Here is a 72,089-nt window from a genome sequence, read left to right as displayed (position 1 = left end):
CCAGACGTGGGACCCGTGCTCACTACGCCACTGGAGTCAAGCTATCCTGGCTGATGACGGCTGATAGCCAGAAACCGGTCCTAGGATGCTTGATTCCGGTCCAGGGAAGACATGGCTTGGCAGTTCGGGCTGGACTGTTCCCATGAGGCACAGGGTCAAGACTGATTTGCATATGGCCATGTCTAAACTGGGGTGGCATAGTGGGCAAAAGAACAATGGATTTAACCCAGATCTCTTGACTGGGGGAGAATGTCTGCATTGTCAGCATTCCGTCCATCATTTGTTTGTTGTAACTGGAATCAAGCTATCCTGGCTGAAGAGGGGTGAAACCCCTAAACCGATCCTAGGATACCTGTTTCCAGTCCAGGGATGACCTGGCCTTGCAGTTTGGGCTGGACTTTTCCCATTGGGCACAGGATACAGACTGATTTGCATATGGCTGGGTCCAAACTGGAATGGCACGATTAGCAAAAAAACGATGGATTTAGGCCCAGATCTCTGTACTAGGGTGAATGTATGATATTGTTTTGCATTCTGTCCATCAATTGTTTTTTTTATGCATTTCTCACTTAAATGCGGCCATGAAACTGCAATAAGGCCGACAACCCCTTCTGACCATCGTGGAGCCATGTTAACAAACGGATGTCTTCCCTCGGCATATCTATTTCTGACTGGAAACCTTTGATTACAACTGAAAAGTGCTCAACCAACAACTGTAGATTGTTTTGCAGAAATAAATGGAACTCAAGGTGTCTGAAGTGGGGTGATCATGTGTTATTTGATTTGAGAGTTTGTGAACAGCCACACACCTGTGAATTTGTGGCTCTTCACAGACTCTACTTTGATCCTTTCCCACACTGTATATGGGAGAAATGTACTCCAGCAATTTACAAGAGTAACTCCAAACTTTGAGTTATCATTCCCAAAGGAGAATCTGTCCAGCACAGACAGCTTTCTCTTGGAAAATATGTCACCATTTTGTTTGAGAAGTCAGTAACCTTTCAATGGTTCACTACTACAACTGCAGGTGCAAACAACTGATACTTCTCATACTAACTCGCAAATAGAAGGGGATGTCCCTTTCATACACAAGCAGGAGTTTACTTATGTGGTGTGCTGTTAAATATTGTGGCATGATGTGAAATTTTGTGGTGTAGATTGGATGTATGTGGTGTGTTGTGTAATTGTGTTGTTGGCTTGAAATATGTAGTTTGTTGTTGAATTATGTGGTGTGGAATGGAAATGTGTAGAGTTAGATTTGTGTGACTTGGAAGTGTGCGCTGTTGAGTGAAAATTATGTTGAGTGGTATTATGAGCCATGGTGTTAAGTGTAGTTATGTGGAATGTTGTTACGTGGCGTAGTCTGGATCTATGTGGACTGTATTTATGCAGTATGGAGTAGAGCATAATTATGTGGAGGTAAATTATGTGGTGCTGAGTGGTATTATGTGGAGTGTAATTATGTTGTGTGATGAATTCTGTGGGGATAAATTGTGGAATTGTGTGACGTGTGGAATTATGTGGCATGGTGTGGTGTATAATTGTGCGGAGTGCAATTATTCAACATGTTGCAAGTTGTATTTTGTGGAGGGTAATTATGTGTTTTGGAGTGGAGTGTAAATATGTTGTGTGAAGTATAATTATATAGGTTGAACTGGAATTATGTGTAGTTGAATTGTGTTGTGTGGAGTGTAATTATGTGGTTTGGAGTGGTATTAAGTCGTGTGGAATGTTATTATGTGATGTGGAATTATGTGGTATGGAGTGAAGTGGAAATATGTGTTTTTAAATTTTTAGGATTGTAATTATGTGGTATGGAATGTTGTAGGGTTAAATTATTTATAGTTAAATTGTGTGGCATGGAATTATGAGATATTCAAATGTGCTGTGTGTGGTAGATTTAGCATAGCTGCCAAGGTTTCAGATTGCGATGTGTGACATGTTCATAATTTCAGTGTAATTATGTGTGGCATTTCTCCTGAGCAAAATCAAGCAATGAAGAGGAGGGACACATATAAATATTAGAAATTATGCCCATTTGAGCAACTAGAAAGTCTAAGAAAGTCACTGAACTAAAGTGTACTAACAGCCGGCTAGTGTAAACTGAGCAGAGTCAGACTGTGTGAATGTCACCCACTATTAAAGTTAAATTATGAAAACGTCACACTTACCAATCTGAAACCTTGGCATCTATGAGTGAATCAGTGTGAAAATGTGCTCTAATTGAGGTGTATTCCTCTGCACCCTCATGGTGACCAGCCTGCCAGGTGTCTTTGCCACCTTGCAAGCGCCAAGCAGTTTTCCATCAGCTACATGTTAATGTAACTCTACAAAATAAATAAATGGGATATTCTCTGCAGAAATCAGAGGTTTGCCTGTGCCAGGTTACACTTACTCTAGCACTTAAAAGTGGCAGTTCATTCAAGGTCCAATCAGGCCTCCCATTATGTCTTGTTACTCTGTGTAGAAATGCTGCAAAGTTAATCTGTGGAAAGATTAAACCTCCCAAAAAGAGCTGCTTTCATCTATGAGTAATCAGTCCGTTTCTGGGATACTAAAATCACTGTAACACCCAGTGACTTACCCTCTAGTGCCTCCTCAGTGATCTTCTGTCTGAGGTAGGGTGCAACTGGGATCTAACATGTTTTAGGACTATGTGGTCTAGACTGCCCTGGTCTGAAGTGTTTCATCCATTTAGCCAGGGGTGTGAGGAGGGGAGATCTGAGCCTGAAACAGTATGTGCAGTGGTGCCTCTGATGCTCCTAGACTAGAGTTAGGCCACAGATCCCTGCGCCACGGTAGGCACCTAGCTTGTCTGCTGAGCAAGGTCTGTAGGTGCATTAATACAACACCTGCTGGACGGAGGGGGACCTGAGGCCTCTTCTGAGTGTGTGTAAATTGGGCCTCACGGGCCTGTGACGAGCACGCAGAGGCTCGAACTGGAGAGGCTGGATGAGGAAATGTAGTAGACTGTTAGAGCATGCCTCTCGATGGACTCTAGTCAAAAGAGGAGCATTGAGGACCGCGGGAGGGCCAGCAGGCGTTGGATGGCTGCGAGGTGACAGACCATGTTAACAGGTGGAACTACGAGAGATGACTGGAGGCACTAACCCTCTGAGCAGCAATAATTTATGGCAGTAAGGGGAGGGGAGGTTATGTCTATGCACTCCTAGAGTGTATTGTGCGGTATCAATACAATGTCACCTGGGTACAGTAACGCTTTCGGAAACCATTGTCACTCATTCAGCAATTACTCAATGTAACACCCCTAATAAGTGCAACTATATATCTATCTTGCATCTGAAGAAATCAACGCTCTGACACAGGTAAGAGTTACCAATACACCTAGGTCACAGGAGTTATGGGTCCTTCACATTTAACGTTTTTGTTTTTCATTCCTGTATGTCTGCTGCTGAAAGTTTAGCAGAAAACAAGTAGGAATCAGCCTAGAAACAGACTCCCGCATGTTATTCCTTTAATACTTACTCCTTGTTATTTCCGTTCCCTCAACAACAAAACAGCAATGAAATTGGGTACTTCAGCACTGTGGTGTCATTGTGTTGGAATCTTAGATCCCAGCACCTCCATGCAGAGCGGCAGTTTCTGCACATCACACCCGCAGGGAGGCGGAGGTTATCCCGGGTCACATCACCCACTCCAGAGCAACGGTGCCCTTCTCAAGCCCTTAGCTTCCGTCAGGAACCTGTCCTTGCATATGTTGCACTCGAAACGGCTGACATCTTAGGGCTGCTGGTGCATGGCGCAGCCTGCAATAAATCCTCACGAGACCTAACTTTATGGACATACTACGGAAATATGGCAAAATGTTAAAATGTTGTGGGCATAGAAAAGGGACATTCATTACAGGACTACCACACAGGCAGCTGTACTGCATAACAAAATTTACCGCATCGTGTTTAGGAGACAGGTGAAGCACCAGAAAACAAATGGCGGCCACATGGAAATAATATTAGAACAGCATTGATTAGCAGCACTGGTACCCAAGGAGGCACAATGCCTGTTATGCGTGATTTTGCATTTCAGTGCGGTGATGCGGATCACCACACTGAAATGCGTTAGTCTAACGCCAGATGCGGTGTGGTACTTGGCAGGGCTGCATTAGGTGGCATGCATTTGGAAAAGCTGTGCATGCTAAAGCTTTTATGTCATGGAGTATAAAGTGGACGTTTGTCTATTTTTCTTTGTAAAAATAATATCGGACCTTTCTTTACCTTCCGGTACATTTCTGAACAATTTGTTAAGCTAAATTGTATTGTTGCATTGTGTGCACATGCAGGGAAGAACGAGTGTCTGGCAGACATGCAAAAAATCATCCTACACCTCAGTATTAACTTCCACACTTCTAAGCAGTAATTTCAATCCTAGAACGAGTAACCTGTTGGCTTTACAACGACAGTTAGTAAAACAAGTAAGTGCTTTGCGATCCTGTATAAGTAGCAAAGGTTTTAAAGGGACTTGTTTTCATGCAAGGTACTGCTTTTCCCAGTTCACGGAAGGGATAAAAAACATCTCCAGATAATAATAGGGTTGACAGGGAGGTGTGATAGCAGAATATTGATATGTGTGGACCTGGTGAGGACTGCGGGCAGCAAGTGCTTGATACGCTATTTGCATAAGAAAATACTATATATTTTTTTCATTATGCTCCATTAGTTATTAGTAAGGAAGGGGGAAGAGAAGCATTCACCAACAGCATTCAGTTAGTCTAACGGAGACAAAGAATGCTGTGGTCTGTGATAGATGCCCCCCAGAAGTCATAGGTATATGTATTAGGAGCTGCCATTGAAAGGAAGTGGAAATGCGCTTTAGATGTTGCCGGTATTGATGGCTACTGTGCGGTTGCAGACTTCGCTGGGCTGACAGTGGGTGGGGAAATGCTGCGTTGTCACTATAGGTTAATTTACATGAATCGTGCATTCTCTCTGGTGTCTGTCCTTAGGGTACTTGCTGACTGGTGCTACACATGGGATCAGGTTTGCCTTTGACATGAGGTATGGTTTATTGGGGTACATAGTGTAAGTTAATGTTGGCGTGAGGAAACAAAAATCGGACCCTTTGTACATTTAATATTATTGTGTGCATCATGCAGAGAATGAAAAGTAGCAGGAATGACTTTGATGCCAAAGAGGCTAACAGGAAGAACTGTTTTGGGATGGTCAGTTGAAGAGATTGTTTAACATGTTTTAAACTACTACACTGGCATTGGGTAGGGTAGCAGCTGAAAGGCTCTGTCTTTACTGGTAGGCAGTGGTTAGATGGGGACCGGCCATCAGTCTTTCTGTCGGTCGTGGACAGGGGAGCAGTGGGCGACGGTCATGGGTTCTTAGTGGTGACATGCGAGGGGTGGTTTTAAAGGCAGGTGGAAAAGCATAACTGCGGGTTTCGTAGGGGCGAGAGTGGAGTTAATGGATGCACTAGTAGCAGGCACGAAGGCAGTGGTTTGTGTTTGGAGGTGGTTAACTGAGCGGGCTTCGCTTGAAGGAGGGTCATCAAGTAGGAGGATGTGCTTGGTGGGCAGTGTTATGTAATTTTGCTGGAGGGTGCAGCAGCAGTATTTACTGATATATGCAAATCGCCCAATGAAATGACAGATGTGACCAATGGAGGAACCAGAATCCTTTTTTTATGGCAGTATGGCCGGTCGCTGGCCTGAGAGCTCTTGACTGACACGGAGAATGGGGGCCTCCCTCCATGTACTTTGCAGGGGGGGCCCCTCAAGTTTCATTACGCCACTGGTTGGCAGAGAGGGCACCTCGCTGTGGCCTTTCTGGGATGAGCACTGTCTGCTTCCTTCATAGTGCTGGATGGGACATTTGGGATATGCCTTGAACACCTGCCCTCTCCCAGTTACAGCTTTTTCTGGTGTGCTTAAGCATCAGGTTATACTAGGTCTAGTTTCCAGACCCAGATATTTTGGTTCTGAAATCAATGGACAAATAGGTGCTACCTAGAGCAAAATTTTAGACAGAAATACTACTCTGGTCAACTCATAATGGAGGACGAAATTAAGTTAATACGAATGCAGACGTTATCACTGTCACAGAAACTCGTAAACATATTTAATAACATTAATACTTAAGACAATTTCCAATTTAGGTGTCTCCATACCAATGTTTTTATCAAAAACTTTCATTTACAAATTGTTGAGTTGGGTTAATTTTGCCTGTCATTCCTCAATGGTGAGACAGTTGTTTGACCTGGCATTAAGTGACAACGCCACATAAATTAAAATTGGGCCCATGTCAATGTGTGGACAACACACAGTCACAGTACAACCAGCCAAGGAACTGGCATGTTGAGACTTTTTTCTTGTTGAACAGCTGTGTTAATTTCAGACAAGATCTTTCTTCCATTGTATCAATCGATTCATACAATACCAAATACAGCGGACCTGATTCACAGAAAAGTAGTAAACCTGCACCCAAAGCATCACTTCTATGAGACGAGTTGGTATTTTTAGGAACTCAGAATATATCCAGAAGTAAACATAGAAGGTTGTACTAGTTGCACCATTCCAGGTGTACTACTGGGAATGTGATGTAACAGTAGATATAAATAATCCAAATACAAATGCAGCCCAATGTGCAAATGTCAATTTGTTTCATTTTCTTGACTCAATTGAAATAATTCCTGCCAATAGAGAAAACCCTTTGGCTACATCCCCATAAATTAAAATGTAATTCCCCTCCTGTGTAAAATGATATTTCTTTTTCTGAGGCACTTCCTGGACAAACCTTCCTATTTTGGATTTCTGGCGATTTTTTTTTTTTAAACTAAAAAAGTGGCATAAAAATGCCTTGTGTGACTTATCAATCAATCAGGGGGTTTAAAGCACGCTAGTCACCCGTGAGGGCCTCAAGGCACCAGGGGGTGGGGGTGCAGCTCCATTTCAGTCAAAGAGCCAGGTCTTCCTGAAGGTGTGCAGAGTAGGGGAGTGTCAGATGTGGACTGGGAGCTCGTGCCAGGCTTTGGCCACAATGTAGGAGAAGGCTCTTCTTCCTGCTGTGGCTCTGCCGATGCACTGAGTTTTTGCTGGGGCAAGGTCAGCGGAGCGGAGGTTCCTTTTGGGTACATGGAAGGAGACTTATCGTTGACTTGTGGCATACTGCTAGGATTTGCTTTGTGCAAGGGTGAGTTGTGTTACTGTGAGTTGAACTGTGATAGACAGCTTTCAATCATAGTGCAACACATAGAAAATAAGGTGCTACCTCTGTTGAACTATGTTGCATAGCGCAACACAACTTTTTCTGAACCAATGCAGCGCTGCCTCACTTTTTGTAAATCTGGGCCTTGAAGCGGGATTGACAAGACCATTCATTGCCGTAAACTTATGATCACGGCTGTTATCCCCCAGGATATTGTGGCATGCGTTAGGAAATTTTGCAGCTCAAAAAAGAACATTTTGTGGCACATTTTTGTGTATTTCACTGCATTTTTGCGGCACTTTATTCTACTGATATTCAGTAGTTATGCAATCTTTCGTGTTCTCATTGATTGTGGACTGCACAGAGGCGGCAGCTGGAGCTGGTGTGCATATATAGGGGATGGTGTACTGGGCAAATGTGTCAGAAGTTCATTTTCTAAATAATGATTGACTGGGAGATGCTCTACAACCTTTCGCACACAATGAATTACACCCTTAATCGCATTGCACATTTTCTGGCAGCCTATTTTATGCGGTGTGTAATACAACTGTAAAATTATGACTTACATTTTCACACTGCTTTCTGTCACATGTTTGGACCGCGTACCACTATAATACACAAGCATTATTCCACACCCTGACAGCCAGGGGTCGTTCCTGTACTCTTTGATTAGACACGCAGACATCAGCGATTGCATTGGCCAAGTGCAATCTCTAAAAGAGCGCATTTCCCACGTATTCGTTTATCTTGAATGTATTCTGTGCATAAGCTGTGTGCACTATTTGCTATCCAGTTACATGAATTCGAATGGCCAACAAAAATAGTTGCAGGTTAATTTGTTCCTTTTTGCTGTCTTTGACCCTGCCCCCACCCGCTCCAGATCAGAGTTCCCATACATGTTTATGGACTTCAGCCACTGACAATTAAATAACATTATATTGCCCACATGGTTACATGGCTCTGTATTGCTCACATGTTTACAGGGCACTGAAATAAAGAGACACTGCTCTGTTTTTTACATCACTCATAACGTGCTTAAGTTCGAGACAGTGGGCAGTCTGCCTTGGGCGAGAAAAAAAGGGGGAAGGAATGTTTATGGGGACAATGCTGTGTTTTTGGGGTGCCCGGACATGAAATTGCGGGAAATGCACGTCTCAGCCAATTTCTCTGTAATTCTGAGATTCGCAAAAAAAAACCTGCGAGGTCTGCTAAATGAATCCATTCACACCTCCCAGGATTTCACACTTTATGGAAAAATAGCATAAGTTAAGCCCAACCGAAGGGTGGCGGATGAAAGTCCGATTTGCCTTAAAAATCACAAAATCTGCCCTACCTGTTTCCACCCTGGAATTGATTGGAATTCAACTGTTAATAGGGTGAAAGGGGAAATGTTAGCAACAGACGAAACAAAAGAAGTACCTGTTTGTTACCTCCAAATAACCATTACTCAAAAAGGAAGCTTACTGTAGAGGTATAGTTAATAAAATAAATGTATGAGCAGCAACACGCAGGACAGTGGTAGAATACAAGAAAAGGTGGCATGATTACAAGTGCACGACCAAGGAAAGACTGGCAAGGATGTTAAGGCAGCAATGCAAACTGACAGAGGACCTGGCATCCATGATAATTTGACACCAATAGAGGAACAGGTGTGTTGCAATGGGTTCTGCCCTTTCAGCAGGCCAGATTTTTTGCTTTTTGGATCACCCTGTTTTGGACTTTTTACTGCAAGTCTCACTACATGTGTGTCACCAACGGTAATCACAAGGCATATGGACTGCGAATATTTACTTCCAGTGTCCGCCTTTTAAAATAAATATGCTGCAATGCACCAATGGTAATGGGTACTTGGCTAGTTACACATGGACACATGTACACACCTGTGTGCACAATGCACACGGGAGGCCACTGTTGTGCGCATCTAGGAAACTGCACACAGGTAGTCTGTGGAAGAGGTGACTCTGCAGGATTCAATCAATCAATCAATCAGGGGAATTGTAAGCGTGCTACTCACCCGTGAGGGTCTCAGGGTGCTGAGGGGAGGGTAAGCAGCTCCGTTTAGTCGAAGAGCCATGTCTTGAGCATCTTCCTCAAGATGTTTAGGGAGGGGGCACATCTGATGTTGAGCAGTCCAGGTCTTGGCTGCGATGTAGGAGAAGGTTCTTCCACCTGTTCTGGCTCTGCAGATGTGCGGGATTTCGGCGAGGTCGGCGGATTTGAGGTTTCTCCTGGGTACGTGGAGGGTGATTCTCTCATTGTGGTATTGGGGTCCAGTGTTGTGAATGCATTTGTAGGCATGGGTGAGTATCTTAAAAGTGACTCTCTTCTCAACGGGGAGCCAGTGGAGGTTCTGTAGGTGTTGGGTGGTGTGCTCGTGTCAAGGAATGTCGAGGATGAGTCTGGCTGCGGTGTTCTGTATGGTCTGGAGCTTGCGGATCAGAGACTTGTTGATGCCGGCATAGAGGGCGTTTCTGTAGTCCAGCCTACTAGGTGATGATTCGTGGTGGATCCACTTGAAGTTCTTTCAGAGGATTCGGAGGGTGTTGAAGCAGCTGGAGGCAACAGCATTGACCTGTAGGGTCATGGAGAGGGATGAGTTGATTACTATGCCGAGGTTTCAGGCATGGTTCGTGGGTGTGGGGGGCTGCCGAGGGTGGTAGGCCACCAGGTGTTGTCCCATGCCTAGGGGGAGGGTCTGAGGATGAGGAATTCTGTCTTCTCCAAGTTGAGCTTCAGACAGTTTCTGCTCATCCAGGATGCAACGTCCTTTATTCCTTCCTGGAAGTTAAGTCTGGTGGTGATTGGGTCCTTGATGAGGGAGAGGATGAGATGGGTGTCATCGGCGTAGGATACTATGCTGAGTCTGTGCTGTCTGGTGATGGCAGCGAGGGGGGCCATGTAGATGTTAAAGAGCGTGGGGATGAGCGATGATCCTTGGGGCACTCCGCAGTTGATTTCCGTGGGTTCAGAGAGGAAGGGTAGTAGTCTGATTCTTTGGATTCTGCCAGTGATGAATAAGCGGATCCAGTCGAGGGCGGTTTCTTGTATGTCGGTGTTGTTTAGTCTGGTGGTGAGTGTGTGGTGGGAGATGGTGTTGAATGCTGCAGAGATGTCAAGTAGAATCAGGGACGCGGTGTGTCCTTGGTCGAGGAGGGTGCAGATGCCATCTGTGGTGGCGAGTAGGGCGGTTTCGGTGCTGTGGTTGCTGCAGAAGCTGGATTTTGGAGGGGTCGAGGATGGAGTTTTCTTCAATGAATTTGGTTAGTTGTACATTGACAGTCTTCTCTGTGACTTTGGCCGCGAAGGGGAGGATGGAGATGGGTCGGTAGTTCTTGAGGTTGGTGGAGTCTGATGAGGGATTCTTGAGCAGGGCTCCGACTTTTCCATGTTTCCAGTTGTTAGAATCCGGGTTCTCTGGTTGGCACAGGTACATACTTGTGACAAGCAGGGAACCTTTCCTCTAGTCAGGGTAAGGGGTTACACTCCTAAAATAACCCCTGCTCACCCGCTAGGTAGCTTGGCGCGAGCAGACAAGGCTTATCTCAGAGCGTTATAGGTTAAGCATTTGTGAACACATACAGTAACCAAGTGACAACACTACAAATGGACAGCACACAGGTATTTATATTAAAAATAAGGATTCTTTATATAGGATTATCACAAGACCATTAAACGATTAAAAATACACAATACGGTTGCTTAGTTGGTAGAAGATTGCTTAGTTTCTCTTAAGTTCTTAAATGCGACACTTTAAGTCAATGTACCTTAGATGCGACACGCAGGGCAACGCAAGTGTTGCAGCGATGCAGATGCGTTGAAGTTCTTGGTGCAAAAGAAATAAAGACGGGATCTTCCAGATGCGTTACGCTTCTCCGATGTTGCGAGAAGGCTCGACTCGATGCGTCAGCTACAGCGGCGTCACCTTTGACGAGATGCGACGACAGCGGCCTTCTCCGACGTTGCGAGACACTTCCGCTCGATGTGATGCTGCAGCGGCGACACCCCTTCTGCGAGAGGCGACGACAGCGGCACCGACGGCGGCACGCTTCTCCGTGGATGCGAGGTGCATTTCTGGATGCGGTGCAATGCGACAACTATGATGGCTGCGATGGCGACACGCTTCCTCCTCGATGCGAGACTCTTCTCTCGATGCGGTGCAATGCGACAGCTACGATGGCTGCGATGGCGACACGCTTCTTCGGCGTTGCGAGACAATTCCGGAATGATGCGAGATGCCTCCGCTTGATGCGATGCTGCAGCGGCGACACTCTCTGCGAGATGCGACGGCAACAGCTCCGACGGCGGCACGCTTCTCTTCCTTGCGTCGCGCTTCCAGCTCCTTGCGACACGCAGTCCCTCAGAAGGCCCAACAACAGCAGCAGGCACTTCCAAAAGACTCTGGGGAGCTGGGGGTGAAGTCCACTGGTCCTGGGACTTCGTTCAGGGGGCAAGCTCAGTTCAAGCCCTTGGAGATCTTTTTAAAGCACAAGTTGAAGCAAAGTCTTTAGTAGTCTTTCTCCTCTCCTTCAGCAGCAAGGCAACCACTGCAGACCAATCCCCCAGGTCAGGGACAGTACTCCTCCTACAGCTTTCCCAGTTCCTTCTCCTCTGGCAGAGGTTCTTCTTGTTTCAGCAGGATCTAATTTCTTGGGAGCAGGGTCCCAATACTTATACCCCTAATTCCTTTGTTCCTCTGGGGGTAGAGAGGCCTTTGCCCAGACCAAACCAGTTCTTGAGCACTCTGTTGACATGACTCTGCCTTTCTATTCAGGGTGCAGGGCAGAGACATCAGCCGCTCCACAGGGGGTGGAGCCAGCATTGTGGTAGCAGAACACAACCCTATTCAGAGCCCAGGTGCACTCCTCCCACCCATCTGGCTGCCAATCTTCCTATTCACCACCAGGCTACCTAGCCCTGCCCCTCTGGGTTTCCCCAGCCCTGTCACTCACACAACCAGACAGGCAGATACACATCATAGCAGAGGCGGGCTGAAATGGTCAGGCAAGCAAATACCAACTTTCTAAAAGTGGTATTTGCAAACACAGAATATTAAAATTAACTTTACTAAAAGATGTATTTTATTATTCTGAGTTCAGGCATACTAAACTCGAATTTCTACCATGTTCCCTGGGTCTGTTAGGATCATAGAATGTAACAATTCTAGCAGCCCATTCTGGCCTATGGAGAACAGGTAGCCTTACAATAGTGAAAAACGAAAATGGCTATAATTCACTATTAGGACATGCCACACACATCAGGGCTTGTCCTACCTTATGCTTACAATGCACCCTGCCCTTGGACCTACCATAGGAGTGACTAATATGAAGTTAAGGGAAGGTTTAGGGACTGGCAAGCATGTGCACTTACCCAGTCAGCATGACAGTACCAGACTGCATGCAGGTTCTGCAATGGCAGACCTTAGACACATTTTACCAGGCCGCTTCTGTGGGTGGCACAACCAGTGCTGCAAGCCCACCAGCAGCATTTGTATTTACAAGCCCTGGGCACTCCTGGTGCACTTTACTGGGGTCTGACAGTAAACCAAATAAGCCAATCATGGAATCCAACCAACATCTACATTTTAAATAGGGAGCACTTGCACTGTGGCACTGGTTGGCAGTGGCACAGTGCTCTGAGCGGCCAACACCATAAAAACACATGAGGCACAGTGACAAAACGTGGAAGGGAGACTCACGCCAAGGTGCCAGGTATAACACCAGTCATCAGGAAAGGTGCCGGTCTTAAAGGTGGTGTTGATGTGTCATAGTTTGGGAGCGATGGCGGCTCTGTGGAAAATGTGCTGGTGCAGGGATCCCTGGGGGCTCCTGAGTGGATGCCTTTCATGGTCGAAGTGGTGTCTTCGGTGGTGACTGGGGTCCAGGTGGGGATGATGGGCTGGATGGCGGTGCTGGAGCAGGAAGTGGATTCGGAATTGGGTGTCTGGTGGATGAAGTTGTGGTAGAGTGCCTTGACTTTACGATGGAAGTAGGATCCGAGCTTGTCGCAGATGTCCTGGGAAGGGGTGATGTCCGTGGTTTCGCTTGGGGGGCTGGGTGAATTCCTGGATGACGCTGAAGAGTTGCTTGGAGTTGCCGACATTGGCGAGGATCTTGCTTTGGATGAAGGTTCTCTTGATGGATCTGATGCGTTGGTGGTATTCTGTCATAGTGTTTTTGCAGGTGGTGTAGTCTTCTGGCGTTTTGCTGTTTCTCTGGTTTTTCTCAAGACGTCTACAGGTGCAACTGGATTCTTTGAGGTTGGCGGTGAACCAGGTGGCTTTTCTGGGGCTTTGTCTGTCGGGGTTGTGTAGTGGTGCAAGCTTGTCTGCGCAGCTGGAGATCCATGTGTGGAGTACTTTGGCTGCTAGGTTGGCATCGGTCGATGTATTGGGGGCGTAATTGTTGGGGGTGGAGTTGAGTTGTTCCTCAGTGACTTTGCTCCAGTTCCTTTGTGGGGGGCGCGGTGCAGGTTTGGGCAGCGTGGGTTTGTCGATGTGGAAGTGTACATAGTGGTGGTCTGTCCAAGGAGGTTGCGTGGTGTGGCTGAAGTGTATGTTGTTACCTCCTGTGAAGACGGGGTCGAGGGTGTGTCCTGCCTTGTGGGTGGGCATGGTGATGAGCAGTTTCAGTCCGATGTTGACAAGGTTGTCCAGGAGGGTGGTGGAGTTGGGGTCACTGGGTTTGTTGCGGTGGAACAAACCTCTCATCAATCCCACTGTGTGGGGCTTACTAGAGGTAAGAGGCGGGCTACTTGGCCCCTAAAGTGTCCCCATTAGCGAAAGGGACTTCAATCCCCATCCAAGAGCGCACCAGTTAGCGCGTTTGCAGAGTGGTAGGTGAAGGGGACGTGGCCTGCTATGAGAACTTAGCAATCCTGGAGGTAAGGGTGCCAACTACCCCTCTTGTTACCTCCAGTAAGTCCCACACAGTGGGATTGCTAAGACGTCTTCGGAGGGCATGCCACCCTTTCTCCACCACTCTGCAAACACGCCTCCTGGCAGACTATGGGATGGGGAGTGAAGTCTAATTTACTCCTGAGGGACTTTGGGGGCCAAGAAGCCCTACTGGTACCTCCTGTAAGTCCTACGCAGTGGAATTCCTGAGCTCTGGTCGGAAGGCCAGCACCCTTTCTCCACCACTCTGCAAACGCGACTACTAGTTAAAGAAGTGTTTGCGATGTAACAGGTTTCGCATTTTTGGAGTTATTGGCGTTGTAAATGCTAAAGTTTTTTACTAATGTTTTTTGGAGTGGAGTGGAGTGGATGTACATTGTGTGTAGTGGAATTATGTGATATGTTGCACAGTGAAATTATGTGGATAGAAAGTACGTGGTGTTTAGTTTATAGGAAGTATGTAGATTCGGATTATGTGTTATGGAGAGTAATTATGTGGTATGGTAGTCTCTGTTGTGGAGTGGTAACCTCAGGTTTAGTCTTCCTCGTTTCCATAGAAGCTCAACTATGAACTCAGTGAGACAAAATAGAAAGAATCACTGAGGAGCACTTGTTGACCTAGTTAGAGGTATGAGCAGGGCCACTGGAATCATGTGACTGTTTGGCTGCACCGACTTTCACACAATTATACATTTTCTGCATTAGCCACATAATTCATCATCTGCACCCTAATCTGCAGATTTGAACAAATAAAGACTTGTTTCTAGCTCAAACGGCTCAAACATTACCAAAAATGCAGCGACAAGTGTTACAGCATGGTGGAAGGCCCTTTGCAAACCTAGAATGGTCACCTGTTACTTACTGCTAAATGTGGGTGTTAAATTGGTACTAATAGTGTGCAAACCACTCTTGTTTCCCTCTGCGCCTCTCTTTCTGCTTTTCTGTTGCTTTTTTCTGCATGTTTCTTTCTTTTTGTGCACTTCTCTTGCCTCATTCTGCAAACCTCTTGTACTGTCTGCACCTATCTTCCCTCTTTCTGCACGTCTGTTGCCTCTTTCTGCATCTTATTTGCTTCTTTCTGTACCTCTCATTCATCGTTCTGCACCCTTTTTGCCTCTTTCTGCACCTCAGTTCCTTCTTTCTGCACTTCTTTTGTTTCTTTCTGCACCCTTCTTGCCTCTCTCTCCACCCATCTTTCCGCTTTCTGCACTTCTGTTGCTTCTTTCTGCACTTATATTGCGCCTTTCTACAACTCACTTGCCTCTTTCTGTAACTCTCTTGCCTCTTTGTGTACCTCTCTTGCCTCTTTCTGCACCTCACTTGCTTCTTTCTGCACCCCTTTTGCCTGTCTCTGCACCCCTCTTCCCTCTTTGTGCAACTCTCCTGCCTCCTTCAATACCTCTCTTCCCTCTTTCTGCACCACTCTTGCCTCTTTCTGTACCTCTGGTCCTTCTTTCTTCACCTGTCTTGTCTCTTTTTGCACCTTTCGTGCCTCTTTCCGTACCTCTGTTGCTTCTTTCAGCAGTTCACTTCCTCTTTCGGCACCCCTCCTGACTCTTTCTGTACCCCTCTTGCCTCTTTTTGCACCTTACCCACCCCTTTCTGCACCCCTCTTGCCTCTTCTTCCACCTCTGTTGGCTCTTTATGCACCTATTTTGTTTCGTTCTGCACTTCACTTGCTTCTTTCTGTACCCCTCTTGCCTCTTTCTACACCTCTATTGGTTATTTTTGCACTCCTCTGGCTTCTTCCTGCACCTCTGTTCCAAATTTCTGTATTCCTCTTGCCTTTTTCTGCACCCCTCTTCCCTCTTCCCTCTTTCTGCACCTCTCTTGCCTCAGTCTGCCCACCTGTTCCCTCTTCCTATATCTCTTTTGCCTGTTTCTGCAACTCTCTTGCCTCTTTCTGCAGTTCTTTTGCCTCTTTCTGTACCTCACTAGCCTCTTTTTGCACCTCTGTTGGTTCTTTTGCACGGCTCTTGCTTCTTTTTGTACCTCTCTTGCAAAAGTCTGCACCCCTCTTGCCTCTTTCTGCACCCATTTTACCTGTTTTTGCGCCTCTGTTGCCTCTGTCTGCAACTCTGTTCCCTCTTTCTGGACTTCTTTTGCCTATTTCTGCAACTCTCTTGCCTCTTTCTGCAGTTCTATTGCCTTCTTCTGCACCTCTGTTGCTTCTTTCTGCACTTCTCTTGCCTATTTCTTCACCCCTGTAGCTTCATTATGCACTTTCCATGCTTCCTTCTGCACCTGTCTTGCTTCTTTCTGCACTCCTGTTGTCTCTTTCTGCACTCGCCTTCCCTCTTTCTGTACCTTTTTTGCCTGTTTCTGCATCTCACTTTCCTGTTTCTGCACTTTTCTTGCTTCTTTCTACACCTGTGTTGCTTCTTTCAGTAATTCCTTTGCCTCTTTCTGAAGTTCTCTTGCCGCTTTCTGCACCCCTCTTTCCTCTTTATGCACCCATCTTCCCTCTTTGTGCAACTTTCTAGCCTCTTTCTATACCTCTCTTCCCTCTTTCTGCACCACTGTTGCCTCTTTTTGTACCTCTGTTCCTTCTTTTAGCAACTCACTTGCCTCTTTCTACACTTCTCTTCCTTCTTTCTGCACCCCTCCTGCCTCTTTCTGTACCTCTCTTGCTTCTTTCTGCACCTCTGTTGCCTCTTTCTGCACTTCACTTACTTCTTTCTGCACCTCTTTTGCCTCTTTCGGCACCTCTGTTGCTTCTTTCTGCACTTCTCTTTCCTCTTTCTGCACCTCTGACTTAGAGGTAGTTTTAATCCCCCTGCCCTAATATGTACTAGGGCCTCACAGGGGAGGTCATGCTAATCACAGGGGTACCCCAACCCATAGCGTACCCTAGTGTATGTAGGTGTTTTCACTGTATTCTAAGTGTTTTACAGCATATCACTGGCTCCGGGCCTGGTTAGTCAGAGTCAGTTACCACCTGTACCAGTCAGCAAAACATTGGGGGCACAGGATGACTTTGCAACAAGACCTCTTTCTGCAGCTCTGTTGGTTCTTTCTGCATATCTCTTGCTTCTTTCTGCACCTTTGTTTGTCTTTCTGGACTTCTGTTGCCTGTTTCTGTATTTCTCTTGCTTCCTTCTGCACGTTTCTTCCTCTTTCTGCATATGTCCTACCGCTGTAGAAATATTTAGAAATTAGAATTTTAAAAAACTTTGAAATTCACTGAAAAACATAGGTTTCAGGGTCGTTATATAGTTGGGAATTAGCATTTAAAAAACCTATGATACTCATTGAAAAAAACATAGGTTTCAGGGACGTTATAGTTAGAAATTATCATTTAAAAAACCTATGAAATTCATTGAAAAAAACATAGGTTTCAGGGACGTTATAGTTAGAAATTAGCATTTAAGAAAACCTTAGAAATTCACTGAAAAAAACACAGGTTTCAGGGACATTATAGTTAGTTGGACATTTCACTCTTATAATTATAGTAATAACTGAGCTAACTATACCTCAATGCACTGCTGATGATGTCACATATTATATCATTCATGACATGGTCAGTGACATCACTGATGACATCTCAAATGACATCACTGATGACATCCACATGATAATCTGATGCACCTCCTCATACCCTAATATATCCTTTGATATACCCACTCTAAAATACGGACTACCATTTTCGAAACCATAGACACACCAATACCAGTTACTACATACCCACTCACTGATTCCTAGGTCTAAAGTAACACACATCCACTCAATCACCCATACAGTCACTCATACATGCAGTCACTCATCAATACAGCACTATCATATGCACTCATACACCTAAACAGACACTCACACACCACCACCCATCCATAGAGTTACTCACACACCTAGTCAGTCATGCAAAAGAATCAATCACATTCCCATTTACTCACCTATACAGTTATACACACACCACCTCACTTATTCATACAGATACTAATACATACTTACTCTCTTATACAATCACTGATACAAGCACACACGTATCCATACAGCCACTCTCACAATCACTCACTCTCACATATAGTCATTTATATACTCCAACACTCACATATACTGCCATTCACAAATGTAGTTAATCACACATGTACCACTGAGACATCTATTCACTCACCAACACACCCATACACATGCTCACCCACCCATACCACCCTTCACACATGCAGTCTTGAACCCATGCACCCAGTGAATCTCCCACTCACACACCTATGTACAGAGTCGCACACTCCCCACCCACTGACACAGACACTCAGGCACCCATACAGATACTCAGACAACCAATCAATAACCCATATAGACACTCATGTAGCTACTCACCAACCCATGCAGCCACTTACGCACCAACTAACAGACTGATACAGATATTCACACAGTTTGGTCACTAACCCATGCATTCAGTAAGACACGTTTAATCACTCACTTATTTAGTCAGTCACGCACCTACTAAATCATCCATTCAGACACTCATACACCCACTCATTCTTCAATACACTGTAGCATTTATTTATATAAAACATATTTAAACTTTACAGAAACACAGAGTCACTGGATGATGTCATCGGTGATGTCATCAGTGATATTATCAGTGATGTCTCTGGCCATGTCATGAATGATGTAATATGTGACGTCATCATCAGTGCATTGCGGGGGCACGACATATAGTTAGCTCAACTAACTATAACAGCCGAATTTCTCAAGTTTTGTACGAGTGAAATGTCCAACTTACTATAACATCCTTCAAACCTGTGGTTTTTTCAGTGAATATATATATATATATATATATATATATATATATATATATATATATATATATATATATATTTTACCAAATGTAGATCCAATGGAAAAGAAGAATCCACACGAGCCCGCTCGATCAGTGTAGCAGTTTATTTCAGACAGGCAGAGAAGGACGACGCGTTTCGACCACGTCCGTGGTCTTGGTCACATGACCATTGTCTCCATTACACAGCTTTTAAAGGGTAAATGCAATTTTTTCATAAACATAAAAGAAATGTTGATTAGTGGATCACTCCATAATGTGATTACAATCATATTAAATTAAATTCAAATAACAAATGCAATTCAAATAACACAGTTAATTTTGTGACAACACAATTATTTTCATTGATTGTTTGTACCAGTTTAGAGTAAGGTCTGAATATTCAATTCATTAACTCAATGGTGTGAGAGTCAGTGATTTAAGCAAAAGTGCATTAGTAGCTGTGTTTTGCTATAATTGAAGGACTAGTGCCTTTCTGATAAGCTATGTGCTGTGATGTGGTTTGGAGGGATACCTTTGAGTGAGTCACTCTTTTGAGCAGTCGATGTATATATATATATATATTTATATCTATATATAAATTCACTAAAAAAACAAAGTTTACAGGGACATTATAGTTGGGGTGATAATTCACTCATATAAAACCAGAGAAATTAAGCACTTATACTTAGTTTGGCTAACTATAACTCATGCCCCCGCAATGCACTGCTTGTGACCTCACATATTACATCACACATGACATGGTCAGTGTCATCACTGTTTACATCACTGATGCCATCTCAAATAACATCACTGATGACATCATGTGGTAACTGTGAGTGTTTCTAAAAGATTATGAGTGTTAAATAGATATACACCAAGGTGTATTGATGAATCAGTGGGTATGAGTGCCTGTATGGATGATTTAGTGGGTGCATGACTGACTGTATAAGTGAGGGATTATACATGTCTCTGTTAATGTATGACTCATTTGTATGACTGTATCAGTCTGTCAGTTGGTGTGTATGTCGCACCATAGGTTGATGAGTAGGTACATGAGTGGCTGTGTTTTGGGACTCTCTGCATGGATGAGTGAATGGGTGATTCACTGGCTGCATGGGTTAGGGAGTGTGTCTGAGAAGGGTTGTATGGGTGAGTGATTGTCCATATGGCTGTGTCGGTTAGTGAATGGATCTGTCAGTGGTATATGGGTGAGCAACTGCATATGTGAAAGGCAGTATAGGTGAATGTTGGAGTACATAAATGACTATATATGTGAGTGAGTGATTGTGAGAGTGGCTACATGTGTGAGTGTGACTGTATAGGGCAAGTAAGTATGTGATAGTATGTAAATGAATAAGTGAGTTGGTGTGTGTATAACTGTAAGGGTGAGCAAATGGCTGTGTGATTGACTCTAAGGCTGAGTGAGTAGGTGTGTGAATAGCTGTATAAGTGTCCGACAGTGTGTGAGTGGCTGTATGGTATATGAGTGGATATGTCAGTAGCTGTATTAGTGAGTGAGTGGGTGCATGAGTGGCTGTAAATATGAATGTGTGGATGGGTATGTAGACCTATGAATCGGTGAGTGGGTATGTAAGTACTGGTATGGTTGTGTCAATGGTTTTGAGAATGGCAGTGTGAAATTTTGAGTAGGTGTATGAAAGGTAAAATGGGGTGTGAGTAGTGCACCAGAGATTCTGGAGCTGATGTCATCAGTGATATCAGTGATGTAATTTGAGATGTCATCAGTGATGTCACTGACCATGTCAGGGGTGATGTAATATATGAGGTCAAAAGCAGTTAATTGCGGGTGCATGAGTTATAGTTATCTGAGCTAACTATAACTGCTGGGTTTGTGATAGTGAAATATCACCCTAATTATAATGCCCCTGTAACCTTTTTTTTGGGAGTGAATTTCTAAGATTTTTATTTCTATTTCCTAATTATAACGTCCCTGTAACCTTTGATTTTTTTGAGTGAATTTCTAAGATTTTTATATTTCTATTTCCTAACTATAACATTCCTGTAACCTTTGATTTTTTCTTTGAATTTCTAAGGTTTTTTAAAATGCTAATTGTTAAATAAAATGTTTCTGTATCCTTTGGTTTATTCAATTTCCAAAGTTTATTTAAATTCTATTTGTTAATTGTATGATCCATTTTTTTTGTAAATGAACCTCTGAGATATTTGTAATTTCTTGCTATAATTGGATATTGTGTATTATATTTACATACAACACCACTTATTTTTGATTTCATATGTGTTTATCAGAAACACATTAATAATTGGTTTTATTTTTAACAATTTTGTAAGTTGGCACAACATTGTTGCACGTACGGTGGAGATTTTGTCATCAGTAAATCTATTTCACATACTGAAAAAATACACTTAAAGACATTTTTTTATGTGATCAATTTAGGAGAATGGCACCGTTAAAAAAAAAAATCATATTCTTGACTACCGACATTGTCGCGGTGACGTCAGTAGTCATGAAGAGTGCGTGGTTTATACAAAGTGTAAAACATATATTTCGACATATTCTGCAGTATATTTAATAGTAGAGCTTTATTAGTGTACTTTTCAACTCCTATTTTTCTAATGAGTTTCCAGAATATCACCTCCAAACACTTTTTCCCGTTTCCACGAAGACAGCGGAAGTCGCTATGACGTTGATAATCGTGGATAGTGAAACGGATATGTAGAGGTATTGTGAACAATTTTAGTATATCTGTTCACTAATATAATATTGAAAGTTCTGATTTTCTTGCAATTTTTAAACAAAACTACTTTAAACTTATATTTTGCATTTCCGCTTCACCGCGGGAAGCGCAAATATTTTAGTCATAGCGAGTATCACATGACAGGGAAAGCAAGGAATTTCATTGGTTTATATAATTATCAGCAAATTCAAAAGGAAGTACACACCCACTCCTCCTTCTTTAATCTTCTTTCATGAAACTTCATTCTGAGCAGGTGGATTTATTTTGCTGTGCATTCTTTTTGGTCTTTTTTTCTATCATAAATTGCAACACAGCAAGGAGATATGGCTCAGCAGGAACAACAGCTGAACCAGGATGTGGAGAAGGTGGATACTGAAGATGTGGAAGAAGAGGAACCTCCACAAAAGGTTGCCAGTGTGGCAAGGGATTTTCCTACAATCCCATCAGGTGAATCAAAAACAGCTGCCAAACGTGTGCAATATGCAATCTGCAAAAAGACCCTCTCAAGAGGGACGAACAAGAAATATTTATGTGGGACAACATGCTTGCTATACCATCTAAAAACGTATGATAAAAACCTCTCCAACTGGCGATCAAGCAGAGGAAGCTGGAGGACCATCTACTTCAGTGGAAGCAGCAACAATTCCTGCTCAGAAACTCCCCTCTGAGGTGCAGACTACTGCAACAGATATGGTTAGAGAGTAGTCAAGAATGGCCACATACTGCATGGACTGTAGTGTTGCCATAAGTGTGCAGATTGGAAAAATGTACAAGTAGTGCCTGGGTGATTGGATGAGTGCATGGGTACTGCCTGGGTGATTAGATGTGTGCATGAGTAGTGCCTGGGTGGGTGAATGAGTGCATGGGTAATACCTCAGTGAAAGGATGAGTGCAAAGCTAGTGTCTGGGTGATCAGATAAGTGCATTGATAGTGCCAATGTGATTGTGAGAGTGCATAGATAGGGGTGCCGCTCGTAGGCGCGGACTTCGTATTTTTAAAACAATCCATTTTTATTTGTCATCACCCTTGAGGAGCTGCTCTCGAACAGTGGGAGAATCCTGAATAGCGTGGACACTTCGGGAGGTTGCTGTTCTGCTGGGACTGCGAGGCCCAGGGTGCCCTGTTTCACAATCATCCAACGCACCTGATCCTCTTCCCGGCCACACCTCCCACTGCCTTGCTTGCTATAAAACGCCTCGCGGCCCCCGCTTGGCGGGAGCCGCTCGTAGGCACGGACTTCGTATTTTTAAAACAATCCATTTTTATTTGTCATCACCCTTGAGGAGCTGCTCTCGAACAGTGGGAGAATCCTGAATAGCGTGGACACTTCGGGAGGTTGCTGTTGTGCTGGGACTGCGAGGCCCAGGGTGCCCTGTTTCACAATCATCCAACGCACCTGATCCTCTTCCCGGCCACACCTCCTACCGCTATTTAATTGACACCAGTTCACGCGTGAGCGGGACGCGTGCGGGGCGTAGTCCGGGGCGAAGCCCAGGCAAAGGGCGGGCTCGTCTGAGCTCGTCAGAGGTCGGTTGAGGACGGGACGGGGCCCAGCTCTTGGCTGTTGGGGTACGTGGACTTACATTTGTTTCCTGTTGCCATTGATTCCCTGTGCTGCACATTGCACTGCTGGTCCCTCACGAATACTGTTCCCTTTGCCTGTTATTGTTGCTGGTGTCTCGGGAATGGCAACTGGAGGTGTGGGAAAGGGGAGGAAGTCCCTTACTGGGTCCGGAGTTGTTGGCACACTGGATAATTTCATCACCAGGGCCTCCTCCGTCCTACAGAGAGAAATTGAGTTAACCGAAAAAAGGCTCTCTCTAGACCAATCCTTTATCAAAAGGTCTTCCCTGGGAAAGATAGCTACAGCGCTGCCACCAACCGACAATTGCACTGCCAGTAATACCGCTAATTCCCATGGCAGCTTATTTATATCCCCAGCTTTGATCCATAATACCAATAGCTCTACTGAGCGTGAAGAGTCTGTTGATCAGGTTCCAAGTCCCTCTCCAAATACTGTGGGGTTTACTAGATCTGGCCAACCGATCCGTTCGGAACTAACTAATGCCACTTCGATAAAACAGACTGTCAGACGTAAGCGGAGTGGCACAGTCTTGACTAACAAAAGACCGATATATTCCAAGCGGCCTAAATTCGGAGCTATAGACTGTGCAGTCAACACCGAACCTGTCAATTTGCCATCACAAAGCACTGAGTGCAATCTGGCCATGGAAGTTGGAGGAGAATTCTGGACTAAACTGGAGCAGCTACTTACTGCTACATGCCTCCCAATGTACAATAGACTTGACGAAATAGAAAAAAAGCTATCGGCTTTTGAATTGCGGTTTGCTGGTGCTTTGGGAGCTATTGAGCCTAATCCGCGGGAGGGCACTAATACCATTTCTTCTCTTTCTGTAATAAATTCTGTTGAACCAATTGTTCCTGCACCTAAACCCCATAATTCGAGGCTAGGAGCTGTAGTTCATTCTATCTCGCAGTGCGACAGGTCTGGTACCACTACTCAAATAGCCTTTGATAGCCCTGCCCCATCAACTGTAATTGTAAATGCTCCGAGCAGGGGCAATTTTGCCATCACAAATACATCTGTTGATCTGAGCACTAATAATGCACCACAAAATACATTTAGTTGCCCAAATAATGCCACTCAAGCGAAACCCAAGTTAACCTGTCTGGATCTTCCCCCTGAATCAGTTTCCTATGTGGTGGTACTCTCAAGGGTTCCTACTTTAGATAAGGGCATAAAGGAGGATTTCAGTATGCTCAAGAATAAGTGTATCCATTGGCTGAACTGCCATAAACCCCTTCCCAAAGGGTGTAGGAGCGAAATTCTTTTTGCAAGACGGCTGGATTGGGTGGGATATAGAACTAAAGACCTACAGGGTGACTGCGTTGTAATTAACTTTAGAAACTCCAGAACAGTTAGTTATATTTGTAATACACAGTCACGCACCTTAGGCAGTTCTGAAACCTCCATTAAAGCCCTTCCGCTAACCTACTTCTACCCGGGTCCATCTTCATTGGGTTGTGAAGCTCCTGGGTGGAGCGGGGCGACTAGATCAGGTTGGGACGAGGTGGACTTTTTTCCTCATTGTTTTAATGAAACACAAGTTGACATGCAATTTCGCCCACCTGCGCTTGAATCCTTCTTTCATTTTAACAACTATAGTGTGCTAGATCAGGTGGACTGACGTTTGGACCCCGGTGTTTCTACCATCTTGTCTGGGGCCCAGAAAGAGTCAAATAACATCAAGGTAGCTAGGGGGGTTAACTGTCTCTGGCCCGAGCCCTCTCCCCTTGTCCTCACACCTAACCCTAAGGTAGCCAGCCCAACGGAATGCACTATTGCACACTTGGAAGATCCTCCCGTATTGCCTTTGCCGGGGGTGCCGGTACAGGAAAATGGTAGGGTAAACCTGGGCAAGGAATGTATTTTTTCCAGTGACTCCCCTACGAAACGAGAGCCCAAGGTTGATGTCAATCTTATCTCTTGGAACGTAGCGGGCCTAAAGAGCAAACAGATCTGTATTGAGTGGGGTAACTTTATGGACACCTTTGATATCTGTCTGCTACAAGAGACATGGGCCACGGAAAACTACCAACGAGAAGGTTTTGCCTCTTTTGGCATTCTTGCTTCCTCTAGTGGCAGGGGGAGACCTTCTGGAGGTCTTAGTATCTGGGTTGCAATCCACCTGGGCGCCACAGCCAGGCAACTCCAAACGGGATCTGAAGACATCTTATGTGTTCTATTAGACTTGCCTGGGAATAAACATTTAGTTCTTTTAAACGTCTATTCAAGACCCTCCCTAGGAGGAGGTGAATCTAAGGTCATTACAGCTTTGAATGATTTTATTCTGACTTTAGATCCAGAATATCCTGTTATAGTAGGTGGCGATTTTAATTGTCAATATGAGCCACTTACTCTCTCGGTTCAAAATGACCCTGTGGCGACAGACACACATTTAAACATTCCTGAGCCTATGATCCCTGCGGTTAGAGCCTGGACCCCACTAGTGTTACAAATTCTTTCTCTTACCCTCTCCCTATCGTTGAGGGCTTGTAATGGCAGATTCAAATCTGACCAGCCTGGACAAACTACCTTCAACAGAGTGGGGCACTTGTCGATTTTGGATTATATCCTGATCGATATAAAATCTTGGGATAAGGTCTTAGATTTCAGGGTGGTCGTTCGTGATGATAGTGACCACAACGCTCTCACTCTGAAACTAAAACCAGACCATTGGGGATTTGTAACTTATGTCAGTGGGGTGCTTCCTCCTCCGCAACCCTTAATTCTGCATAATAATAAACGAAGAGTTAGATGGTCAAGCATCCTTATGTGTCCTGAGAAACTGGCAGAAACGTATAGATCGGCACTTCCATGTCTTAATGAAATGGCCGAAGTTGTGCTGAATTGCTCTTCTACTGAAAGCTTATCTAGTCCTGTTACTATTCATACCCAGTTATCTACAAAACTTTTGGATGTTTTCTCTCGGTCTGAGGCTCCTAAGGCCCATGTGGCCAACAAACATTCCTGGTATACCTCCGAGTGCAGGAAACTAAAAGCTGAGTTGATCTTGGCAATAAAAGCAAAAGACAAATCCAGGACTAAAATAGTCCGCGCCCAGTATAAACAAGAGATTCATAGGGCAAGGAAGTCTTGGGAAGACGACAAGTGGGAGGAGCTAAGATTATCATTACAGCACAAGGATTTTAGGACCTTTTGGGCCATTGTTAGCAATGGAAAGAAAGATTCTGATACCATTAGTGGCTCCAACATAGCTCCTGCAGTATGGGAAGGGCACTTTGGGGGTTTATACTCCATAACGAATTGCAATTTAGCCTCTTCAACTGATTCTCTCCCCAACACAACTTGTTGTGTTGAACTCATTGCACGAATTAAGATTAAAGAGGTTGAAAATGCCATTCTCATGCTCATACCTAATAAAGCGCCGGGTCTGGACAAAATCCCAGGCGACCTTTTTAGGTCTGAACCTACGATATGGGCGCCTTATCTATGTGTCCTATTTAATTCCATTTTATATGGTGCAGAACCACCATTAACATGGCGAGGTGCTGAGATAGTGCCTATTCACAAAAAAGGTTGTCCTTTACAGCCTTCGAATTATCGCCCGATAAGTCTAATTGATACGACTCAATATAATAATTCTGAATAGACTACAGGCTTGGGAAGAAGAAAATAATATCTTAAGCACCTTGCAGGCTGGCTTTAGGAAGGGTACTTCAACCCTGGACCAGATCTTTCGTCTCCAGGTTATATTCTGGAAGTCTGTGAGTATAGAGGGTGGCAGCCTCTACCTCATCTTTGTTGATCTACGATCAGCATTCGATCTGGTTCCGAGAGAAAAGCTCTGGGCCGTGCTGCAAATGCTTAATGTTCCCTCCTACCTTTTAGATGTTTTGAAAAATCTACATGAGGCCAACTTTGCCCAGGTCAGATGTGGAAAGTATGGCGAACTTTCTGAACGCTTTCCTGTTAGCCGAGGAGTACGACAAGGATGTGTGTTAGCGCCCACGCTGTTTTGCCTATACATCAATGGGCTTATAAAACATCTTTTAGCTCTAAAAGATATTGATGCCCCTAGGCTTGCCTCGGGCAAGGTACCAGCCCTAATGTTTGCTGACGACACTCTGTTGTTGTCACGCACCCCCATGGGAATTCAGCGTATTTTAGATGGCTTTGTAGACTTCTGTAGTGACAGGGGTCTCAAGATCAACCTAGCCAAAACTAAATTTATGATTCTTAACCCTCCCAAACGTACCCGCCCCAACCCAGTTTTGAATGGCATCCCCCTTGAACGGGTGAAAACGTTTACTTATCTAGGGATTACACTCCAAGAAGACTTGGGCTGGGGAGGTCAGGTTATTAATTCCACCCTCAAGTTGTCCCAAACTACAGGAGGTATGGTTAGATTGTTCAATGGTTCGGTTTTTAAACCAGCTATACCAGTAGTAGAAATTTTTAAAACCCAGGCCAGACCTGCTTCAACTTACGGAGCGGAACTATGGGGTCATTCCAAAATAGGTAGTCTATTGAGGGTCGAAAACTCCTTTATAAGGAAATTGTTAAGTTTACCCTCCAGTACACCGTTGGTCCCTATTAGACTTGATTTGGGACTGCTTCCAATTGAAGAGGTCGTGGCGGCTCGACCCGTACACTATTGGAAGAGACTATGGTCCAATCCGGACCTGGAACCCTATAGAGATGAATTTTTGGAGCTCTGGCCCATAATAAAACACATTAATATCCCTTGGCTAATTCATGTTAGGGATACTTGTTGCAAGATTGGTCGCCAGGAACTCTGGGATACTCCAGGAAGTTCTTGCCCAGTTGTTTCTAAAACCAATCTTGCTGAAGAATTTAGACACTTCCATCTACTACGCTTGCATACGAATTCAAATGTAGGTAGGCTGACTGAACAGTTTCTTCTGATTAAACCAAACTATGGGAGGGAGTTATTTTGGGATTTGATTTTCCCCCCTGTTGCTAGGAAGCTATATGTCCAATTTAGAATAGGCACTTTACCACTCAGGTCTTTTACTTCTAGATGGGACACCAATAAAAGTACTTTATGTCCCGCATGTGGTTACAAACTGGAGGATGAAAACCATGTGTTCTTCTTCTGCCCAACGTACCTCACTCATAGGAAACGTTGGGTAAAATCAATTTGCAGGAATCTTGGTTTCAGAGACTGTGCTAACGCCCTTCACGTTTTTTAAATGCTGTATGGTTACAGCGTAGGAAATTTTCCACCAATTGTTAATTACTTGAACATCTTATTTTAATCTGTTTACTGTATTCTGTTTTGGTGGCTAAAATGTGTTCTGCTTTGGACAAGAATTGTTGTAATGTATTGTTGCTTTTATGGCATTTGTGGCCGAAATAAAGTTTATGAATGGAAAGGCATAGATAGTGCCTGAGTGTATGGATGAGTGCATGGGTACTGCTTGGGTAATTAGATTGGTACATTAGTAGTACCTAATTGATTGTATTAGTAGCACAAAGGTGACTGAAGGAGTGCAAGAGTAGCACCTGGGTGATTGGATGAGTGCAAAGGTACAGCCTTGGTAATTGGATGAGTTCAAGGGTAGCGGTTTGATGATTGGTTGAGTGCATGGATAGTGCCTGTGTGATTGGGTGAATGCATGCATACAGACTGTGTGATTGGTAAGTCCATGGATATTGCCTAGGTGACTGGATGAGTGCATGGTTACTGCCTGGGTGATTGAACGAGTCCATGAGTAATGCCTGGGTGAGGGGATGTGTGCATGGGTAGTACCTCAGTGAATGGGTGAGTCTATACATAGTGTCTGAGTGTATGTATAGTACATCGGTACCGTCTGGGTGATTGGATGAGTGCCTGAGTGATGGCTGGGAAATTAGATAAATTCAAGTGCAGTACCTGAGGGATTGGATGACTGCTTAGGTAGTGGCTGGGTGATTTGACAAGTGAACCTGTCGTGCCTGAGAGATGGGATGAGTACATGAGTAGTAACTCAATGAATCCATCACTAGATTACTTATTTGAGACACTCAACCTCCAAGCACTGTGAACAAATAGAAACAGACACACATTTATTAGAATTTCATTTCGGACATTAGGCTGCCAAACAACATTCAAAAGTATTGAAGCAAAACTTGAATTCAACAAAGACAAATGTTTTACTGTTTTTTCCTTTTTTTAGCTTTAATACTTGTTTACTTTCAACAGTGCTTTGTATGAAGACTCATCATGATACAGTGTGAAAAATCAAGCAATGTATTGTATTCTTTAATACTGGCTTGCTCATAGGTTATTGCAATAATGAAAGCAACTATATGGTAAAACTGTTTCTGTTATTCTTGTATCTAGTACAAAATGGCCAAAAAGTATGAAGCAGTCTTCATTTTTGCATAACCTTTTCTAAATATCATCCCTGTTAGGCCAAAAGATTTCTAAAATGTTCTTAGTCCAGGTATGGAAACATAACTCATAGTACTACATAGAAGTTGCTGTAGCAGAAACAAAATGGAACTTTTTTGTAGTGAAGAGAGTTTTCACATGCAACCTATGGCTACTGGTATTATAGTACCTCTGTTTACTTTTTATCTATAGTAATACAATGTAGTCCTCAAATATTTATAAATTCCTTTCTTGCAGTTAAAAAGAGTCATTAATTTCTAACAGCTTGCTGTAGACAATGCCCCCAATAGGCAGAATAATGTCTCAGAATACACATAATCCATGACAATGTCAAAGCAATATCACATGTTCATATCTTAGATGCTCCTTAGAACTTCGGTTGTAGAATTAGCTGGCATGAGTTTGGTAACTTTTTGGTAGTCTTGTTTTGAATATATCACTTGTATGTCATTGCACTCTGTACATCCTGTTTGACATCTTAAGTATATTGTGTGGTTTCCAGAGGTTATATCAACTCCTTCATGAAATATGATTGCTATAGTTGTGAAAGTTCTTTTTGAGATGGAAATGTGTGCAGCTTTAATGTTTGCAGTTTCAGTTCCTAATTTAATACCATCCAGTCTGCATTGTTGCATCATGCCTATGATTTGTTTTCCTTACCTCTGTAGAAACAACGTTGACCTAAGTTCTGATCTGCAGTTTGGATAGGTCATATCTTGATGGGTGTTTGTAGTTAAATCTTCAAATGGCACAGCTTCACAATCTGGTAATGTCAAGTACAGGAATCGTTCTGAATTGACTTCGATGCTAGACATAAATTCACAATCTTCACAGTTATGGGTTCATTTATAACTTAAACAAAATAATTTATTGACACTCACATCTTCTTTATCTAATAGTCCTAGCATTACAATTAGCCATTCTTGAGCATCCTGCTGAAGATTTTGAGAGAACACTACTGATCCTGTACAGTTTTTGGTGAGTTTTCTTATTCCAGTTGCAGAATGTGTAATACTTCTATTACTTCTTATTTTTTCAAGCAAACTACACGGTTGTAAAGACATTCTTTCATATACCTTTTCTTTAATGGAATTTATGAAATAAGGCAAATGATATAGCCCATTTAACACTACATTTGCATAACAGTTCACTCCAGATTAATAATCAAAGGGATAGCCTTGTATTTCCTCATTGCATGCCACAACAGCATGCGAATATGAGTAGCACCTCTGGCTTTGTACTCTTTACGCCAATAGAAATCAGTCACTTCATCAAGTGGAGGTTTTGTTTTGTTCAAAATGAAACAATCATTTCTTGAAATCTGTGATTAAAATATCTCCAAACAGTTGCAGGGTCTACTGAGCACATTTCTCCTGTTGTCTTCAAAGGAATGTCTTTTATCGTTGAATTTGCCTCCTGCAAAAATTCTAGCAGGTCATCGCATGGATATTCAGCACAACTCGCTTTGAGGAACCAAGTAGGTGCTCCAAGGTTCCTCAAAATGCACTTGAATTCACCATGATGCCGATACCAGACTGCATTAGTCCCACGCTGACATGACATGACATGAGATTTATTAAATTGTATTCCAAGTGCTTATCTTTTCCTTGAACGTTTTCTAAAAGTTGTTTTGCTGATATATTATGCAAATTAACTGCTGGTTTTAAAATATGATTCACAGCATATGAGGAGCCAGACAAGTCACTCTCAAATAAAAAATGAAATATTTATGGAATACACTGCCAAAATCTAGGATCTTCTGAATAAAGCCTACTACATCTATACCCAGTTGCAGGTATTTGCACAGGCCGCTCATCATACCTGCTACCTCCTCCAGTAGGAAAAAGATGTGGGAAACGCCAAGCTTCAAAACTGTTTTTAAACACACCTAATGGAGCTCCTTTTACTTTCTTCATTTGAAACATCTCAATGGCATCACCAACAACCTTTTTAAAATGCAAAGGGTGGATACTATAATGTTAATACATTTTATCTCCTGGACTGATCCACTTTCTTAATCTGACCTGTTGATGGAAATGTCTGATTCTCCATATGTGTGCTATCTTGCAGGCTTTTCACAATTCTATAGTAAACATTGTTTTGCACCAGATGTAAAGTTGTTTTTTTTAACTTTGGTAACATCGACTAACTCCTGCCATAGCTTCTTGTTCTTGGTAGGCGCACCATTTACAAGGATTACTAGTCTTTCCTCTAAATCTCTATCTACCCCTAACGTTTCAATGTTTTTCTTGACATCTAAATAAACTACTCTACCTTTTAGACCCTTTTGTAGCTCTGTTTGGGGTGCCTTTCCAGTCTGTGGCTCCATACGTACCATAGCCTGACAAGGATGCATAGTTTGGATAAGAAATGGACATTTAAACCTGGAATGGGAATCAGTTCTAACTTGTTATGCACAGCTCTAGCAGGCATTTTATTATCCTCCAATTTATTGCAGCAGTACTTACATATAACTTGTCGTATGGATAATTCAAATCTTAATTCTACAAATAAGTACAGTGCAAACTTTTAACGTGCAAACTTTTGCCAGTTATCATCATTCTCTATTTCGCTTTTCAAATATAAGTGAACAGACCTCGTTTGATTCTTGTAGTGAGTGCATTGACAGCATATACAAACATACTCTTGTTTTTCAGCACATTCTGTCTTAAATTTTGTAACATCTTCTTCAAAATTATCAACTGTAGTACCTGTCTCCATGTTCTACAACTACTCCTGTTATCAACTCTTCAATTTCCCTACAGTCCTAGTCTGGACCAAATAAACAAAACTGCACATCATCGCAAACCTTTTAGTCCTCTGTCATAGTACTATGCAAAAGTGTCCTATTCATTTCTTCTAAACACAAAGCAGGAGTTTTCACATAATACAGCCTCCTAACTAAAGTTCTCATTATTCAGTGGTGTAAATCTAATATCCTAAAATGATGAAAGGGGCTTAAGCACATATTCTTTGATAAACAAGCTAGTGGGTGTCCCTACAAATTTGTATGCTTTCTCAGCTTGCAAGGATCCAAACCTTGTAAAGAACTTCTTTTGTGTTTTAAACTTCCCCTTGAAAATAAACAAAGGAATTGTCTTAATATATCAGTGGATTCCTGTCTAATACTATAAACACCACTACAATTTCATTTGCATACAGGAACCTGACTACTCCTACCTTTTAACTTTTCTGCAATAACTTTTTCTGCATTTTTACGTACCATCACTTTTTTGCTATAGGATTGACATTCTTCATTTTGTCCTCTTTCCTCACCAGCATGAACTAATCTGTTATCCTGAAGATAGTTTCTTTACTAAAGAAAGCCTCTGTACTAGAAGAATGTATACATTCTCCACTAAAAACTGTACCAAAGTTACTTCTATTTATTATTTTTTTCTTCTGATTTTGTCTCCTCATGCACAACACTATTTTGTCAAGAGTCTTCATTCTATTTAGAATCAAAATAAAAAGCTTCCTCTTCAAAGCAAAGGCCTTTTCAAATACTCTCTCAACTCGTTCTTTCTGTTTCAGTGCATTTCTCCTTCTTCTATATTTTTTCAAATTTCTCCATAGATTTACAACCACTCTACTATGCAATACCCTGGCTGTGTTTTCGTTAAACTGCTTCTGTCTCCTGGTTAAGGTACGTCCATGTTTTTTTACAATCTTTTCAGTTCTTGCAATGTACACTTTGTCCACTCTTATTGTTTCTCATAGTCATAATTTCATTTTCCTTATTTTGTAATCTTTGCAAATGTGCACAAATATTTTAAAGAAATTACTTTGTCCTCTTACCAGTAGCTCTCTTTTCCTTCTCCGTTTTTTCAGTATTTTGCCCCTTTTGTAACTCATTTCTGTAAACAAGTTGCTTCTGTTGCTTTTTCGTCCAAGCGTTTGTAGGCATTAAAACTGTGTGTAGTTGTGTAGATATTATTCTGTAAAAAAAACATGTATATTCAAATTTTTACTCTAGCCAATCTACCAACTACTTTGTTACTAACTTACACACAATGCAACATTAGTTTTCATGTTATTTTGCAGTTTTAAATCTTCTGATGAACTTAAATATTATACTACTTGCACTTTCTTCAATATAACAAACCTAGAGCAAAATAAAAAACGTTATTTATTATTGACCTTTTAATATTTTAGCATCCTGTTGTACAACACAGCTACAGCATATCTCACTTCTCACATATACATTTATCCCCTGTGTAGTAATTTTTAAAATGGCTATCAATGCAAGGAAGCATATTTACAAGCCCCATGCGCTCTCCGGTGCATCACTTTTTTTGACACACCAGTGCTGTAATGTAGTGCTCCATATTTACAAGGCCACATAAAGCCACTCTGCACAGTTTTTCATTACCTTATAAATACAGGCTCTTTTCAGGCAGCACTTTGTGTGAAAGGAGCATGCCGTGGGTGTTGCTGTGGGTGTGCAATGACCATCTCGAAAATGGCTGCAACGCATCCTATCATGTTTGGTATCAAACATGTTGGAATCATACCCCCACACTGTAAATGGTGTGGGAGGTATGATTCCAAGCACTGGAAGAGCCCTCAGTTATGCTTTCAGTGCTCCCAGTACCAGCCTTCTAATCCCAGCCAGCAAAAAATGGTTGCTGCCAACCAGAGACACATTTCTGCCCACATGCTGCTGAGCCAAGCTCAAGCAGCGGAAGGCAAAACAATAGGCATCCTGTCACAGGGAGGTGTGACCACCTCCCAGACAGGATTTAGTGTATTAGGGCTGGGTGGGTGCACTTGCCAGTGCCTGAAACTCTGCATGAGGGGCACATTTGGTATTCCAGTACATAGTCCAGTTCAAACCAGTACTGGGAGCCGTTGGCTCTCGCTCTGTTGCGAAACTGGACAAAGGATATGGGAGTAACCTCCCCCCTGTCCGGACCCTTGCCTGGGAGGGTCCCCTGAATCTTCCCAATCCCTTCCTTAGGGTACTTAAGGGCATACCTTGTGTCGGTCCCTAGATTCATCATGGGATAAGATTTAGAACTGAAACAACTGCACTTCTACCGTAGAGGCACTCTGGACGTCGTTGGAGCTGACTTCGTCTCCCTTCCAGTCTGTTGCATCATCTGTGCCTGTGCATCATACAGGGGCCTTTCAAGATCATGAAGCATCAAGGACAACTGAAGTAATCTATCTTGGAGTGAAGGAGTCACTCCCATTCGCAGGCACTGCAACTAAGTCGACCGGTCTGCAGATCCCAAGCTCCTTCGGACTTCGTGGGCTCTGTAACACAGGTGGTGGTTTTCCTCAGCTCCTGAGGCTTGCTCTACCCTCTTACCAAGTTTGAAGCCAGTAGTCCTTGTAGGTTTTGCAATAACTGAACCCCGGGGTACTGCATCCCCTTTGCAGTTGCAAAGGCTTGTTGACATCTTTGCAAAAATATCTTTGGACTCCAAGTAGCCCCAACCTCAAGAACCTCCACTGACCAGAATCTTCATCCACACTGCTTCATGTGCATCGGGGCCTGCAGCTTTTGGTGAACTGCTTGAGGTCCTCTTAGAACTCCTGTGCCTTCAGCCTGAGGGTCAATTTGAGGGTTACTTTTGTTTTTATTCAGCTCCCCTGAGGACTTGGGCCTGACCTGACTCCCCTGCTTTTGGTGAGTCTCCAGGATCTTGCTGGTCCCAACTGTGTGCCTTCTTGACTTCCTGATGGGTTGCATTTACCAAGGCTTGTTGATGCTCCTGCCGAACACCGACCCCTCAGCACTCGACATCCTTCGTGGGACAGCTTGTATCTGGGTCCTGGTTGCCCTTAGTTATTGATTCCCCCTTGCCTCTAACATCATATTGCAAACCCTTTCACTACTACAACTGCTGATCAGTCGTAGGGGCTGGTATATCAGGCAAGAAATGCTATGTTCAATGTATCTTGACATACAGTCTCTCCCTTGGGCTTACGACACCTTGCCGGAGAGTATTTGTGTGTGTCTCTTCCCTCGAAACGACACATGTGTGTTTTTACTCTACCAATATCTGTTACTAGTAGTTTACCACACTAGTACACCCTCTCTCTTTTTGAAGACACTTTAAGTGCTCGATGATTATTTTCCAGAGATTGGTAGCTCATTTTTCTCTTTTATACAGAGCGGGGCCTCCTAGTCCTGAGTCAGGATCCAGGCGAGGTGAGGTCCGTTCCCCGATCATTACGGGTAAGCCCTCTAACATGAAGTTGGGTTTGAATATAACAATGAGAGTACTTCTACTTCTATTTTCTTTTGATTGAGACATTTTCCATTTGCTTTCTTGACAGATGCACGCAGCATCCTTTTGAGACGGAGGATTTACCTAAGGTGGTATAATGTGCCACTTTTTCATGATAGTGAGATAAATTTACTTTTTTGTCTTTATCTATTCTTTTCATCACTATACATTTTCACTTGATTGCAGTAGCTAGAATACAACAACATAGGTCCTGAAGAAAGCCGCAGGGGTAAATGTATCTCATTTGGCTGAAACATGTCGACCTTTTCACACAGCAGTTATTTGTTTAACACTGCTTTTCTGCACTGTTGTTTTATTTAGAATGTGAGACACGTATTAAACTGGTAGTGTTTTCTCGCAATTCTATTTTAATACACCACTTCACTGTCTTTTGTTAGCACTGCACTCCTTTCAATTGTCCTATCATCCTACTATGGTTGGTTTTCCCATTCCAATCCTCTGACAACCTTGGACCATCCACGAGTGAAATCACTCCCATTTAGATGTTCTCTATGATCAAGAGAAGCATCTCATTTTGGATTGGATAACCAGATGATAAGATTGATCACACAGACAATTGATGGGTATCCAATAATTCCGCTCTAAGGTCCTTCTAGATTGCATCTGGTTGTCTCTTTCTTTTTCTTCCTCTTGTTTCTGTTCTTTTACTCTCTTCTCTGTTATGTGGGACTTAGTAGCCCTTTATTTTTGCATTCCTGCTCATTCAGCAGGATTCCATTAGACCCCCAGTTCTTTGTTTTGTTGTTTCATAGTGTAGATTTAGGGGATTAGAACTGAGGCAGGTCACTAAACTTTCCCTTAGACCCTATCAAAAAATTTTTTAGTGCCTGGTTATTGAGCAGCTTACAGCTGCGGGTCTGTACTTTTGATCTCTATACCAATAGGATAGTACACATCTAACTTACAATTAGTTAGTTTCTTTTTCTTGCATTTTCCCACACATATGTGTCTGTCTTTCGACTGCTTCCTGCTGCCTCCTTGACTAGTGACAAGATGGCCGAATACGGTGGCTTAGCGTACGATGATGCTATCTTACAATCTATTCTTGATAACACTCCTAGTATTTTGGATTTACCTACCACCTCCTCTGTTAGCGGGGTTGACGAGTGGGGGAAGATCCTAATTCTAAAGAAATCACATTCCCGTTCCTCGGTCCATGGGGCCATCATGGCAGAATATTTACGGGCCAATTGCGCACCCCCAGGTCTAATAGTCACTAATGCTCCACGCTTGTTCCTTACAGATAAGGGATTCCTAAAAGATTGGTCTCTGATAGCCTGGCGCTGCACGCGCGACTGGCTTATACTGATTATCAGCACTGCCAAAAAGGTCGCTGATTCAATTCTGATTGAAATCCAGCTCTTAGAATCTCAAATCAAAACGACCATCACGGCCAGTCTCTTTCGTAAAAATCAGGAAGAGTCCAACAAAAATAACAAAGAGTTCAAAGATTCCATCCTACTCTCAAAAATTGAGAAATTCAAAAAAGACCTGGTCAAATTCAAACACGAGACTGTCTACCCATATACCAGCGAGAACTATTCCCCTCCTGAATTTAGGAACAATGGCAAAAGATTTGGATCCACTTACTCCGGATCCAGCACGGAAGACAGTGATTCAGAGGGTCCAGGCCCATATAAACAACCACCCAGGGGGAGGGGCAGATTCAATCGTTTCAACAGCTATAGGGGACATTCCATGCCTCAATTCCAACAATGGTGGCTACCAACACCGTGGAGCTACCCCCCACATCCCTTCCAACCTCCAATGGCACCCTTTCAAGGTTTTCCATCTGACCCCAATTCGCATCCTTTTTTAGGATTAGGCCCTCCAAGATCGAGAGGCAGAAGAAGAAACCAACGATCCCAGGTTCACTGAGACCCGCAAACAGGCCCACACACGGGGACTCGCAGTCAGACACAGAGGAACACTCCTCCAACAGACAGCCCCCACCAGACCTGATTGTAAATCTCAGTTCAAAGATACTCACTAAAGATGAAGAATCAGTTCTGAACAGAGGCCTCGGGTTCGTCACCACTTTTGATGGGGACCCTTTTCAGACACAGTGCGAATTAGCACAATTCTTTCGCAAACTCAGGTTACATTACTTTTTCAAAGACAAGGAACTGACCGAAGACGATCAAACTGATATGAACACCGGCCTTAAGAAACGTTCAGTGTTCAATCCTCCAACTCATACAGTTCCGCCGGCAGTCCTAACTTTTGAAGAAGCAGTTCAGAAAGATGTCACTTTACTTTGTAGTAGTCACAAATCCACATACACCAATTTACCCTTGGCTGAACAAAGAGCCCTTCGAGACCTGTCCGCAGACCCTTTGATTACCATCAAACCAGCAGACAAGGGTGGTGCTATTGTGATTCTTGACACATCGGACTACAGGACTGAATGCCTTAGACAATTGGAAGATCGCCGCTTTTACTTACCACTAGCGGAAGACCCCACTAATAGACTACAGCGAACTATTAGCGATATGGCGGAGGAAGCACTCTGCGAAGGCTGGATTACTGCCAAAGAGTCTCAGTTCTTACAAACCAAATTCCCCATCATGCCATATTTCTATATTTTACCAAAAATACACAAGGCACAAAGACCACCGCCTGGGAGACCCATCATTTCGGGTCAAGGAGCGATACTGGAACCTTTGTCTACTTTTGTGGATCACTTTTTGAGACCCATTGTCAGCAAGATGCCCACGTATCTCAAAGATACGAAAGATGTATTACGTTTGTTACCCACCATTGATTTCGATACCAACTTGGATCTACTAGTCTCTTTCGATGTAGAGGCGCTTTATACCTCCATCCCCCAAGATGAGACTTTGGACACAGTATCTGCAATTCTACATGAAACTGAACTGAACTCCATTACCCCTGTACATTTCATTATGGCATTAGCTAAACTTGCCATGAAAGACAACTTTTTAAATTTGAAGACCAGATCTATTTACAAGTCTCCGGGACCAGTATGGGCAGTATTTTTGCGCCTAGTCTGGCCAATCTTTATGTCCATTCCTATGAAGAGCAACACATCTTCAATCCCACCAATCCGTTTCTTGAGTCTATCCGACTGTGGAAACGCTATATTGATGATGTGCTGGTGGTCTGGAGAGGTGACCGTGCGTCTATCCTTCTTTTCCATCAATGGCTCAATACCAGGAACCAGTTCCTAAAGTTCACGGTCGAAATTGATGACAAAAGGTTAGCCTTTCTAGATCTGTCCATCTTTGTCACACCTACAGGTTTAGAAAGCGAGCTCTATCGTAAACCTATGTCTCGTAACTCTTTACTACGATACGACAGTCAACACCCTAAATCATTAAGGGATAATTTACCTTTTGGACAGTTCCTGAGAGTTCGTAGGAATTGTTCGACTGTGAATACCTTTAGGAAACATGCCGAGGCCCTTACGGAACAACTGGTCTCTAGACAATATCCCCCAAGATTGGTGAAACGCTCATTAAAGCGGGCTACTAACAATCATCGTGAGGCACTCCTGGAACCTGCTTTTGAGAAACCCAAACTTGAACGCATGACGTTTGTTACTACGTTTAGCACAATGGCTAACAAAATACAAAAAAGCGTCAGAAAACATTGGCGTATTTTGACCTCATGCGATGGATCTCTGGCACCTCCTTTGTTCTCCTTCAAGAGATCTGGCAGCATACGGGACCGTTTAGTACATACCCGCCCGAAAACCCTTCCACAGAGAGCGGTAGGCACACTATGGGAGCTCCCCGCAGTGACTGGCCACTTCCCTTGCGGCAATTGCTCTATTTGCCCACAAACGATACACACCACCTCCATCGATATAGGCACCAACAGACCTTGGTTGCAAAAGAGGTTTACCAATTGCAACAGTGACAATCTAATTTATCTAATCACCTGTCCGTGCCAATGCAAATACGTGGGTATGACAACCCGGAAAGTAAGGACTCGTATGTTAGAACATAAGAGTTCCTTCAGATGTAAGAGATCAACTACCAAATTAACCAGACACTTCATTGAAAAAGATCACAAAGCAGAAGACTTTCTCTGGACTGTGCTCGAAAAACCACTAATACCATCACACATCGTTGACATCACTAAATACCTCTTCACGAAAGAACAAAAATGGGTGTTTAGGCTACATAGCGATGTCAGGGGTCTAAATGATGAAATTCCATGGACCACCATATAAAATGGGTTGTGTTTTCCTGTTTTCCTTTTTTCTCTTGTTCAGTGTGCCTTATTACTTTGGAACCTGCATGTGGCCTCAGTTGTTACAGGACACCTTTTAATATCTACATTAGAACAAGGTTATTATGTTGTTTAGGTTGTATTTCCCCTCTAAACAACGAGGCATCTGCACATTAATATTCTAGAGATAGAACACACTGTTATACTCAATACAGAGCTTTAATATACTATATAACATTCTCACACCCACAAACTATACATTCTTAATGTATGTGATGGTGCGACCTCGCCATGCTTCGTATTTGTAGCTTAAAACGCGAGTTACATCTGTAGCGCGGTTAATGGACTACAGACGCCCCCATCGTGACGTCATTTTGTAGTCCTTGACGCCTCTACTATAATTATGCATTAACATTATATACTATGACTTTGCCATAATATTACGCTTTTTGTGGCCGCATGCACAAGTCCTGCTGATCTTTATGCTAGTTATGGTTATTCTTCCAGTCTAACTTGGTACGCGCGAATCAACATTTTAGCAGGCAATCCATAATAAACTACACAAATCTCCATTATGACGTCACCCTGTAGTCCGGATTGCATTTCCGGTAACAGGTGATGACGGACAAGGAAGTTTCTTCGCGTTTTGAAATCTACGAGGTCTGCTGGCTTTATAAGAACGCCGCGTTGGAAGTCCGGGTTACCTCCCTCCTGACTCTGCAGCCACAACGAGGTAACGACGGAGAGGTGAGCACCCGCCTGACTGTTTTGAGCCCTATTCCAGATAACACTGGGCACTCTAGCTGCACTTGCTTTAGAAACGAGGTCATGAGAACTTTTTCCCAACAGTTTCCATACGAGATTCAACACTAGCTATGGAAACATTTGTCATACTTAGTTATTGATTCCCCCTTGCCTCTAACATCATATTGCAAACCCTTTCACTACTACAACTGCTGATCAGTCATAGGGGCTGGTATATCAGGCAAGAAATGCTATGTTCAATGTATCTTGACATACAGTCTCTCCCTTGGGCTTACGACACCTTGCCGGAGAGTATTTGTGTGTGTCTCTTCCCTCGAAACGACACATGTGTGTTTTTACTCTACCAATATCTGTTACTAGTAGTTTACCACACTAGTACACCCTCTCTCTTTTTGAAGACACTTTAAGTGCTCGATGATTATTTTCCAGAGATTGGTAGCTCATTTTTCTCTTTTATACAGAGCGGGGCCTCCTAGTCCTGAGTCAGGATCCAGGCGAGGTGAGGTCCGTTCCCCGATCATTACGGGTAAGCCCTCTAACATGAAGTTGGGTTTGAATATAACAATGAGAGTACTTCTACTTCTATTTTCTTTTGATTGAGACATTTTCCATTTGCTTTCTTGACAGATGCACGCAGCATCCTTTTGAGACGGAGGATTTACCTAAGGTGGTATAATGTGCCACTTTTTCATGATAGTGAGATAAATTTACTTTTTTGTCTTTATCTATTCTTTTCATCACTATACATTTTCACTTGATTGCAGTAGCTAGAATACAACATAGGTCCTGAAGAAAGCCGCAGGGGTAAATGTATCTCATTTGGCTGAAACATGTCGACCTTTTCACACAGCAGTTATTTGTTTAACACTGCTTTTCTGCACTGTTGTTTTATTTAGAATGTGAGACACGTATTAAACTGGTAGTGTTTTCTCGCAATTCTATTTTAATACACCACTTCACTGTCTTTTGTTAGCACTGCACTCCTTTCAATTGTCCTATCATCCTACTATGGTTGGTTTTCCCATTCCAATCCTCTGACAACCTTGGACCATCCACAAGTGAAATCACTCCCATTTAGATGTTCTCTATGATCAAGAGAAGCATCTCATTTTGGATTGGATAACCAGATGATAAGATTGATCACACAGACAATTGATGGGTATCCAATAATTCCGCTCTAAGGTCCTTCTAGATTGCATCTGGTTGTCTCTTTCTTTTTCTTCCTCTTGTTTCTGTTCTTTTACTCTCTTCTCTGTTATGTGGGACTTAGTAGCCCTTTATTTTTGCATTCCTGCTCATTCAGCAGGATTCCATTAGACCCCCAGTTCTTTGTTTTGTTGTTTCATAGTGTAGATTTAGGGGATTAGAACTGAGGCAGGTCACTAAACTTTCCCTTATACCCTATCAAAATGTTTTTTTAGTGCCTGCCCTTAGCATCGCCTGGTCCTCGCAGCTGCAGAGTCAAGGTCACGTCATCTTTCCTGAAGCACCCAACATCGGAGGGCATCCGTCTTCCAAGTCTCCTGGTCACTCCCGAGTGACATAGACTCTGTCCCCTCTGCTTTCAGGTACTCCTCGACAAGAATACACAATTGGATTTCTCCGGACACTTTCTCCTCTTCCAGCAGCAGCACTTTCTGAAGTCCTCTGTTGGGTTCAACTGCAGTTTCTGATGCCATTTCAGACCTATGCACCTGGCTTCCCTGGGATAGGTAATTTAGGTGGCGTGGCTTTCCAACCTTCTGTCTTCCACAGGGTTTCTTCAGGGTCCACTGTGAAGGGTCCCTAATCTTTTAAACCTCCACCACGACTTGCACATAGACTTGTACGGAGCACGCGGTCGTGTTCTCACACTTCACATGCTCTCGATGGGGTCCCTAGCTACTTACCTTGGGTGGTTCTGTGGGTCCTCAGCAATTCTACATCCTCTCGACATTGTCGTGACTCGAGTTGTGGTTCATATACCACTTTCTTAGTATATGGTTTGGTATCCCCCTGGGGCCCACTGTGTATTAGTGCTATTTACTGTGATTCTGTTGCTAAAGTATTGTGTGCTTTGTGTCTATCTCTGTGTGGGAGGTACTGTAATGTACTAGGTAGAGTTATATAATAAATACATATTTTTATAAATACTTTGTGTGGTTCTTTTTCATTTAATCTATACTATAAGATTGCATTCTGGTAAAACAAGCTGCTTTACACTCCTTCAAGACTAAGCCTGAAGGCTGCTCTCCACAGCTACCACTTGGATAGCTTTCTAAGCTTGTCTCCAAAATCACCATAAGGGTTGTCTGGACTGATGCAAAATGCCTACTTACATTAGTAGACATCATATACCAGGCCAGCTTCTCACATTGGTGTGCAGCATTTGGGATTCACACCTACATTGTTTTACCAGATAAATCTTTATATTGATTAACTGAAAAACCATCACTAGTACTAGGCACATATTAATACACACTTAGAATAGTAAGATCTACTGAACTTAGGGTTGGGTAAGTCAATGGCCTACCACACCCTTTCTCCAACCTCAGAGAGTTTATTTCCCACTAGGTTAGGAAGGTGCAATACCACACCTCACTTAGTATGTCTACCAAAGGAGATGCTAGTGGCTCTCTGCCTACTAGTTACAGTGAACTTTAGTTCCAAGAACTGAAAGCACTGTGTACATCAATAAAGCTGAAGACAGAGAGAAGTTCCAACACTCAATGCCTTGTAGAGATGTTACTGCTGGCTGACCTGAGGAAAGCCTCTGGGTCAGATGAACATGACAGAGTGGGTAGGGCAGGGAATGAAGATAGGGCAGAAGGGGAACCCCTCTTTGACCTAGAATTTAACCCTTACCAGGTGGAGGCTGATGGCTCCCACCTGGACAATTCAGACCTCCCTGAGGAGAACAGAGAGGGCCACGAGGATGTCCCCTTTGATCCTCCTGTGAAAATGCAGAGGAGGCCAGGGAGGTCAAGATCGTCCTCTGCAGAATCCAATACTTCTAGGCAGTCAGTAGAGACCTCCATTTCTAGTAAAGGAGGGAACTCTTTGAATAGGGAGTACCACATGCTTGAACTTGAGAAAGCTAGACATAGGCTCAGGAAAGAGCAGTTGACCCGTGGCAGAGAGCCCGTAGAATCCCAGATGGCAAGGAAGAGTGTCTCTAGAAGTAAGGAACATACCTTTGACAATAGGAACATGAGCAAGATTGTCCCTCCCTACCATGTTGTGGAGATCCACAAATGAATAACTGCTTTAGAGAGCAAGCCTGTAAAGTGGAGAGGATCCCTCAAGAGCAGTGGGCAGCTATCTTGTGGCTCTCCTTTGTGGACAAAGGTAGAGATAAACTCCTCACTGTTAGAGAAGAGGATGCTGACAATTACTCAGATTTGAAGAGCACTCTCATTGATGGATTTGGCTTAACCACTGAACAATACAGGGTTAAGTTCAGAGACACCCAGAAGGCACAGAATCAGGAATGGGTAGACTTTGTGGATAGTGCTATTAAAGCTCTATAAGGTTGGTTGCTTAGCAGCATGATTTTGAAGGATTGTACACTTTGATTGTAAGGGAGCAGATCCTTAATAACTGCCAAAATCAGCTATTGCATCAATACTTGGTGGACTCAGATTTGACTTCTCCCCAAGAATTGGGAAAGAAGGCAGATACGTGGGTCAGGACCAGGGTGAAGCAGAAAAACCAGAACAATAGTGGTGACCAGAAGATGCAGGATTCTTCAAAAACTCAAGATAAGTGTGGGGACAAGGGTAAAGACAAAAAAGAGTCTTTATCAGGGCCCCAAAAACCTGCATCTGGGGGAGTCACAATCCAATAAGGGAAAAGGCAAAAAGAAACCTTGGTTTTACTTTTGTATGGTAAGAACCAATTGGGCAAAATATGCTGTTTATCTAAAAGCCAAGGAAACTACTGCTACTACCCCTGCCCCTAAGGCAACTGCTCCCCCTAGCACAAGTACAAGTGGTGGTACAGGAAACATAGAATTAGTGGTGTTAATCTTGGGATTTGAGGTGGGTGCTGGCTTACTCAGAATTCCAGCTCAGGCTGTTTTGGTTTGTGATGGTGGCATGGATATTACCACCTTACTTGTCAGTCCCAATAACCTGGGAAAATACAGACAACATCATTTGCAATTGCCTACAGGGACACAGGGGCAAGTGTCACCATGGTGACAGAGAAACTTGTGTCTCCTGGACAGATCATACTTGGTGAAATGTACGAAGCGACCAATGCAAACAGTGTCTGGACTGGCCATTCCTTGGCAGTTGTTAATTTCAGCTGGGCAGGGGTAACTGGCCCTAAGAAGGTTGTGGTAAGTTCAGAACTACTAGTAGATTGTTTGCTGGGCAATTATTTGGAAACTTCAGCCTGGGCTGAGGTTCAATTTAGGACTCATGCAGCAATGCTGGGCATCTCTACAGATGTGTTTGCTGTGGCTAGGTGACAAGCCAAACAGATATCCACGCTGCAAATGCTGCTTCTGGTGCACTGCTGCTCGGAGGATGAAGTCCAATTGAGTCCTGAGGTCCTCAGGACACAAGAGGACCTCATCTCCCCACTAGCAGTGCTCCAGAAGCTGCGTTTGCAGAGCAGTATAAAAAGGGGTGTGGCCTCAGACCACCTCTCTGCAACACAGCTCTGTGGTACTTACTGGAGGTACCAGGTGGGCTAGTTGGCCCTCAGAGACCCTCAGGATTAGAAGTGACTTAATCCCCCAATTTACAACGCACCAGGGGGCACATTTGCAAACTTGCTTTGTTAGGCACCACCCCCTCCTTGCATCACTGTGCAAACGAGCCCCCTGGCGAATTGTAATTTGGGGATTTATTCCCCTTGAGTCCTGTGGGTTCCTGGGCCCAACTAACCAACCAGGTGCCTCAAGTAAGCGCCACAGAGCTGTGTTGCAGAGCGGTGTAAAAAGGGGCCTGGCCTCGGAACAACTCTCTGCAACGCAGCTCTGTGGTGCATACCGGAGGTACCTGGTGGGCTAGTTAGCCCCAAGGGACCCTCAGTATTCAAGGGGAATTAATTCCCCAACTTACAACATGCCGGGGCGTGTTTACTGAGTGCTGCAGGGAGGGGGTGGGGACTACAGTACGATGCATTTTTTTTTTTAGAAGGGGGCTGTATGGCCCCCCTTCTTTTACATTATTTGAGGCCCTGGGGACCCCATCCCCCAGGGCCTGACCTTTTGTTTAATTTTTTTTTTAAAACAGGAAGGGGGCCACGCGGCACTTCTCCCGCGGCCAATTTCGGCCACGGGGACCCCATCTCCCAGGGTATGGCCACATTTTTCTTGTTTATTATTTTGTAAGGAGGGGCTGCGTGGCCCCCCTCCTGAGGCATCTATTGGCCCCAGGGACCCTATCCCCCGGGGCTGTCCCTATTTTTAACGAAAATGTATTATTGAAGGGGGGCGCGTGGCCCCCCTCCTGGGCCATTTCTGGCCCCAGGGACCCCATTCCCCAGGGCTGGCCCTTTGTGTTGGGGACCATGGGGGGAGCCCCAACGCCCCCACTGTCCCACCGGTTCCCTGCCTCCTACGGTAGCCGGCATTGCTTTTGAGCAAGTGGAGCTGCTGACATGCAGCTCCCCTTGCTCAAAAGCAATTCTGCTTTGCTTCCTTGAAGCGAGAGCAGGTTTCCATGCTCTCGCTTCTAGGAAGCAATGCAGCATTTGCTATGACAGGGTGGGAGCCACACGGCTCCCACCCTGCCATAGCAAACAGCAGTGTCCTGGGGGTGGGCACCACAGGACACTGTAGGAGCTGGCCCTGGGGGGTGGTGGGCCCCAGGGCCATCAAAGGCTCCATGAGGGGGCCCCCTCCCAATGTTTTAAGCTACGGGGAGGTGGTTGTGCCAGGGGCCCGGGGTCCGTAACAGACCCCCACATTTCATTACAAAGTGCTCCGGGGAGGTGGTGGCCCCTGGGTCAGTGTGGGGGGGGGCTGAAGCCCCGCCACACTAATTATTGATTTCAGCCTCAGGGCAGTCTTGGGGGCTTGGGACCTTATTTAATTTAGCCCCGGGGAGGTGGTGGTCCTTGGGGCAGCTTGGGGTTTGGGAGCACCCCAAGCCTTTATTTTTAAAGCCCCGAGGAGGTGGCGGTCCCCGGCGTTGTGGGGGAGCCGTGTGCCCCCTCATTTAATTACTATAGCCCTGGGGAGGTGGCAGTCCCCGGGGCTTCGGGGGCCCACGCAGGCCCCCGCAATTTTAAACCACATTGCCGCCGGGACCTGGCCCACCCGGGTCCTTGCCTCATTAGCAACAGCCCATGAAGTAGCGGCAGAGCGCCATGAAACGGATTGGCAGAAGAAGCAGTGGGGAAGCAAAAGACGAGCTGATTTGCAAATACAGACCGGACTCACTCATACAAATAGTGATACACTCTATGGCTCAGTTATACATACACTAATACAACCATAAACAGCAATCCATTTAGTAACACATACTCACACTCATTCATACACAATCTCACACACCCTAAGAGTGAGTGATACATACACTGACACAGTCAGACACTCACCCATGCACTAATTACCTTACTCACTCATACATAGACTCAAATACCCCATGACACCCCAATAGATATACCAACACCCCCAAAACACTGATGCATTGACAGTCTATCTTAATCATTACAAACCCATGAACAGACAGATGCATAGACTGACACACCCAGAGACTCACTGGTGCATACACTAAAACACAAAGGCATACCCTGTGACATACACTGACACTCCCAGATAAACAGTCATTTATGTAGAGACAGACCAAAATTAAATACTTTGATACAAGGTGGAAGACATCTAGACAAACACCGATGCTGCTAAGCACACTGTGATACATCGACTGACACACCCACTAACACACTAATTGAGACACTGAGATAAGCAGCCACACACCTACATATACACTGACACACCCAGACAGAAACTCAACTGTAAACTCATACACACAGGCATTTATTCAGTAAGAGACTGAAACACACACCGACATCTTCACTGCCACATTGGGGCATACACTTATTTGTTTACTGACAGACTTAAACATACACTTACATGTACATTAACACAATTATGGACACATCTACACACACAGTGACACAAGTAGCCACACAGTGATACATACACTGACACATCTATTAATTATATAATTGACTCACTGACATAGCAAGGCCCACATCTACTGATACACCCAGACACACACTGACATATACACTGACACCTATACACATCGTTATTCATTCACTGACAGACCAAAAGCAACACAGTAACACATACAGAGGTGAACCAAGAGATACAATAACAAGTAGACTGACACACCCATGCACACACCTTTTTCTGCAGAGACAGATCCAAACATACAGTAACACATACACTGACACATCAACACACACCTATTTAAACACTGACATACCCAGTCACAAACAGATGCATACACTAAGACACCAAAATATTCATATAGTAATACACCACAGCATACACTAAAGTATATATTTCCACATGTAGGTACACAATAACCCAAACGCTGACACATCTATGCACTTACTAATTTATACTGTAACACAGCCAGATACTTAGTCACATGTGTAGTAATACAATCACATGCACACTTATTAAAGCACCCACACAGCTATAAAATAATAACAACAATGACAAAGCACTTTAAGGAATATGCGTTTCTTTTTTATATTTGCAGAAAAAATGCTCTATTTCTGATAGTAAACATGCAGAGAGTCAAATTATATGCAAAACTGTTGCATATGAAATAAACAACTGTTTTAAAACAGTAAAAAAAAAAAAAAAAACCAAACGTTTCTGTTGTATTTCTTTTTTAAGTTTTAAGAGATATTGTATTCAACTTAAGATGATATACAATGAAATGGTACAAAGCAATGAAACAAGAATTTCAAAAAGGGCAAGATAAAAATAAGAAAAACAGAAGAGAGAGAACAAAGGACATTGCATATTAAACAAGACATTACAGTCTGATTATTTGTCAACTTTACAAGCTTGAGCAAATATAAGGATATATTTGTTATTAACAGGACTTAGAGAACTTTGGTGTGGAAGTCAGGGAAGTTGTAAAACTTCCTGTAAAATAGGTAGGGGGCAAAAGCTGTAATAGCGGAGTGATCTAGAAATTGAGTGACAGGTGTCCATAAGGCTTTTCGTTTTAACACAAGCGATAAAGGGTGCATGTAAGCAGTATCTAGTCAGTGATTATGGCAAACTGCATACCACCATGCCTTAAAGGATAGTTGTGCAAAATATTTCCAATTACGGGTGATTTGTTCAAAAGCAAGTGCTAATAACAGATCTAGCATCGGAATATGAAAAGAAGCATTAGCCCAGTCCTTGGAAACACTACCTAAAAACACCTTAAAGAAAGAAAAAGAAATGTTGCTTTGAAAAATAGATTAATTTGGGGCCAAGCTTGTACCCAGGAAGCAGAAACAAAGGGGAAAGTGAAGAGTAAATGTCTCAAGTCAGCTTGTGGTGGAGAGCAAGTCCAACAAGTGTCAGGGATATCCTAGTCAATCCTATGCAGGAAATTAGATGTAATAAAACGTCTGTTGTAAATGAAAAAGTGTTGTTGTAGTATTAGCAGCGCGGGAGGATTTGCTAATCTTAATCCATATTAGTTTCCATGAAAGTATAGATATTGTGGTGGAAAAGTATTCTTCCCATTTAATTCCGTCGTGGTTTTGGATCTTAAAATAGGGGAATCGAGTAAGTGAGAGTAAATAAGTGATGCTTTGGGGCACATAGGTAGATTGTCAGATAATTTTGTAGGTGATGGAGATTCAAGTACATTTATTGAGAGGTAGAATTTTACATTTATCAGTGCTTAGCTTATAGCCAGAGACAAATAAATAGGAAGCAACTTCTGTCATAAAAGCGAGGTGCGAGGAGTTGGGTTGAGAAATAATTTATAAAATGTTGTCAGCGTATGTAGCTACTTTAACCTGATCCACACCGTGGATGAAACCTTGTATGTTAACATTCTGACATATTTTGCGATAAAAAAGGTTCCAGTGCCAGATTAAAGAGGAAGGGTGAAAGAGGGCAGCCTTGACAGACAGCCCTTGCGCAAGTTAAAATAAGAGGATAGGAGTCCATTAGCACAAATAGCTGCCTTAGGAGAAGAGTAAAGAAGAGAAATGAGAGTCATTTATTACAGCCGGAAACCAAACCAAGTTAAAGTTCGAAGAATGAAGGACCAGGTGACAGAATCGAAAGCTTTCTCAGCATCTAAATCAATGGCCGCTATGGAATTGGGTAAGTTTTGGGATCTAGAAATAATATAAAAATATAGACAAGCATTACCTGAAAGAAATCTGCCTTTGACAAAGCCAGATTGTTCCTTACCTATCAGGTCAGGAAGAAGAGTTTCTAGTCTCAAGGCCAAAGCCTTAGAAACATTTTTATAATCTAAATTAACTAAAGAGATGGGATAATAGTTCTTACCAAAGTGTGGATCTTTAACTACCTTCGGGATTAAACATATGTACGCATCTAGAAACAAGCCGAAAGAAGTAAAAAGTTTAGGAAGAAGCAGTTTAGAAAAGAATGTATAAAACTCAGCTGTAATACCATCCGGCCCAGGAGCCTTGTCTTTTTTAAGAGAAAGTAGTGCAAGCTGAAGCTCTGTTTGAGTAATATCTGTCTTTAAGGAGGAAAAATCGACTTCAGAATAATCCGGCTTTGAAATCGAGGAGAAGTAATTTAAAATGGTAGAGTCAGAAGGTGAGTGCTCCGGTGAATAAAGGTCTGTATAGAATTGTTGAAACTGCGTTAAGATATCATGGTAATGGTGATGAGAGGAACAATCATCATCAGTAATTGATTCAATAAATAGTTTGTTTTGTTTAATTTTCAGATAATTAGCTAGGAGTTTTCCAGCTCTATTTTGACCTCCATAATACTTAGCACTAGATTTGAGGAGGCATGAAGCAGCATTGTCAGTGGAGACTTTATTTAAATTAATTCTGGCTTTAATTAGCTCATTTAGAATTTGTTGGGAATTGAATGTGTAATAAGAATGCTCTAAAACTTTTATTTTACTAAGAAGTACATTGAATTGGGATTGTGACAGGTGTCTTTTTCTTTTTAAATTAAGTTCATGATAAAATCATGGGCCAAGGCCTTGAATGTATCCCAAATAATGTGAAAAGACATGCTTTCCATTTGATTGAGAAGGAAAAACTCCTGAGCAAAAGTGATGAGGGAAGAGCCTAGTAATAGGGAAGTATTGAATCCCCTTCTTTTAGGGGAAGTAGATTTGGGTATAATGTCTAAGTGGACAGAAATTGGGGCATGATCCGATATCAGAATAGAGCCAAATCAGCTGAATGTAAGGATTAAGTGAGATGATGTGATACAAAGACATTGTCAATTTGAGATTGTGCATGGTGAATGGGAGAGAAAAATTAGTATTTCCTCAGGGTGGGGTTGCATAGGTGCCATGCATCAGTTAGTTTACATCTCTGGATAGCTTGTGCAAACGTTTTCTGCGATTTGTTAGGAACATAATGCAATGCAAAATGTCTGTCCCAAAAAGGATCAGCAGGTAAATTACAGTCACCGGCAAGAATTAGACTGTCATCTGGGTACTGTAAGAGCTTCTGAGAAATTAGAGTCCAAAATCTACAATCAGGTGCATTGGGCCCAAATACATTAAATAAAACAATTGGTGTTTTATTGCACTGGATTTTAAGTATTAACCATCTACCCTCTGTGTCTTTTTCCAGAGAAATCAGTTGAATTTCCAAGGTCTTCTGGCAAAGTACTGCAACTCCATGCTTTTTTCCCAGGGCGGGAGAACAAAAAACCTTACCCACCCATCCTCTCTTCAATTTTGCACTTTCAGTGTCTGATAAATGAGTCTCCTACAAGAAAACTATATGTGCATTAAGTTTTGCTAAGTGAGTAAGAACACATTGTTTCTTGATAGCAGAATTTAGGCCCCTAACATTCCAGGAAACCATTGTCAAGACCATGGCAAACTAACCAAATGCATACAACAATCAGACCTTGATTGATAAAGAGCATCGCTAAATCTGAAAAGAGAAGAAAAAGAGAATAAACTACAATGAATAAGATAGGTTAGAATATTTAAAATAAAGAGGAGCGAATAGGTAGAAAAGAGGAAAGAAGGAGAAAATAGGAAACTTGGGAAATGCAAGAGATTGCAACAGACATTAATATAACAAAAACAAGGTAAGCAAACAGACAATAAGGATAACATACCTAACAAAAAACCCTAAGGAGGTAAGGGAGGGACCACACGAGGAAAACATCACGTCCTATCCGGAGGGGTGACCTGACGCAAGAGGGGAGGCAATCCGACATATACTGGGGCACAAAGACATCCGCAACACAAATACGCCATCTGAAGCATAAAAGGTAAATTTGAAAACATTTAACAGAGACACATCAATCTATTAATCAATGATACCATAACAAGAAAAACTCATCAGCATCACAAATAGCATAATAACTTCTGAAACGTAATGTTAGCAACACCAAAACTTAACAACAAAAGTTAGTCATTTCGTAGATACTGAGGGAACCATATCCATAACATCAGCTCAGCAAAACGCAAGAAAGTCTCCCAAATGGGAGGGGTCCTCGTAAGTAATTGTTTTATTATTATGTGTGATTTTGAAAAAGCATGGGTGAAAAAGGTCAAAGTGGGCTCCCATGGGGTGCAGGGTAGGTCTTATGCTCAGAAACTCTCTTCTTCTATCGGCTGTGGATTTATCATAATCCTGGGAGAAATACAGGGCATTACCATACCATGAGATTTTCTTGATATGATGCACAGCTGAGATGACCTGCATTAACCATGTATACTCTAAGAAGTAGAGAATGACCCCTCTTGGTCTCTTGGATGATGAAGCGCCGTGGAAGGGCGCCCTAATCTGTGAGCTCTTTGTATGTTAAGTTGTAAGTTCTCCAGTAATTGTAATATCAGAGGTATAAAAGATTTGAAGAAAGAAATACTATCCGCCCCTTCTGTGGTTTCAGGAAGACCATAAATGCGTAAGTCATTATGTCAATTTCGATTTTCAAGGTTGTCAATTTGTCTTTGCAATGAAGAGACTTGTACTTGCAAAGAGTCTACTTTAAGAGATGCATCATTAAGCTGTGTTATTTGTTGTTCCGCCGAAGACTAATATTCTTCCATGAGTGACCATCTGTTAGTTAGAGTTTGTAGTTTAGCATTAGTATCCTCGATAAAAGGGTGCAAAGCCCTAATCTCTTCCATTAGTATGTCAAGTGAGGCTGCAGGCACTTTTTTTGTAGGTGAGGGGGATCTTTCTTGAGCCACTAAACTTGTGATTTGTTGGTTTGGGCTTGAGATGACCCTACAGGCGAGATAGGAGAAGAGGCCATTGAGGTGAGGTTATCCATTGTGACAGAAATAGTTGAGACCGGCAGGCATCTTCTCAGCTTCCCTGTAGTAGAAAGAAGAACCTTGGACCTTCCCATGTAATTACCACACTTCAAAAATGACAAAAACACAAATCCCAATTCAATGGTAATAATATTCCTCCACATAAATGTCAAACTCTGGCATAGCAGATTAAGATTTCAAATAGGAGCATGCCATTCAGGGAAAAAAAGGAAGGCATATCATAAAATAAAAATCTCCACAGAATTCTATCAATAGCAAGAAACCTGTCAAAGTTGTCGCAGTGGCCTAATTCCAGCGTCAGCTTGGGATAAGAGCATAAATGCAAGTCAAAATTTGCCAGAAAGTACAGAAAGTACGTAAACAAACCTTGCACAAAACACTGCCTTTAAGAATCCAGGGTCTTTCACAATAACCATGGCTTTTAATATGTTAATTTGTTATGTTAATTAGTTATGTTAATTAGTTTGTATAGCGCTCAACTCACCCTGGGGCATCTCGGCATTGACTAGCAGACTTGAATCCTGTACGGGAAGCAATGGAGCAGACTGGAGTAGGAGTTCAGAACAGAAAAGCTTTCAGCTGTTTCCTTAAAAGTTCATACATGGGAATTGATCGCAAGGTCTGGGGAAGCTGATTCCAATATTTTGGGGCAAGATATGAAAAAGTTCTGCCACCCGTCTGAGTAAGATGAAATCGAGGAACCTAAAGAAGGCCCCGCAGGCTAGATCTAAGACTCCTGGACGGGCAATATTTGAAAAGTTTTCTTTGTAGATAGAGGGGGCCTCTGTTGTTCAGACCGTTATAAGTGAGGCAACATATCTTGAAAAAGGATCTCTTTTTCACAGATAGCCAGTGTAGTTCTCTGAGCAGCGGAAGCGAGGGGGAGCCTGCCGGTCGATTGAAAATCATTCTCGCTGCTGTATTCTGAACCACCTGCAGCTTGGCTAGGTGGATCTCCCCTACTTCTGCCAGCAGTGCATTGCTGTAATCCAAATGGCTAGTTACCATAGCCTGCACTAATGTCCTACGATGACAGGTAGGCATATATGGAAGTATTTTCCACAGAAGCCGGAGGCTATAGTAGCATGAGGTGGTCGTGGCCGCAATATGGTCCTTCATGGACAGCAACCGATCTATTTTTATACCCAGGTTTTTTAGTGAGAGTTTGGGAATGGGAGCAGAGCCCAGTTGGACGGGCCACCAATCTTCTGACCAAAAGTCAGTTGCTTTTCCCAACAACATGATCTCTGTTTTTTCTGGATTTAGTTGTAGGCAATTTCCCATCATCCAGTCCTATATCATCTTCATGCCATATGCAAAACGAGTTTTCTCTTTCTCTGGGTTTTCTCCAATTGTGAATATAAGCTGCGTATAATCTGCATAAGAGATGATCTCAAAGCCCAACTCTTCAACTATCCTCGCCAAAGGGGCCATATAAATATTAAAAAGGGTAGGGCTCAGACAAGAACCCTGCAGATCACCCCTCTTCAAAGGCATTTTGGCCGAGGAATAGGGACCCAATATGACTGTTTGAGTTCTATCATCCAGAAAATGTTGTAGCCACTTCAAGGCAGTACCTTTGATACCACAGGTGACTAGTCTCTCCGCCAGCTTTGCATGAGAGATGGTATCAAAAGATGCGGTGAGATCCAAGAGGATCAGTATCGCTGATCCCCCTGAATCTACTGTCTGTCTAAGCGAATCTGTCACTGCTAGTACGGCGGTTTCCGTACTGAAACCTGGCCGAAAGCTCGATTGCCATGGATCCAAAATTCCATTTTGTTCCAAATAAGAACAAAGTTGTCTATTTATAATACTTTCCAACAATTTTCCCAAGAATGGTAGTAGGGAAATAGGCCGATAATTGGAAAGGATTGATGGATCCGCCGTAGGCTTCTTCAGTATAGGGCGGACATATGCCTCTTTCCATGCAAGGGGAATGGTGCCCGTTGTTAAAGAGCAATTGAAGATATCGCTGATTATAGGAGCACAGCTCGTGGCTAAAAGGGCCATCATTTTTGAAGGGCACAAATCATTTGGTGACCCAGATTTTGCTTTGGAGAGGCCTTTAGAGACCTCTTCAAAAGTGGTCAATTCAAAGTGCTCCAGGGAACTAATAGTTACCTTGTCCCCATCTTCCCATTTTAGAATCCATGGTTGAGGAGGCTACCAGAGGAAAGTTATCATAGATTATGGATATCTTGTCCTGAAAGTAGGATGCCAAGGAGAAGCATAAGTCCTGGGACTCTATAAGGGGCTGAATGCAAGCTTTAAGAGATGAGAAATCTTTGACTATGGTAAACAAGGCTTTTGAAGAATTACTGGCTTGTTCTATCTGCTTAATGATGAAGGTACGTCTCGCTGCTTTTAGATTTAAATGATATGTAGCCAGAGACTGTCTATACAGTAGTTTATTTTTATGGGCCATACTTGCCCGCCAAGTTCTTTCGAGGCACCTACATTTGGCTTTTTCCATCTTAAGCTCCTCGGTATATCAAGGAGTCGAGATTCGCCGTATAGCGAAACCCTGTTTTTTGGTTATGGTTTCATCAAAGGCAAATTCTAAAGACGCATTAAAAGCCTCCAGCTTTTCGGAAGCCTCGGTTAGATTATTTACTAAATCCACGGAATAAACCTTATTGAAAGTTTCTAGGGTGAGATTACGCCATGACCTATGTTGTCCTGATGATTTTCTTTTATATAGTTCCCCCTTCTTTTGACGCGTCTAATGGATAATGAAAGTTATCATTGAATGATCAGTCAAAGTCAGGGGATCAGGGAAGTCGCAGCTCAGTTGGTCATAGTTAGTAAACGCTAGATCTAATAAGTGACCAGCTCGATGTGTAGAGCCATCCACTCTTTGTGTGAGTCCTATTGATTTCAGAGAGGAAAAAAGTTTGTCAACCTCTGGATTTGAGATGTTTTCTCCATGAAAATTAAAATCCTGTAGTAGAAGAAACTTGTTTGCCGCAAGCACATGCAGAGCTATATATTCGACTAGAAGGTCAGTAAAATTGGCTTTAGATCCTGGGGGCGATAAAGTAAGGCACCATACCAATTTGTAGGAGATGTAGTAACCTTAAATATTCCTAATTCCAACCATTCTTTTTTTACCGTAAACACCCAGTTCACCATAAGGTGATTCTGGAAGGCAATGGCTATGCCCCCACCTGTTTTACCCTCCTAATCCAAATGAATGAATTTATAATTATCTGGGATCGCCAGGTTTATCATGGAGTGATTTGAGGGGTTTAACCAAGTTTCCGTAAGGAAACATAGTGCGGGGGGAATGAGAGATAATCATGTCCCAGATTTCAAATGGGTGTCTTGCAAGAGACCTAACATTACACAAAATATTTTTTAACCTTGTAGTAGCTAGGTCTGGGGCCTTTCTTCCTGAAAAAAGGTCCTCTACAAGTGTGATCGTAGGGAATTGGCAGTGCTTACACATGACTGGTCCTTCTAGCATAATGGGGAACTCCTGACTACAGTTAGTGTGATTTTGCTCCTTAGTAAATTCAAAAGCTCTAGTAGCCCACAAGGATTCAGCTGAGTAATATATGGGGGTTTGGCTGTTATTATTTACCTGGGAGAGGGCAGCATCTCTGGCCCCTGGGCCCGGCTGGGCGCGGACGGGCGCAGATGGGCTTGCCTTTGGCGTGCCTTCGGCGTATGAACCTCTTTCTGGGGAGGAGCTTGTCAAATCCTTTCCTCAGATATCATACTGATCTCTCTCACAAGTCACAACTAAGATGGTGGCCGGTTCTGAGGGAGAGGAAACAGTCACTTCATATGAGGTCTGTGGGCCCCCATAAACCTATAAAAGCACAAAAAAACGCAACTGCTGTACATCCCCAGCCAAAAAAGGGCAACATAGCTGAAAATTAGGTGAGGGGGCCATCATCGCATCGCCGGCATCCACATCGACCTCCAGAGCCTCACGAAGACACGGCCATCTTCGCTGCGAGGTAAGCCACGCCCCTCTGTTGTATTTCTTGAAAAAGAAAAAAAAATCCACAGATGTCCAAATGAATTCTTGGGCCAACCACTGTTTAAAATTTTTTCAAATATCTTCAACCTAATAATATAATGTTATTATAAAGTTCCTATACCCCTTAAATAATGGTTGGTATTTTGCAGAATCCGTGGATCGGATTGCAAAGTTTGTTGATATCACGTGATTGCAAAAAAAAAAACATAGAGTTCCAACCGGAGAAGCCTGGCGGTCCTGCAGGGAAGTCCCAAATTTGACTTTAAAAAACACAAAGCACATTTATAATACTTATAAAACAAATAATAACACTGTTCAATAGTTTTTTATTTTAAACTTAGTATCATTATGCACATCTTACTAAGATTATCAGTCATCTGGCATATATTTTTTAACTCTATATAGTATATTGATTCCTAAATTTTTACATTATTGTCACAGGCTACAACTTATTATTTTTGTATCATTTAGAGTACTTTCTCATTTTATTTTTCTACAAAATGTATGCTTTCACCTTTTTTGTCATATCCTGCATCTGCATTTTATTTATTTTTTAATTATCTTTAAACTAATATTAATCAGTGGGATTGGTGGAAAACTGGGTTTATATCACGCATCCTATAAACAATCTACTGGAGTATGAAAAAATAAGAAAACCAGATTTTTTTTTAAATTGACATTATACTTAGTAAACGTAATTAAAAGATCTATAGTAATTTAGTAAAAATAACAAAGGTTATACTAATAAAATGTAAGTTCAAAGAACTATAGAAATGTCCTGAAAAAAACAAAGTATGTAAAAAACAAAGTGGGGGGCTGTGTGTCTCCCCTCCAGGACTGATTTTCTGGTCCCGGGGACCCCTTCCTCTGGGGCTTGACCTCTCAGTGTGAGTGCCCTGGTCCCACCCAGGGCACCCACATTTTCAACTTTGGAGACCAAGGGGGAAGCCTGAAGGCCCCTGCGGACCCTGCTGGCTCCCTGCCTCCTGCAGGAGCCTGCAAGTAATTTGTCTGTTTTCCTGCTTGCTTAACAGCAAGCAGGGAAACAGACATACTCTGTTTTCAGCAAGTGAGAGCATTTCCTGCTCTCGATCGCTAAAAGTCTGGCAGGTTTTGTCGCCCCTGCCAAGCCATAGCAAACTGGCACCCTGGACGTTGCTGGAACTGGCCCTGGGGGGTGGTGGTCCCCAGGGCCATGTATGGCACTAGGAGGAGGGTAGAGTGGTCCCCCTCCTTTCTTCTTTTAGGGCCTGCCCTGGGGAGGTGGTACCCACATACATAATAAAAAGGGGAAACGTACTTTAGGACGAAGCCAGAATCATGCTGTGCCTTCACAGCGCTGCCAACAGAGCGAATCTGTGTTTAGCACGCATTCATTCTGCACGTAAGTCCTTACAATGACCTGCTTTGGGGGGATAATGGTGAAGAGGTGTTGAAATTAAAGTCATACACCCTCTCTACTGTTGTGCAGACTGGAGTTGGAATAGCAAATTAAACTATCCCAATCACAGAGCCCCCAAAGATAAGTCGTTAAAATGCCTTGAGTGCAGAACTAATGCTAAACCCAGACGAGGATGCAGTGAGTTTTAACAGCTGGGTGGTTAAGGCTCTTGAAATGGTTGCCCCCTCCAGATCAGTTACCGCTACCAGAAAGAGACCATCAGCCCCATGGTTCTCCCCCAAGCTCCGAACGGTGAAAAGCCTCTGTAAAAAATTAGAGAGCACCTGGAGACAATGTCACGATCCCGTAGCCAAGCGTGGATACTGAAAAGCCCTAAAAAAACTTCCACAAGCTTAAATGCAGCACCATGAAGGATTACTTCACCCACATGATCAAATTAGCTGAAAATTCGTCGAAAACACTTAAAATTGTCCAAGACTTTGCTAATCCTACTGCTCTTGTCAGTACAAAACGGCCTACCGCCTCCCTCTGTGCTGGGCTAGCTGATTTTTTCCAGGACAACATCCAATCCATCTACGACACCTTCCATTCCATCCTGACCCCGCCCAAGCAAGATTCCCATTCAGATAACTAAGAGGTGCTGTCCGAAATTCTTCCTTTTTCTCTCAATGACTCCTTACAACTTCTATCAGCTTGTAAATCTGGCTCACCTGGTGACCCCTGCCCTGGTCAGATTTTTCAACTCCTGGCCACCTGTCTCAGTACCCCTCTGAATCCGATCTGGAATGCCTCCCTGAGCTCTGGTATATTTCCTGCAGTATGGAAACAGGCTTTCCTACTGCCAATTCTGAAGAAGCCAGATGCCGACCCTTCATAATATAAAATCTCCTGACCTATCTCTCTTCGGCCGGCTCCGGCAAATAATCTTGAGAAACTCGTCCAGAGTCAACTGTCGGAATTTCTGGAATCTAAAAATAGATTTCACGTCTCCCAATCTGGCTTTAGAGCAGGCTGTAGCACGGAAACCACCCTTCTAGAAGTGTCCGAGAGTGGTCGCGAGGCTATCGACCAGGGCAGAGCAGCCATGCTCGTGCTACTGGACCTGTCTGCTGCCTTCGACACGGAGGCCCATTCGATTCTCTTGGAGCGGTTAAGGTGCCTGGGCATTCGGGGCATGGCTTTGTCCTAGATCTGGTCCTTTCTGAAGAACCAGACACAGGACGTCTTTCTCCGGCCCCACATGTCCTCCCAGAAACCTTTGCTATGTGAGGTCCCCCAGGGCTCCGCACTGAGTCCTCTCCTCTTCAACACCTAACTCCTGCCACTCACAGTGGTGGTTGAATCCTGCTGAGTAAAAGTGATCTCCTATGCGGATGAAACCCAACTAATGTTCTCCTTCAAAGATCAATCAGAGGTGGCATTTGCCAACTTTAGGAGGTGTCTGAGTGACATCTCGGCTTGGATGACTCATAACTGTCTTAAGCTGAACTCGGATAAAACCGAGGGGCTCTTCTTTAACCAGCAGGCCCCCCTCCCACTATGCTCTGGTGGCCTCAAGAACTAAACCCCCTTTCCGAGCTTATGAACTCGGTGAGAAATTTGGGGATCAGATTCAACAATGAGCTCTCTTGTAAATCTCAGATTCGGCGAATCTCAACCTCCTGTTTTGGGAAGCTTCGAACTCTGAGGAAATTCCTCCACTTCCTCCCTTTTGACTGCAGAAGGACGGTAATCCATGCCCTCATCACTTCTCACCTGGACTACGCGAACGGTGTCTATTTGGGACTTCCCGCTTATCTGACCTGCACACTCCAAATGATCCAGAATGAGGCAGCCAGATTGATATGCAAAGTACCTGATCGCCATTCTATCTCCCCCACTTGAGAGACCCCCATTGGCTGCCCGTCATCAGGTGCATAGGATTTAAGTCACTCACCCTGCGCACAGAGCCACCAGGGACCTAGGCCTGGCTTACCTGAGAGCCAGACTTCAACATTACCATCATGACAGGGCCCTGAGATCCAAACATCTGCGGTTCCTCACCCTTCCTAGCTTTCCCAAGGCAAGGACAGGAGGCAGAGCTTTCTCTGTCAGGACAGCAAAACTATGGAATGCCTTGCCACTCTATCGCCACCTGACTGAATCAGAACCTGCTTTGGACCAGCTCTAAAAACCTGGCTCTTCAACTGCCCTTAAAACCAGTAATCGTGCTTCCCTATCTGTCGTCCGCCTTAGTGCCGGGACACCTCCGTTGGGGGTAGCCGCGCGCTTTACAAATGTCGAAATAAATAAATTAATAAAGATGCATTCGTTCAATTGACGGAGTTTGGAAGACATGCCTTTAAAAAGCATTTGGAATTCTATCATACATTCCATAAAAAGTACCCCGGGGGGTTGGCAACACCCAGGACTTTGATAAGCCCTAGGAGGGGGGGCCTGTTGGCCCACCTCCTATATTTATGATATGCCCCTGGGACTTGGCCCACCAGCGTGATTTAAAAGCAAGCACGGGCAGCCCACATTTTGTTTTCATTCTTATACAGTAAATATCGTGATTTTTCAGCAATTGTTGTATTTTTAAATGCTTTTATGCTGTGACCGGGTCCCAGGGTAAACTGAAGACCCTGCCCCCTTTTCCTTATTTCACCTTTTTCTTTGGACTCGGTGAAGCCAAGTCCCAAGATGGCTGCCAACACTTCCTGGTTGAAATGTCGCAGCCAATCGAGCTGTGCATTCCCCTGCACAAGCTTGTCTTTTTTTAGCAAAATATCTGTAGCCAAAAATATCACTATAATTTCCTTCTTCAGTTTCTCAACAACTACTGAACAGATTTGCACCAAATAACAAAAGGAACAATCTGTGAAACAACACCTAGTTTTCTGCCAAATGTGGTGTATTTCTATTCAGTGGTTCAGTCTGTAGTTGTGTTGACAGGTTCCTATGAAAATTAACATTGCAAATGCACCCTTTCCTCAACCCCATTTTTCTCAGCCCCTGCTTCACGAATCCCATCAAACTTTCCCTGTGCCACAAGAATCACTGGAGCACTGTTTTTTTAACATTTTGTGAAGATTCATCAAACTGCACCAAAGTTACAGGCAAGTAAAACAAATTTCTTGCTATGGAAACACGGTCCTAACTATAACTATCTACTGGCAACCGGTTAAAGGGATATTATAGTTTGTTAAAAATTTAAATTAAAATCTACCATTTTAAATTAACAAAACTGAAATTCACCAGTAATCGTTATCTCAAACAACCTATACCTCACACCCCACCATACACAGTTTTATCGTCAATGATGTCATTTCAAGTGTTGCAGTGATCGTATAATCATGTCATAGAACATGTCATAAATGGTGTAATAGGTTAGATAAATATAAGAGGAAATTTCAGTGATTTTCCAAGGTTTTAAAAAAAATTATCATATGAGAATTCCTAATTAAACCTTCACTTTAACCTTTGTTTTCTGCGGTGAATTTCTTTCTTTTTCTTCATCATAAAGTAAGATGTCAATCCCGGCAGTCTTTACTAACCCTGGGCAACGCACTACGCTACCCTCGCATAGTTTGCGAAGTTTGCTTGTTTTCGCACTACGCGAATTGCAGGTAGCACAGTGCAAACACGCATAGTGTGGCGTAGCGTAGTGCAGCGGTAATTTTTTGCTTGCTCGCTGTCCTCAACGTCAAGTTGGCGACCGCGAGCAAGCAAAATGACATCCCAACGAGACTTTTTCCTCGTTCGCGATCAGCAGCATCAAGTTGCCGATCGCGAGCCTGGAAAATAAACCTCTCAGCGAGATTCTCAACGCGGGGAGGTCAGGTTTCTCATTGCGAGTGGTCGCATATGCTCGTGACGAGAAACTACCAGTCCGAGTTGAAAAATCTGCCGCTCGAGTAAAAATCTACTCGAGTGGCAGAAAACTACAGCTCACACTGTGCAAGATGCCGTTTTCAATGATTGCACAGTGCCGGATGCTTGTTTGCACAGTACAATCATTGAAAACGGCATCTTGCACAGTGCGAACAAGGTAGTACGCAGTTCGCGAAGTGCTACGCGTAGCTCGCGTAGTGCGAAGTGCACTTTGCGTAGCTACGCGTAGCGCTACTTCGCGAACTATGCCCAGGGTTAGTCTTTACCCTTTTCTGGTCACAATTGCCTCCAACTCTGGGAATGCTCAAGATATCAAGAACTTTTCCCCAGGGTCATATTCTATAGACCAGTGGAAACATAGGGTTATTTTTTGAAGTATTTGCTGCTGTACTAACTACAGCTCCACATAATACTTATAAAACATGCTGCTGGTGCCCCTGCCCTGATTGGGGGCACCACTAGCAACAACATATATATAAATTAGCCCCGAAGGGCATTATGAGGTGCTTCTTGCTAGGCACAGATAAATAAATTAACAGCTCTGGGTGCTCATTTGTTATTCATTTCTTGACTTGTTTTTTGTTGGTGTCCTGGTTCAATCTGGGAAACCCACAGTTTTTATTTTTCATGGGGTCTATTGTCCCCCGCAGGCCCCACATCTCCCTTGAAGCAGCCCCATTGCAGGGGACCTTGTTCTTGTTTAAAAAATGTTGTTTGCCCAGGTGCCCAACTGGGGCATCTCACAGTTGGGGTCCTGTCAGCTTCCCACCAGATCATGACACAGCAACAGTTTCTTTATCTTTGTAATATTGGGGTGCCCCTGTTGCCACCTGGGGCACCAAATATAATGTTTAATGTTAGGGACTGCGGGGAGAGTCACAACACCCCCTCGGTCCTGACAGCTTCCCAGCCTGTACCCATCCCTGGTTCAGCAGGAGCCTGCATTGCTACTAACCCACATCAATTCTGTTTTTATACCTGCCTATGAGAGTGTGGGCAGGGAGAAATGTTTGTGATCCCACACATTAGACTTCCCTGCCTATACCCTCATGGACAGGAAAACCACAGGGGTCAAGTGGGTGGGGTCCCCAAACATCGTAAATAAGTCTGCCTGAGGGGACAGGAGACCTGGGGCCATATTATGGATCACTGAGGGGGGTCATGAATCTCCCTTCATTTTAATTGCTTATCGGCCCCATGGGGGTAGGGTCCCTGAGGCCTCAGGGTGACTTGGGGAGGGGGACCATGTGCCCCCTCCCCTTGAATACTATTGTCCCAGGAGACGCGGTATCCTTGGCCAGATTAAGGCTTGGTGAGGGGGATTGTGTGCATTCTTTCCCTTGAATTTTTAGTTGTGACCCTGGAGGAAGGGGTCCTTGGGGCCTGATTAAGGCTCAGTGAAGGGGGTCATGTTCCCACCCCCTTTTAATAAATATCACCTCTGGGGGATATGGTCCCTGTTAGAAATGGGGGTCTCTAGTTGGCAGAGGTAGGTACCTTTGTCCAAAGAGGGGCCCTTGCTTCTAGTCAGGGTAAGGGGGCTACACTCCTAAAATAACCCCTGCTCACCCCCTTGGTAGCTTGGCACGAGCAGGCTGGCTTATTTCAGAGGCACTGTGTAAAGCATTTGTGAACACATACAGTAATACAGTGAAACACTATAAATGAACACCACACCAGTCTAAAAAAATAAATAATCTTTACTAGACTTAACACAAGACTAAATGACAAAAATCTGCAATATGCTTTCAAGAATATGACTTTAAGATGGTAGAAATAACTTAGTACAATGTAGATGGTAAATGCGACACTCTACTTTCAAAGTACCTTGGATGCATCACGCAAAACAAACAAAAGGGTCGCAGGGAAAGTGATGCATTGGTTCCTTGCTTCGGGGGAGGTGATGTGTCAGTTCCTTACTGCAGCGCTGGGGAGGTGATTAACCCTGGGCGTAGTTTGCGAAGTAGCGCTACGCGTAGCTACACGAAGTGTACTTTGCACTATGCGAGCTACGCGTAGCTTCGCAAACTGCGTAGTGCACCATGCATAATGCTGTTCGCACTGATTGCACAGTGCCGGATGCTTGTACGCACTGTGCAATCAGTGCAAACTGTATCTTACACAGTTGAGGTTCTGTAGCGATCCGAACCCGTGTATTCGGTATCGTAGTACTGACACGATTTTGGTACCAATGAACCGTAAATGATCCATTATATGCATGACAGTGTTTTCGCTGTGCAACTAGCATGAATTCACTCAGAAATAGGGCATTCTGTTGTTAAGTCATGGCATCCATTTTAGTTACGGCATCCATTTTGTTTCTTGCCCTCACATAGTCAATGAACGGGCGATGACCCCGGCAGAATCACCTTGTTAAGGATACGTAAGCTCGAGCCCCGAGAAAGGCTGACGCTGCATGACTAGGCAGAATCAAGCTGCCTCCCTTGCCTGAGGCCAGTCCTGCTATACTGGTTCTCGTGTCCATTGTCCTGACTGAAAGGCCGAAGACGGTAGCCATGCCCGTTTATGATCCATAAACACCTCTTATCCTACTTTTCAATCCTTTGCACCTGGCTCTGCTCCTCTCCTTCTGGGCTTTTACGATGGGGAGGTTACGATTTTTATGATGGGGAGGATCGGGTAAAGAATGGAAAACTGACAAGGGGACCTGATCGAATACCGAAAACCTACGATTAGTTATTGTTTGATGTCTATTTACTGTTTGTTTGGGATACCGGGTTGGGCATGAGAAATATTCGTGTAATGTTGCCTAAAGACATTTTTCGTGTATTTAAGGAACAACCCACTTAATGCAATTCGAACAGTCTCGCAGATTCTGCCTCTGTGTGGTTCCTATGACTTCTGTGTCCCTGCAGTGAATAAATCTTGGTCTCTGACGCCACCATCGAGAAACCCGCGTCTCTGTTTATTTGTGCACTGAGACAGGAAGGAACTCAGGGGTCTTCGGGTGTTGTTTCCCTGACACCTCTGGACTCTTAAAAGTCCAGAACCTCAAATTGGCGCCCAACGTGGGGCGACGTCATCCGGTACCGGTCCAAAGCCTGAAAAGTTCGAGGAGTTTCGTGTGAAGATTCCGGAGGGAGGTACCCCGCTTCATCGATCCCTGAATGTCGTAAAAGTGGCCCGACGATCTCTTCCACGAGGGTTCCCGTTCCCAGACGGCTACAGAGGACCGCTGCCCTGACTGTCGCCCTGTCTTGGACCCGAGGTGCAGACCTTAGTACGGCGAGACGTAGACGGGTTCTCCTTGGTGACGTCTTCCACATTTCAGTTAAGTATTAAGTGGGTTACGCTCAGTTTGGTTGTTCTTTGTTGCTCTGGTTTAATTCGTAGATTATCATTGGTTGCTCTTGTTTAGATAATCTTTGTTTTGGTATTGGTTCATTTTGGTAGGCCTAAGTTCCCTGCGCATTTTGGTTGGAATTTGTCTTTGTTTGTCATGACTAACAGTAGTAATTGTTTCCTGTCCTGGTTACGTTGCAACGGGGATTCCCGGTTGGAGGATTCGTGTTCGGTTCCTCCGATTGGAACTCCTACATATGAGCTCTATTGTAAACACGGTGTAGGTCCTATTGCGTATAATGAAGTATGGGTCCGTTATACCAGAAAAGATGGTGTCCTTAGTTGGCCACCGCATGGTAGCTTCGAAAGCGAAATTCTAGACAATCTAGAAATGAAGTTGTTTAAAAGAAAAGCCCGGCCGGCAATGTTTGATTCTTTTCGCGTATGGCGTAAAGAAGCCAAACAGAGAGAAATTAGGAAGACGAAGAAAGAACAGAAAGAGAAAGGGTTGACTTTAATGGAGTCTGCTAGGCAGCTGCATGTCAACGAGACTGAGAAAGCAGTGGAGATGGCGAATAGAAAATATAATTTGGCAATTGATAAATGTTACCCTGTATTGCCATCTTGTCCTACTAAGCCGATAGAGGACCATGAAAAGGATCCTCTGTTGTCTTACCTGTTGAATTCACCTCCACCATATGCACAGGGTATTACAGCACCACAGTTACTACCTGTTGTACAGCCAGCTGCTGGTCAGCCTGGAATAGTTGCTCCACTTCCTTTGATTCCAGCTCCTGTCCTTCCCGTGGTTAATGTTCCTTCGGCACCCCCTCTTCCTGGGTCGCCTGTTCCGCCTTTGCCTGTCGTTTCGCAAACTGCTTTACCTGCTACTCCCACCCTTACTATTTCATCTGCTCCAGCTGCCCTGTCCCCGAACCCTGTGGACATTCTGACTCCGCTTTCCGTTCGTCGGAAAATAACCGACTCTGTAACTAATATCTTAACTCCTCTCTACAGGTCTTTAATTGGGACCCCCGTTTCTGACTCTATACAGAGACGTAGCCAGCTTCCTGGTCCCCAGGAACGAGAAATGTTAGATTCGACAGCTCTTAGGTGGATGTCGAAAGCTGCGAAGTATGATGCACGAAGAGTGTTAGATACATTTATGCAATGGAATGAACCAACTCAACGTTATGTTTTTGACGTGATGTGTTCTTTTGTGCGTGAGGAATGGGAAGATGATGACTTAGATTCCGTCCCCTCTGATCTGATAAATGTTCAGCAGAAATTTGCCGCAGGAATGGTGATAGGTTCAGAAGTAAGGGAAGCGATAGAACTGATTTTAGCTTATAGGGATGATTTCCCTCTTCGAGCGCCAAGGGACCCTGATGGTTCACCGATTACTAGGAAAAGACGAGGTCAATATCCGATGAGGGAAGTTCCACCGATATGGCGTGATGCAGTTCAAGCTGATGGGGCTAATAATATTGCAGCTGCTCCGGCACATTTCCAGAGAGTGTGGATACACATCCCTTGGAAGCGGGCCGAAGTATTAGCAGTAAAACAAGCGCTGCCGGACCCGCGTAAAAACCCTGCTGGTTATTATAAAGAGTTAACACAGACAGTTCAAACGTGTGTCATGAATTTGGCAGACATTGAAATGCTATTTGGCAATGTAGTGCCACAGCCTATATGGGCCAAGATTCGGCAAGAGAACCACCCAGTCGCCCTAGGAGGTGATTGGCCAGCTATTGTAGCAGCAGATGCGCAACAAATTGGCGGTGCTAAACCTGAACCTCTGATTGCTGCCTTACCTGGCAGAATAATTAATCTGATGAAAACGCTGATGCCAGCGTTACGAGTTAATTGGGATAAACTATCGGCATGCAAGCAAAAGAAGGACGAAAGCGTCTCTGACTTTTTCACTGGATTTGAAGAGACCTTCGTAGACCACAGTGGGCAAGATATGAGTACTGAGGGAGGCCAGAGGTTGTTTGTCGACAAGTTCGTGTTTAATTTACTACCTGAGCTTAGTAACAAGTTAAAGGATTCTGAAAGTGCATGGGCAGTGTCGACGACAGCACAGCTACTTGCAACTGCTCAGTATTACGAGAATAGAGAGAAAGAAGAGAAGGAAAAGTCAGAAAAGAAGACAAAAGATTTGAAGACTAAAGTACTATTGCAACAGGCGTATCCGCCTCGCTCGAATCAGTCAGATTCACAGCAGCGACCCCAGTTTCAGCAACAGCCACAATTCCAGCAAGGGACGTCCCAAAGATTTAATTATGGTTTTTCCCGACAACAGTTAGCATGGAATCAGTGTGCCTATTGTAAAAAGGAGGGTCATTATAAGAATGAGTGTCCGGTACTGCACGCACAGACTAGTGGTGTCCCAGCTCAGAGAGGTAATGTTGGGTTTATGCAAGCTCCTAGAGGTAGAGGACGTGGTACAATGACACCACAGGCCGATCGCCCATCAAATTATTTCGATCAGCGAAATGTACAACCTGCGCAACTAGGTAGATCTCCACAGTATCATGTTGAAGATTACTATGATTATAATGAAGAGATTCAGAGAAGCGAGTACTAGGACAGCCACAGGCAAAGAGAGGGAGTAGCATCAGTTCCAGTTGATCAGAGTGGACCTTATGTCGCAGTAGTTACATCAGGCGTGGTCGAACCGTTTCTGTTGGATACTGGTGCGGCAAAAAGTTCAATTATGCATGCAAAACTCCCTGGCGCACCTTTGTCTGGCTTAACGAACACTTCAGTAGGTTTCTCAGGCGCCCCTGTTCACAATCCTGTTTCTAGTCCTTTATCAATTTCTGTTGGGCCATGCGAACTAGAAGCACCCCTTATCTTAACAACCGGTTGTAATGAGAATCTGCTTGGTTTAGATCTGTTGAAACGCCTGCATGCAACACTGTACTGTTCTCCTTCCGGAGTACAGCTCACATTAGGCAAAAGAGTCATCTCTCCAATGTATATGTCGATGGATAAGCTCCCACCGGAGCTGCGTTCTCTCCCTGATACTCTTTGGGCGACTGGTCCTAACGATGTAGGCCTCTTGAAAATCCCCCCTAATGTGGTAAGTCTGAAAGCGAATGTTAGATTCCCACGAATCCCACAGTATCGGATTTCGAATGAAGGTGAACGTGCACTCTTGCTGATTGTGAAAGACTTAATACAGAAAGATGTGATAGAGGAAACTAGAGGAAATGTCTGCAATAGTCCTGTTCTGCCGATTTTAAAACGCACTGACCCGTCTAAACCTCCAATCTACAGATTTGTGATTGACCTCAGAGAAGTTAACAAAATAGTGATTCCGCAGTTTCCTGTGGTACCAGACATCACTGCATTATTGACGTTGATTCCTGCCTCAGCCTCATGGTTTACAGTGATCGACTTGAAGAATGCCTTCTTCAGCATTCCGATAGCCGAGGAAAGTAGAGACATTTTTGGTTTCTCCTTAGGAGGTCGCAGTTTCAGATTCAAACGCGCTCCACAAGGTTATTGTGAGAGCCCCTCAATTTACAGCCAAGCATTGAAGAGTCAATTAGATGCTCTTGTACTTCCTCCTGGTGTTGCTCTGATCCAATATGTAGATGATCTTTTACTGGCTGCTGATGACAAGGAAACTTGCAAAATAGCTACAATTTCTTTATTACGTCATTTGTCAGACTTACATCACAAGGTTTCACCTTCTAAACTGCAATATTGTTGCCAAGAAGTGACCTACTTAGGTCATCTTTTGTCAAAGGAGGGAAGAAGGTTGACCCCAGAGAGAATCAAAGCAATTTCGCAGATGACTGTACCAAGCACACAGAGAGAAGTACGTGCGTTTTTGGGTATTACGTCATACTGCAGGCAATGGATCCCAAATTTTTCTCTCATGGCGAAACCATTGGAGGCCCTGACTGGAAAAGGTGTTCCGAGCCCTTTGCCATGGTCTGATGAATGTCAACAGAGCTTCTCCGACTTACGTGATGCGCTGTGTTCAGCTCCTCTGTTGGGTACTCCTGACTACAGTAAGCCGTTTACTTTATATGTCCATGAAAGAGAAGGTTGTGCGTTGAGTGTATTAACGCAACAATTTGGTGACAAACAGCGGCCTTGTGCATATTTCTCATCCACATTAGACCCGGTAGCCAGAGCATTGCCAAGTTGTTTGAGAGCTACAGCAGCAGCTGCAGTGTCTATTCGACAGTCTGCTGGACTAGTCATGAACAACATGTTAGTAGTCATGGTTCCACATGCTGTGGATACACTCATGAATCGAACAAAAACTCAGCACCTCACCAGTGCTAGACTATCAGACTATGAGCTGACGCTTTTGGCAAGTCACATTCAGATCAAGCGATGCAACATATTGAATCCAGCAACGCTGTTGCCGACTACTCAGGAGTCGAGTGATTCAGAGCCCCATGATTGTTGTTTCAGAACTGAGGAAGAGACAAAAGGTAGGATTGATTTAAAAGACACTCCGTTACTAGATCCAGATGGCACTTTGTACGTCGATGGGTCATGTTTCAAACTACAGAATGGTGATGTGACGGCCGTGTATGCAGTTACGACTTTGAGTACGATTGTTGAGACCGCAAGAGTAAGTCAGAATTCTGCCCAAGCTGCAGAATTAATTGCATTAACAAGAGCGTGTGTTTTAGCTGAGGGAAAGAGAGTGAATGTGTTTACTGATAGCCAATACGCCTTCGGCGTAGCACATAGTTTTGGACGTCTGTGGAAAGAAAGAGGTTTTCTCACGTCCCATGGGACTAAGATCCAACATGGACAGTTAGTCAGCGATCTATTGGAATCTCTGACCCTACCGAATGAAGTTGCGATTGTGAAGTGCAGTGCACATCGAAAGATTACGGATGATGTTGGCCGTGGGAATGCGTTCGCTGATGAGGTCGCCAAAGAAACGGCCAAGAACATGACGAGCCGAATGTACGTTGCAACGTCTGCAAGATGGATTGCTGAATCAGGAATGTGTGAGAATACGATTGAAAGTGTAAAGGCAATCCAGAATGAAGCAACTGAAAATGAGAAGACTGAATGGAAGGAGAAAACGGGTAAAATGGATTCAAGTGGATGTTGGGTTGATTTGTCTGAACAGCAGCGTTGGATGTTACCTGATGCGTATGTGCTCGCAGTAGTCACGATGGCGCATGGAGCGGCGCACATCAGTTCGAAAGAGATCTGTAAAATGTTAGCTCCAGTATGGAAGAATGATGGAATTACTAAGTGTGCGGAAAGAGTGGTGAAAAACTGCATGATATGCCTCATGCATAATCCTGGCAAGGGAACCCCAACCCCAACTGGTCATTTTGCTCCCCCTTCTTGTCCCTTTGAAGTGATTCAGTTGGATTTTATCCACATGGACAGGTGTAACAATCTTAAATATGTCCTAGTGGTAGTCTGTGCCTTTTCGAGATGGATTGAGGCATATCCATTAAAGGATAACACTGCTATGTCCACTGCCAAAATCCTCCTCAAAGAGTACTTCCCCAGATATGGTATGCCACGGATTGTTTGGTCGGACAATGGAAGTGAGTTTGTAGGGAAAGTTATGAAGAGTGTGTGTGCAGGTCTGGGAATCGTCCAGAAATTCCACAGTGCGAATCACCCACAGTCAGCAGGTTTGGTTGAAGGGTACAATGGTACCCTGAAGCTGAAACTTGCTAAAATTCAAGCTTCCACTGGTCTATCTTGGCCAGATGCACTGCCTTTAGCTCTACTGTCCACCAGAGCGACTGTACACTCTCGAGTAGGGCTTAGCCCATATGAGATTGTGTTCGGTCGTCCTGCTAATGTTTGGGGAGTCCCTAGGCCAAAGGAATTCAAACAGATCGAATATCCAATGTTGATTGATTATCTTTATGACTTGACTGCTAAACTAAGCCTTATTCATCAACAGGTATTCGAATCCTTGCCTAAACTGCCAGAGAGTCCAGGCCACACGTTGAAACCAGGTGACCAAGTGGTGGTACGGAATTTTGAGCGAATCTGGAACCTCCAGCCAAGATTCGTGGGCCCGTTCCGAGTGCTCCTAACAACGAGAACTGCTGTACGCCTAGCTGGAAGGAAGAATTGGGTGCACGCTAGCCATACGAAGCGTGTCCCTCTCCCACTCCCCTATGACAACTGGATTAGACAGGGATTTGGTGTATCCGAGACAGAACCTGTTCCTAGGCTCATCCCTTTCAGTGATGCAGAGTACATAACGGACCCACGAACTGAAACGCAGAACTCTGACACCTCAGCAGGAACCGCTCCTTTGAACTTTGGACAGAGTGTTGTACAAAGTGAACATTTGTCACCTGTGGAGTCGAACATTTCTGCACCTGTAGACCAGCTATTCCAAGATCAGACAAGACCCGGGAAGT

This window comes from Triturus cristatus, chromosome 10 (genome assembly GCF_964204655.1).
Source record: "Triturus cristatus chromosome 10, aTriCri1.1, whole genome shotgun sequence".
NCBI lineage: Eukaryota > Metazoa > Chordata > Amphibia > Caudata > Salamandridae > Triturus > Triturus cristatus.
This window is presented reverse-complemented; position numbering follows the sequence as displayed.